The 71251-nt window shown below is 43.0% G+C and overlaps 3 protein-coding genes across 3 annotated transcripts in view; 1 reads left to right on the top strand and 2 right to left on the bottom strand.

Moving 5' to 3' along the window:
• Nucleotides 1-6161, bottom strand: part of LOC114046891 (minor histocompatibility antigen H13) — a 34875-nt gene extending 28714 nt beyond the window's left edge. The window contains exons 1-2 of the mRNA XM_027867496.1: nucleotides 5948-6161; nucleotides 253-351 (exon numbers count right to left, since the gene is read on the bottom strand). Coding sequence (XP_027723297.1) covers nucleotides 253-351; nucleotides 5948-6145 — 297 coding nt within the window. The 5' untranslated portion in view covers nucleotides 6146-6161. The remainder of the gene's footprint in view (nucleotides 1-252; nucleotides 352-5947) is intronic.
• A 34505-nt stretch (nucleotides 6162-40666) lies between these two features.
• Nucleotides 40667-48267, bottom strand: LOC114046826 (GTP-binding protein REM 1-like). The gene is made up of 5 exons (XM_027867359.1): nucleotides 48166-48267; nucleotides 46474-46801; nucleotides 43192-43274; nucleotides 42510-42714; nucleotides 40667-41635 (listed from the first exon to the last, which is right to left on the bottom strand). The coding sequence occupies exons 2-5, from the start codon at nucleotides 46799-46801 to the stop codon at nucleotides 41361-41363; spliced, it is 891 nt and encodes a 296-aa protein (XP_027723160.1). The 5' UTR covers nucleotides 48166-48267; the 3' UTR covers nucleotides 40667-41360.
• A 4845-nt stretch (nucleotides 48268-53112) lies between these two features.
• Nucleotides 53113-58353, top strand: DEFB124 (defensin beta 124). Its single transcript, XM_027867622.1, has 3 exons — nucleotides 53113-53170; nucleotides 56016-56188; nucleotides 58272-58353. Exons 1-2 carry the CDS (start codon nucleotides 53113-53115, stop codon nucleotides 56186-56188), a joined length of 231 nt encoding a protein of 76 aa, XP_027723423.1. The 3' UTR covers nucleotides 58272-58353.
• The last annotated feature ends 12898 nt before the right edge of the window (nucleotides 58354-71251 follow it).

The following is a 71251-nucleotide window of genomic DNA, read 5'->3' on the forward strand; positions in this document are numbered from 1 at the left end:
CTCATTCTAGCCCTTCATTCACACTTATGGCATTGTGTCTGGCCCCTTTCATACCTTCCCAACCATAATGGGCTGAGCCTGTGGCAAAGTCCACATCTGACCCTGTGGAAGGCCCTTGGCTGGTTTTATCTTATCAAGTCCTTGTGATTGGTAGTCCTTCCTCTTCCACATTTCCCAAGGGGAGACCAGACCACAACAGGACCAAGGAAGGGAGAAATAAGTATGTATCCAGATCAGAAACAAAGAACTCACTTTAAAGAAGAGGTAGAGGCCTAAGAGTGTGCAGCTAGCGATGATGGGAAACCGGGCAGCATCTCGACTGGTAATGGTCTCTGGCATATCTGAGGCATTCTGCAATTAGAAGAAGAGCACTGGCTTATCATGAAATCAGATGTTCCTCTATTCCTATTGAAGTTTACACTGTGATTTCCTGACAATCCTGTGAGGTAGAGATTTCAAGGATTATTCTTCCCATTTTACAGAGAAGGAAATGAAAACTTCTAGAAGTTAAAGGCAGCTTGGTGTAGCAGAAAAAGGCTGTATTATGAGTCAGAAGGTCTGGATTCAAACCCCAACTCTGTTACTGACAACCTCTGTGACCCTGCACCAATAACTTAACTTTTTTCTTCTCTGTAACGTGTGTGTGTGTGTGGTGGATTAGATGACTTTTTAAAATCCTTTCCAATTTTAAATTTATGTACCTATGACTTGCTTATAGTCACAGAACTGATTAAATGATAAAGCTAGAATTTTAACCCGGTTCTAGCTCCCTTTCCACTACAAGTTGTTTCCTCTCATCAATACAAAATACAGGATGGTAAGCTCTGGTCATACAGCAATTTATTTGAAAAAAAACCTGGGAGGGGCCTTCCCTAGAGAATTATCAAGTATTACCCAGAAATGTGATGAGGCCACCAAAAAAGCTAATGTCCTCACACTGTATTAAAAGAGGTAAAACATGGGGAATAAGGTGATGACATTCTCTGTCCTGCTTAGGTCATCCCTGCAATACTATGTTCAGCTACGGACACCTTATTTTAAGAGGGAAACTGAAAAGCTAAAGAAGGATCCACGGGAGGTACTAGAGCTAGTTACCCTGAAGAAGTGTTAGGGGAGACACAATCCATGTGTTCAAGTACCTGAAGAGCCATCACAGGGAGGGCTTGTTTCATATGGCTCTGAAAGCCAGGACTGGGCCCACTGGATGGGACCAAGAGAACTGTAGGGAGCTTTCAGTTCAATATAGGAAAGAACCTCCTAACCATCAGAGCTATTCCACGATGGATCATGCTGGAATGAGGTCCCCATCACTGGACGATCACCTGTGGGGATGCTGAAGAGGAGATTCATGTTCCAAGCAGGGTTGGATGGGATAACCTCTAAGGTTCCTTCCAGCTAAGACAGAATTGTGGAAATGTGATACTGAGCTCTAGAGGATCTTAAGATTTAGAACTGGAAGGGGCCTTAGATCCAACCCTCTCAATTCAATAAATATTTATTAAACACATACTATCTGATAGGCCCTGTGGATACAAAGACAAAAATCAAAATCTTTGGTCTCAGGGAGCTTATATATTATGGGGGGAGAAGGTGATGGGGGCAAGGAGAGGAGGGAGGGGGCACAGAATATGTATTTAGATAAGTAAATATAAAAGATAAACAAGATAAATACAAAATAGGTTCAGGGGGATACTGAGAAATCAAGAAACGCCCTTACAGCAAGGCGTGTACTCTAGAACTCAGCGTTGAAGGGAACTAGCGATCCTAAGAGATGCTTGTGAAGAGAAAGCATCCCAGGTATGGGGGCTAGTCCATGGAAAGGGACTAAGATAAGAGAGGAAATGCCATGTACATGGAATAGCACATGTAGGATCAGGTTGGCTGGACTGTTGAACACATGAGGAAAAAGTTGAAGCCTGCTAACAGAGAGGTCACATCCCACAGGTAGTTTAAGGGCTGGGTCAGAATTCAAACCCAGGCCTTCTAACCTGAAGTCCAATGTTCTTCCAATTGTTCCATCCTGCCTTATCCTTGCCCAAGCAGGCCACAACACCTATGCCTCAAGGAAGGTTCTCATCTGCCCCACTGGCTTACTGATGAAGGCAGAAATTCACCAACAGATTCCTTTTTTTTTTTTTTTTTTTGGTGATGGCAGTGTTCCCTCCAAAACACAAATACCTTTGGCACACATTAATAAAGTAATCTAAATTAGGCCATCAGATCCATTCTAGTCAACAGAAGATGTTCTACTCTCAGAATGGGAAGGACACACACATCAGACTAGCTCTGAAGGGGTGAAAGGAAAACGCTCTAGATTCTTGTATTCCAAGGGGAGAGCAGGCCTCAGAAGCTCCCTGGATCCCAGGGTGCTGCAGAAAGGCACCAGATTAATCAATTCTGAACCTGAAGGAAGCTTTGAGATTATCTAGTTCACCGCTATGCCTCCCCCTTCTCCTTGAATTTAGAGATGGAGAAACTATAGTACAGAGAGAAGTGACTTGCTGATGCTTACAGCAAGTAAGCATCATGAGGTTTATACAGCCAGGACTGAAACCCAGGTTTTTTGTCCCTTTGGGCAGGACATTTCCCAGTCTGCCTTTAATTGCTTTTCTGTGGCTAAAAGGATACAGGGTTTAAAGCAAGGGCACTGATACGCCCCCAGAACACATCTTTTCCCCCAGGTACTTTAGTCAGATGACCTGAAGTTGTTTAAAGTTTGAGAATGGGTAAAAACCAGCCCAAGAACTCAGAACTCACTGCTCTGGGTTTGCCATTCCCTTCTGGAAGAAAGACAAACTTGGGCATCAGGGCTTCCTTTTCTCCCTCTTCCATGCAGCAAAGCCTAGCAGACCTGGAGTCTATCCTTAGTATTGTTTTATTATGTAATTTGGGCCAAGGCCTTCATCCTCTCTGTTGCTTTCTCTACTTGCAAAAAGGAGTTATTACAACTGACTTCCTTACACTCATTAAAATTACTATAGGGCTTATAGTGTGGACAGCGTAGTATCTGTCTACAGAAAAGAGTTCAACAAACATTATTTGGTATAGGTAATTTGCAAAAGGCAGAATGACATAATGGCAAGTATGTTGTTCTTGGAAACATAAGACCAAGAATAGAGTCCTGATATAGCCTCCCCTCACTTTTTGGAGCCTCAGTTTCCTCTGTTAACTGAGAAGGCTGGAGACCTAGTGGTCTCAAAGCTCTGATCTACTGTAACTTTTTTAATTGATGTAAATCTCTCCTTCTTAAGTTGGTGCTACATGGAGATAGCCTGTGGATGTTCTGTTCTCTGTGAAAAAGATCATTATAAGTTTCCAGTTTTCCTATGTCAGGTTTTTATAACATCAGACTAAGTATTTTAAAACCTGGCTGGCAATTCAGATGTTGGATCTTATCTGGAAGTTTCTTTAAGCCACAGAAAATTAGTTAGGTTTCTGGACCACTTCGAGTTGGAGATCTTAAATAGGTACACTTATGCATATGCGTTGGCTTCTGAAACACAAACATAATTAGTGAAACCCTGACACAAACAGCAAGAATAAATTTAGCATCCAACTGCAACCTAAAAGCACAGTTATTAGACTCGGACAAAAGCAACAGGAGCTGGCAATTCACTGTAAAGGCCTGATGATCTGGCCTTTGCCAGAATAGTCTGCTGTAGTGAGCAGAGCCCTGGATGGACAGTTAGGAGATCTAGGTTCTAGTCCAAGCTCTTCTACTGACTGGCTCTCTGATCTTGGGAAAGTCACTTCTGGGCCTTTATTTCCCCATCTGTAAAATAAAAACCTGGACTAGATCTCTTAAGGTCCAATCTAGCGTTAACATTCTATGATCTAAGGTCCCTTACAGTTGGGAATAGTCTATATCTCAATGAGGAAGTGACCCACTCCCCTAATATCTATGACACTTATTATCTTTCTCCTATAGTCTTCTTCTGGTATGGTTCTATCCCTTTTCTATACCACTAAACAGGAGACCTTAAGGGCTTACATAGAGATGCCTGAAACCAGCAGTGTGCTATAGTTGAGAATATATTATATCTGGAGTCAAAAGACTCCACTTAATAGTCCACTCAATAGCTGTGACTATGATAAAGTCATATCACCTTGATAAACCTCAGTTTCTTCATATGTAAAATGGGTGACAATGATACTTGGACTCTACCTCATCGGGTTGTTGTGAGGAAAGAGCTTTGTAAACCATAAAATTCTAAAGGAATGTGAGTAGCTATTATTATTATTATGCAAGGTACTGGAGAAGTACAAAAAACTAGGTCACCTCCATGCCTCTTTTAATTTTTCTTCTCAAGCTAGAGTGGCCCTAGTATAAGCACTACTACTGCTCTTCTTTCTCTTACAGGACAGCAACAAGCTCCGTCCTTCTTGGGAGGGAAAAGGGACTCAACTTTCTCATGGCACTGTCAGGAAGCACAGTGGAGTGGGGTCTTAGGAAGCGGCAATAAGAGAGAAGGAGGTGCCAGCTATTTCTGAAACTGGCCACTATTCTGGGAACCCAGGCACCTATCTCTTCAGAATGTGGAAGAGTCGCTGTCAGACTATAAACAGTTCAGTTTTTTCTGTGAAAGGCCAATTTAGGGAAGGAGAAGAGTTCATTTTAAGTTCTATTGTTCCAGAGCGACTAGGAAGATGGGAGGGAAGGTGGCCTCTGGCACATGCCAAAATAAATTTGTTTTTGTTACAGGAAATGAGAAAATGAAGGTCAGGGACACAGATAGGGTGGTAGAGTTGAAGAAAAACGGTAGAAGGGGGAATGGAGAGATCACAGAAGACAGGGCCAGCTTGATAGGAGCCAGGATAAATTTAATTTGGGGGAGGGGAGAGAAAGACTTTGGCATATCAGGACAAGGACATGGATCAGAGAGGCTTGAATGTAAGGCCAAAAAGGTAGAAAGTTGTGCTTAAGGAATACCTGGGGATGGTGTGCAGGGGGAATAGAGTTGCAGCCTTTAAAAAGGATAGGATAGAAAAAGTGATAGAGGGATGGACAGGATGCTGGAAGCAGCTCGGTCTCCGAGACAGGCAAAGGCCAAGCTAGCTAGAGCTTTTTGGGAGAATGATGAAGTGGCAGAGAATGAATTATGGCCTTTGGATACCAGATGGATCAGGCTGGTAGGCAAGGGCTGCCCTGAATCCTTAGCCAGGTAAACATAAGGTGTGTGTTTTGGGGGAGGTGAAGGAAGGCATAGTGTATGATACTGGGGTTCTTCACAATCAGAGGAAAGGGAATTTTGGGTTGAGACTGGATCTGGGCAGATATCGGGCCGATTAGGTCCCATGAAGGATTGATGTTGGTCCAATTCATCTAGGGTCTATCTGGTGGAAGGGGGAAATTTGGGCCTGAGGCCAAAGGGAGAGAAATCAAGGTCAGTGGGGATACTCGCAGAGCCCCTGAGTAACGAGACTGTTCCTATGGGCCCAGAAGGAACGACTGGGGGTTCCATGGTCAAGTAGAAGCTATTTTAGGGTGGTTGTGGTAAGTGTTGTGTGGCAAGATTGGGGCAGGTTGCATTTATCAAGGGCAGGTTGGGAAACCATCTGGTTTTGTGTTGGTGCTTGTGTTTTTGTGCATGCGGCCAGGCTCGAATTATATGTAGTATTTGTGTATGCATGTGGGTGCGGAACTGTGTCTGATGAGGTGTGGCTCGAGGATTGGGGTCTGCCACAGTCTAAGCGGGTCTGGGTGGGTGGCGGAATTCGGGGCGGCGACACAGTGAGGGCCGTGGGATCGCGCTGAGACTGGGTGACTGGGGCGGGGTGGGGATGGGGGTCCTGGGCTCGGATGGGCCGAGGCGGGGGGGTTCTGTGCCCCCTCCCGGGGGGAAGGCGCGCTGGGCATCGGGGCTGGGCTGTCCCAGGAGGCGGCTGGGGCAGGGGTCCTGGCCCGGGGTTGGTGGGGAGCCAGGGCCAGGGGCCGGTTCGCACGTACCTTGCTGCGGGCGCAGCGCACCGAGCGCAAGGCCCCGAAGAAGATGGGCAGCAGCGCCATGAGCAGGAGGCTGCCGTAGGCCAGGGCGATGCCCTCGGGGGTGGAGGGCGGCCGCGCCGTGCCGTTGGCTGCGCTGGGGGCCGCGGGGGACTCGGCGGGGCCGCTGCCATTGTGGGGTTCGCTAAGGGTCGAGTCCATCGCTGCGGCTGTTGCGGCTGCTGCGGCTGCTGCGGCTCCAGCTCCGCCGCCGGCGCTGTAGGGGAGGGGAGGGAAGGGGAGGAGAGGAGGGGAAGGCCACGTTCCCCTAAAGAAACAGGATGTGACGCACTGGGCCTCCCGCTACTCGTTGCGCATGCGTCGGCCCGCCCCCTAGCAACAAGCTTGCGGCCGGGAGATGGCAAAAAGGTGGGAGGAGAGCGTTGCTAAGCAACCGGATCTGGTCCAAGAATCGGACGTAGAAGCCCTGGGGTGGGGGTGTAGCATGGGGAATGGGGGAGAGGGAGAAGTGATACTGCCCGTACGCCACCCCCAACCTGGATCCCAATCTCATATCCTGGTACTTCCAAGATCCGGGCGTTGTGACTCAAACACGCTTTGTCCTCTCTTGTCTCTTCCCCTCCAAATTGTAACATGGCGTATGTAGTAAAAAGAGTCTTCAGCCAAGGGGCTTGGTTTGAGTTAAGTCTCTTCCCCTTACTACCAGTGTGGCATAATGGACTTGGGGTTAGCATCACTGCTTTCAAATCTTATCTCTGGTATTAGCTATTCGACCTTGGGCAAATCCTTCCGAGGCTCAGTTTTTTCATTTGTAAAATGGAGAAGATAACACCTGCAGTGTCTGCCTCATAGGATTATTGTGAGGAACAAAAGAAATAATGAATATGTGAAGTTCTTCTTTGCAAACTCTAAAGTGTTATGTATGTGTCAGTTATTGCAGTATTGTTATTGTCATCATCATCATCATTACCTGTGTGATTGACCCTTTCTCAATTTCCTCATCTGTAAAATAAGGAAGTTACACTAAAGCATTGTTAAAACCTTTCCATCCGTAAGTCCCTTAATCCTTCATCTTCACATCCTACCCACTATTTGATTATCCATAGCATCATCATTTCAGTTGCCTGCCATCTCACCCCAAGCCTCCTGTATTTCAGCTTCTATTATAGATGTTAATTATCTTTTCCTCCTTAGTTCAGCCTCCCTACATATCCTTTCCTCCTATTTTGCATCTTGTCTTTTCATCGATCCCATTTCCCTTCATCAGACCTAGGAACAATGTGAACTCTTATTTTAAGACAGAGCAAGACCCTTACCTGTCTCACAGAAACCATAGGGATAGGCTGGCTAGCTGGATTGTGAACATTTGATCATAATTTTTTCAATGATTAAAATTTTTTTTCTACTATTATACCTTGTGTGAGAAGGTTATAAAATGTATAAGACATCATCCTCCACTAAAATCCTCCTTTGATTCCTCAGTGTGCTACCCTGGGCTTTTGAAGATGATCTCAGCAGAGCACAAGCTCTGGTGGGTGTTACTAAGTTAGACAATCCTTCAGTACAAGCTGAGTGACATACTGTGTCTCCTATCCAAAGACCAGCCTAGCTAAAAGTAAAGTGACTTGTCACTAAAAGGCAACTACACAGGTGACGAATTTTTAAAAATCATGGCAATTCCTCTAGACTGCCCACTAAGGAGTGGAAATGAGCCTGTGAGCTGTCTGTCCAGAGTGTAACTACAAATCATCAAGCATTTATTAAAGCATCTTCCATATGCACTGTGCTAAGTGATGGGGATTTTAAAAAAGGCAGAAACAGACCTTGTCCTCAAGGAGCCCATAATAGGGAGGACATACAGCTATGTATAAAAAAGACAGCCATGTCTAACTCTTTATGACTTCATCTGAGGTTTGCTTGGCAAAGATACTGGAGTGGTTTGCTATGTCCTTTTCCAGCTCATTTTACAGATGAGGAAACTGAGGCAAATGGAGTTAAGTAACTTGTCCAGGGTCACACAGCTAGTAAGTGTTTGAAACCAGATTTAAACTCAGGAAGGTGAGTCTTCATGACTCCAGGCCTGGGGCTGTATTGCCTTTGTCATCTAGCTGCCCTAAATCAGGTACATACAAGATAGTCAAATCAAGTCAACAAGCATTTATTAAGTGCCTGTTATATGCCAGGCACTGTGCTAAGCACTGGATAAGACCCTATATCAGGGCTGGGAGTCTGGAACTGACTTTTATATATTCATAAAGATGAGTATCACAAGTTAGGCCAGCTATTAGATCACTGGACTGGGAGGCAGGAGACCTGGGTTTGAATTCCAGTTCTGCCACTTTCTAGCTTCAAGATGTCAGCAAATCATTTCTCTACTCTGAGTCTTAATTTCTTCTCCTATAAAACTGGTATAATAGAGTTTATATTACCTACCTCACAGAGATGTTGCAAATAAAGGGCTTTGTAAACCTTAAAATGCTGTAGGGGTGTGAGTTGTTTTTATCACCACCATCATCATTATTATTATAGTCTGTCCAAATTACCTCAGTTTCCAAGGAGAGACATCAAGAATTCTGGGTCAAGAATTTCAACAAAACAACCTTAAACTAAGGCTTTCAGCTTTGATTTAATAGTACTTTATATCACTTATTCCTATGTCAACCTTCTGAAGTAGGTAGGAAAACTATTATTATGCCCATTTTACAGAAGAGGGAATTGAATTCATTACTTAAGGAAACTATAGAAGGCTTTTGTTCCTTCTGGGGCTTATAATTTGACAAAGTGGGACTCAAAACATATCCTGTCTCCTTTACAGCATATAGCCCCTATATAGGTAGCACAATAAATGAAGACCTGAGCTTGAATCCTGACTCAGAAAGCTGGATTTTTTTTCTAACTTTAAAGTGTTATACAAATGCTACTAGGAAGGAGATAGTGCAAAGGAAGGGGATGGGTTGCTTGGATTTTCTGTTTGAGTCATCAGGTTAGGTGACTAGAGTGGCGAGAATGTCTGTTTTCTTCTCCCCTCATCACTTCATAGTTTCTTAGGGGCATAGGATTTAGAGCAAGAAGAGACCTTGGAGATCACATAATCTGATTCTCTTACTTACAGGTATCTTAAAGACCATTTCATCCAGCTGCCCTAATTTTATAGTTGGGAAAACAGGTTCAGAGAAGGGAAATTATTTGCTCAATATAACACAAGGACTTCAAGTCCAGCCCTTGATTTCAACAAATGTCTATTACGTTCTGGACCTTGTGTGGCGGTGTAAGATGCAGAGATAGTTACATCAGAGACTCTTCCCTGAAGGAGCTCACAACCCATTGAGGGGAAAGACATTGACACAAAAAACCATGACACAAGGAAGAATTAGATGAATGCCATGGAAAGATCTGGGCAATATGCCATAAGAAATTTGAGAAGAGAGAGCACACTTGCTTGAGAGTCATATGACTACAGTTATTTTAAAATGTATGGGTTGTAGTTTCAAGTTGAGAGGTAACTCTTTTTGGTGGAAACCTGAATGAGAGCCAGAAAACCTACAGTTCAAGGCCCAGCCAAGACTCTTACGAGTTGTTGTGAGCATGGTGAGGGAATTAGGACAGCGAGTGGTTAATTGTGGAAATTGAGTTATTCACACTGACTCCATCTTGTGATTCAATTCTGGAGATAGCTCAGTTCCCTTTCTATCCAGTTATGGGTCTAGCCCAATTTCTGTCTTGTGAGAAAACTTTAATCAATTGTGGGAATTGAGAGAGAATTTTATTGCATTGCTTGAACCCATCCCTATGCAGCTAGGAAGCTGGACCACCTCTACCTGTTGCTTAGAGACCCTTAACTAAGGACCTAGGTTATGCTGACCAGAAACCCAGATTGATGCAAGGAGTTTTCTCATAACTATACATCTGAAAACTGGCCCCATACTGATCAATCAATTATTGTTTCCACGTTCCTTTGATTGTATACAGTCACGTGGAGGGAGAGAAAGACCTGTTTTTCTGATTGCAGGGAATTGTACCTGTTCGTTTTCACCCTCACAACTTGGAAAGTCCTTAATCTTTTCTCCAATTAGAAATCAGATTATCTGATAAAGTATCCTGGTTAATTGTTTTCTTTTAATTAATTGGTCTTATTTGATTGTTTTTAATGCACAAAATTATGTTTCCTCCTATATTCTGGGTCCAGTGCCAAAACTGAGGGGGCCTGGTCCTGACTTGTTAGGCAATTGGCATGCATTGCGTAAGAACTCTGTATGCTCAGAAGCTCGAACCTTTGTTCCCTCAGTCATTTCATCTTTTACCTACCACAATGGTCAGTCAGTTAGTCAGTTGATAAATATTAAGTACCTACTATGTATCAGGCACCATGCAAATCACTTTCCTCATCCAATAAGGATACTTGTACTAGTTCTCTCATGGGAATATTATGAAGGAAGGGCTTTATAAAGGTGAAGTGCTATATAGATGTGTACTACAATGAAAAAAATAATTCTATTGCATTTTATTTCCTGCAATAATAGCCTACATTTGTATTATTACTTTATACTTTACTTTTTTTTTTAAAGTATTCAGTTAATTTCATCCTTACAACAGTCTCCATCTCAGTATTTATTTTTTTCTGGACCTGAGCTCAAAGTCAAGGAGACCTAGGTCTTAGGTATAACTTCAAGTAAGTCACTTCTCCTTTCTAGGTCTTACTTTTCCTGTCCAGAAAATGAGGAGATGATAAGAAATGGTCTCTAAGGTCTCCTCTTGCTCTAACATTATATGTTCTAATAATGCCTTTGCAACATTCTGTATTTATTTTATGACTAAGGGTGCTTCCAGCTCTAATATTCTGCGTTTAGCAGTTTAAGGGTTCTTTTAGTTCTATCATTTTATATTCTAAGAGTTCTTATTCTACCATCCTAAATGCCCTGCCAACTATCACATTCTATGAGAGTTATGAGGTGAACTCTGTTCAAAAAAACCTGCTTGAGCCTTTCCATGGAAAGTTTGCTATTTGCCAGCAGAGAGCAGCATAAGAACACAGAAGACAGATAGGGGCTGTTAGGACTGACTGGGCTGAAAACTGAGAACCACAGGATAATGTCTGCCTCCAATTGAAGAATGCTTCTTTTTGTGTACCTGTCTCCCCTTCTCCTCCCACTCTCCTTTCTCCCTTTTCACTCAACCTCTCCAGCTCATAAAACAATCATTTAGTTATAACACCGGTCACTTGGATGCTGTGTTGGAGTGGAACGTGGAGTAGAATTAAAGAAGCACAGAATTGTCCAGTTGGGAGGCACCTCAGTGACCATCGGATCCAATTCATCTACCCAGCCAAGGAATCTGCACTCTAACATAGGTAATGAGTGGTCAGCCAGCTTCTGCTTGACAACCTCTTAGGAGGGGAAGCCCACCACCTCTCTAGGCAGCCTGTTTCACATTTTGACAGCTTTAATGGTTAGGGAGTTTTTGTTCTGCTTGACATCAAGCCTCTTTGCAGCTTCTACGTATTGCTTCTGATTCTGCCCTTTGGAGTCAAATGAAACAAGTCCAGGCTGTCTTCCACTTGAGTACGTTATGACAACTATCATGTCTCTCCCTCCACCCTCCAGTCTTTGTTTTGTTTTGTTTTGTTTTTAGGTTAAACTTGCCCAGTTCCTTCAACCAATCCTCTTATGACATGGACTCAGGGTCCTTTGCCATCCTTGCTGCCTTCCTCTTTTCGCTCTCTGGCTTATTTATCAATGTGCTTCTTTTTTTAAAAAATTTTTTATTAATTTATTTTGATTTATCAACAATCACTTCCATATGCTTTTGAGTTTAAAATTTTTCTCCCCCTTCCTCCCCACAACCCTTCCCAAGACAGTGCACAATCTGATATAGGCTGTACATATACATTCCTATTAAACATGTTTTCACATTAGTTATGTTGTAAGTAAAAATTAGAACTGATAGAAGGAACCACCAGAAAGAGGAAACAAAACTCAACAGAAGAGAAAAAAAAATAACAATTCAACTTCCATAGTTCTTTCTTTGGATGTGGATAGCATTTTCCATCACGAGACCTCTGAAGATGTCTTAAATCCTTGTATTGCTGGGAAGCATTAAGATTATCAATATAAGTCATCACACAACATGGCTGTTACTGTGTACAATGTTCTCCTGGTTCTGCTCACTTCACTCAGCATCAGTCCATACAAGTCTTTCCAGGTTTTTCTGAAGTCAGCCTGTTCATCATTTCTTATAGCACAATAGTATTCTATTACATTCATATACCACAACTTGCTCAGCCATTCCCCAATCGAAGGGCATCCTCTCAATTTCCAATTCTTTGCCACCACAAAAAGAGCTGCTATATCAATGTGCTTCTTAAACCCTGGCACCCAGAACTGAACATAATACTCTAGATGAGGTCTGATGAGGGAAGAGTACATTGGGAATGTCATCTCCCTCTTGGAAGCTATGCCTCTCATAGTGTAGGCAAGGATCTCATTTTTTTCTTTTGCCTGCCTATGAATGCTGCTGACTCATATTAAACTTATAGCCTACCAAGATTTTTTTCAGAACAAATGACTGTCTATCCATGGTCCTCCGTAGTATACTTTTGGAAGATGATTTTTTTGTACCCAAGTTCAAGATTTTACATTTATTCCAATTAATTGAATCTTATTAGATTTTTGGATTTGTGCTCTAGCCTGTCAAGATCATTTAGGATCCTAACTTTGTTAGTTATCCTTTCCAGCTTTGTGTCATCTGCAAACTTAATGAGCAAACTTAATTTCCACCTTTATCAAAATCACTGACAAAAATGTTAAACATTGTAGGACCAAGCACAGATCTTCAGGGTGCTCCACTGGATACCTCCTACCAGGTTTATGTTGAACCATTAATAACTACTGTTTGAGCCCAACCATCCAACCAGTTCTGATTCCATCTGATTGTACTCTAATTCAGTGATATCAAATTCAAATAGGAATGGGGCCACTAATCCCTATGCTGAGGGCTACATTTTGACTTAATTTTAAAATGTCACATATCTATATTTTATTGTATTTTTATTTATTTTATTAAATATTTCCCAATTACATTTTGATTTGGTCATACTTGGGAGTATTGCGGGACACATGGGGCCGTGTTTGACACCTCTGGTCTAATCTATATCTCTCTATCTTCTCCACAAGAATAGTAAACAATATTTTATCAAATACTTTGATAAAATCTAGGCAAACTATATTCTAATATTTTCCTTATCTACTAGTTTAGCAATCCTGTTTAAAAAAAAGGTAAGATGAATTTGGCATGACCTGTTCTTAAAGAAGCTATGCTAGAGAAGCTGTCAAAGCACCACCGGAGGTACCCTTTGGCCTTCTTAGGCTCATGGGGCCCAGCCTGCCTACATGTCTGCCCCTTGTCCTTGTCCTTAGGCTTTTGAGGCACTGGCAGCTGAGCCCAGTCAGATGGTTCTGGGTCAGCTTTCAGGCCCTTCCTGCCTCTGACAGTGGTCTGTGGGTCCTATGGCTCGGCAGGCATGGTAGCAACCTTGGAGGTGACTTTGATGGTGTCTGCTGCAGCACTGGAAGAAAAACCATCCTGGACCCTGTGTCTCCAGTAACCTGTCATACTCAAGGCTCTATTATGGCATCTTCATCAGACACGCTCAGTCCTTGCAACTTTCATGTCCCAAGATTGCCGACATTCAGAGGAACCCATAGAGGTGTGAACATCAATCTCTTCCTCCCAGAGGGCTGCTTCCTCAGTTTTTTCCTTTACAGGACCAGACTGAACAGTGGAGCTGGAAGAAGCTTCTGGGACTTCAACTGCTGGATGTTCCTCTGCTGTCTGGCAGACAAGTATGCCAAAAGATTTCCCTACCCTCTTCTCCAGTCTAGGGGTGATGGGTTGAGGCAATGGCCCTCATGATTACTATTAGACTTGGAAGAAGCTTCTGGGATTTGATCCACTCACTACTAGACAATTATGCCTCCTTCGGCCACCACGAGTGGTAGTGATAGGCCCTATCAAAGGTTGCTCTGTCCCCTTCCCCAGCCTTCAGCCCCCTTAGTAAAAGCAGACAGTAGAGCCATCATGTTACTACTAGACCTGGAAGAAACTTCAGAGGGAAAATCCTTACTTCTCCCCTACCTCCAAACTAATTATAAAATGAACTCCATCATATTGCAAGGACTGTAGGGATTCCCTGGCACTTTGTACTAGAATGATCACCTCTTTCATGTTAGCAATTCAGTCAGATGTCCTAATAACAAAGCAAGCTGAGATACTTTTCACTCAAACTCCTACTAATAAAATGAAATTAAATTCGCCTTAGAATTTTCTCAGGAATTAAATCCTTCACAGTTCCTTTACCAAGTTCATGGCCAATTGCAGCATCAATGCCTGGATGAATCCTTATTATAGCTACCACTAGGCGGGCTCCAAAAATCATTCCTGAAGGTCACTCTTTGCACCTTGGGTCATGGTGCACTCCCTTGCACTTAAGAAAGTGGGGAGGGAGGGCAATTAAGTCAGACCTGGTGAGGCATGCTGGTGTAAAACTGGACTAAAATTTATCCATTCCATTCTTTTTACCTTTTGGAAAATCTAGACATTTGCTCTTCTCTAATCCTGTGGTACCACACTCCACCCCTCCCCCCAACCTTTCCATAGTGTTTCAAGTATCATCATTAGTGGCTTAGCAGTCACATCTGCCAGATCTTTTGGGACCTGAGGGATGGGGTTCATCTAGGTCAGGTGCTTTGAACTCATTAAGGATAGCTAGGTGCTCTCTATCTCCTTCTTTGTCTTCTGTACCCATTTCCTGATAATCATTTTTGTTCTGTCATTTTCAGTTCATTGCAGAGAAAAAGGAAGCAAAATGGGAAATGAGCAGTTTTGCTTTCTCTTGGATGTCAATCATTATCGTTCTGTCCTCCCCAAGAAAGATCTGTCTCCTTTTTCTTCCAGTATAGCTTAAAACAAATCTATATCTATATCATCTATCTGTATCCCTGTATCAAAAATTGTATCCACCTCTTTCTTTAGTCCTGACTTCCCTTACCAGTCTCTTGTCATTCTAGTGTAAAGGGCGACTGGTGAGTGGTCAAAGTACATCAGTGCACTTGGCTAATACAAATTTCCTGTGAGGAAGAGGCCAGGAGCCTGCTTCTGGGAGAGTTTTGATGGAAGCAGTGGGGTTGCCTTAGACACTACTGGACATGAGCAGATACTCTATAACTGGTTCTAGCCCATGTGGTATACAGCAGCTTCTTTGACTGGCTGCAGCTATGGAACTGGCCCAGATGGGTACTTGCAAAAGGCCTTAGATGATGTTTTACATGATTGCATTTGTATAACCTGTATCTGATTGCTTACTGTCTCAGGGAGGAGGGAGGTGAGGGAGGGATAGAATTTGAAACTCAAAACTTAAAAAAAAGTTAAAAAATTGTTTTAACATGTAATTGGGGGGAAATAAAATACATTAAATTTCAAAAGATCTTATCTGGCATTGGCTATTAATTCTCTTTTCCTTCTCTTTCTTGGTGGGCCTTTTTGGTTTGACTTCTTTGTTGGTCGTATTTAATGAGAGACAATACTATAGGGGGGAGAAGCCTTGGACCCTCTCCCTCTGAGAATATGACCCTTCAAAAACAAGCCTTGATCTTTTGTCTACCTTGGCATTTATTTTTTCATTTAAGATGAAAGAGCTTAATCTATAGGTTCTGACTTTATGAGTTTCAAAAGGTCAAGAGAGCAAGGCTCTAGGAGTCCAGAAATCCAGAAGTATGGGAGAACATATGTCAGGTGCTTTGGACATAGGTGGTGATCTGAGGTGCAAGGAGTCACCTTCAGGAATGGTTTTTGGAGCTAGCCCAGTGGTAGATACAATAAGGACTCATACAGGTATTGATGCTGCAATTGGACCATGCACTTGGTGGGACCACTTGCTATGTAGGAACTGACTCTACTCCCTCTTCCCAGAGAAAGAGGTAGGATAGGGAAGCATGCCCTTTAGGTGTTGGAGGGAAATGTTTGTTCTTTTGTTATTGCTGTATCTTCAAAGTAAATGTCCGTTTATAAAAACTAATTGATGTTAATGGGTTAAATAGAACTGGGGCTCTAGTCACTGGCACCTAACAGTGAAGGGAGAGGGATACAACGACTGGGGCTTAAGCTAATGGCATTAGAAAAGGAATACCCCAAACCCCTCAGGTATACCTCTAGAATGTTGAGGAGATGAAGTAGGTACTTGTTTTTGGGATAGTGACCCCAGAGCGTATTCACTACACTGAACTTTAGCATTCTTCATACTCTTTTTACTGTACTGTGCAAAACTCTTACATTCATCTTCTGCTGTTTGTCTTTGCTTCCATTTTCTCCACATGCCTTAAAAAATTAAAGTTGGTTGGTTATTTCTTGGTTTAAAATTCTGCCTCTGCTGCTTACTACCAATGTGACTGTGGGAAAATCACTACCCTTCTTGAGGGCCTCAGTTTTGTTGTCTGTAAAATAAGGGAGTTGGACAAGATGGCTTTGAAGGTTTTTACCAGCTCTAAATTCTAGGCTCCTATGATAATACCTATAGAAGAGAGTTAAAAACAAACCAATAATATGCTTTTAAACATGACAAGGAGGCATCTGGGAAGAGAGGAAAGTGGGCAGGGAAGGCAATTGTCAGTCCTGGTGAGTCATGCTGGAGTAAAAGAAAAAGTCTGAGGCTGGGAATCAGGACATCTGGGATCTAGTCTCACCTTAGTCACTAAAGAGTGTAACCTTCAGTGAGTCACATTCTGGGCGTCATTTCCTCAGTTGCAGAATAGGAGCAGTAGTAGTTGCAGAATAGGAGCATTCTTTTTCTCATGGGAGTGTCATGAGGAAAATGTTTTGGAAACTGTCAATCACAATCTGGATATAAATACATGGGAAGACAAATGCTGAATATCATATGTGTTATGCAGTCACTATATCTGTTGGTTTTGCTTGACTCTGTGTGTGTGTATGTGAGCCTGTGACTGACAAGGGAGGGTTTTATGGGGGAGAAGAGAGAGGAGGGATGTCAGGAAATGTCTATAAAGTAAAACTAAGTCATCCAGAAAAGGAAAAAAAAAACAAATGTTGAAGTGGATATGGAAAAATTGGGATACTAATGCACTCTTAGTAAATTTGTGAACTGATCCAACTATTTTGGAGAGCGATTTTGAACTATGCCCAAAAGGGCTAAAACTGTGCATATTTTTTTTTTGGTGCATACTTTTTGACCCAAGAGTACCACTACCAGGTCTGTATCCCAAAGAGATTTTATTTCATTATTTTATTTTATTTTATTTTTTTGTTTTTTTTGATGAGGCAACTGGGGTTAAGTGACTTGCTCAGGCTCACACAGCTAGTAACTGTTAAGTGTCTGAGGCCGGTTTTGAACTCAGGTACTTCTGACTCCAGAGCCAGTGCTCTAACCACTGCACCACCTAGCTGCCCCCTCATTTTTTTATTTTAAAAAGTTTATTTAGTATTTTATTTTCCCCCAGTTACATGCAAAAACAATTTTTAACATTTGTTTTCAAAACTTTGAGTTCCAAATTCTCTCCCTTCCTCTCTCCGCACCCCCACCCCACATTGAGAAGGCAAGCAATTCAATATAGGTTTTACATGTATAGTCATGCAAAACATTTTCTTATTAGTCATGTTGTGAAAGAAAACATAGACAAAAAAAAGAACCTCAAGAAAAATAAAATAAAAAAAACTTCAATCTGTATTCAGACACCATCAGTTCTTTCTCTGGGGATGAATGGCATTTTTCATCACAAGTCCTTCAGAATTGTCTTGGATCATTGTATTGCTGAGAATAGCTAAGTCATTCACGGATGATCATCTTACAATATTGTTGTTACTTTGTACACAGTACATTTCACTTTACATCAGCTCATGTAAGTCTTTCCAGGTTTTTCTGAGAGCATACTATTATTTTTTATAGCACAACAGTATTCCATCATAATCACATACCACAACTTGTTCAACCATTCCACAATTAATGGGCATCCCCTCAATTTCCAATTTTTTGCCACAAGTAAAGAACTGCTATAAATATTTTTGTTCATATAGGTCTTTTTCCTTTTTGTTTTTTTTTTAATCTATTTTGGGATACAGATCTAGTAAGTAGTATTGCTAGGTCAAAGAGTATACATGGTTTAATAGCCCTTTGGGCATAGTTCCAAATTGCTTTACAGAATGGTTGAATCAGGTCCCAACTTCACCAACAGTGCATTAATATCTAATTTTTTCACATTCCCTCCAATATTTGTAATTTTCCTTTTGTGTCTTATTAGTCAATCTAATAAGTATGAGGTAGTACCTCAGAATTGTTTTAATTTGCATTTCTCCAATCAATAGTGAGTTAGAGCATTTTTTTTCATGTGGCTATAGATAGCTTTGATTACTTCGTCTAAAAACTGTTCACATCTTTTGACAATTTATCAGTTGGGGAATGGTTCTTATTTTTATAAATTTGATTCAGTTCTCTATATGATTGAGAAATGAGGCCTTTACCAGAGAAACTTGCTCCAAAATTTTTTTCACACTTAGTATTGCTAACTGTATTTCTTCCATCCTATTTCCCCCACCCCTTTTATTCTATTCTCTCTCTCCTTTCACTCTGTCACTTCTCAAAAATATTTTGCTTCTTACTACCCCTCCCCTAATCTGCCCTCCTTTCTATCACCACCCTTCCCCCTTTCTCTTAACACTTTCCCCTCCTACTTTCCTGTAGGGTAAGATAGATTTCTATACCCAACTGAATGTGTATGTTATTCCTTCTTTCAGTCAGTTCTGATGAGAGTAAGGTTCATTCACTCCTCTTTACCTTTCCCCTCCTCCCCTCCACTATAAAAACTTTTTCTTGTCACTTTTATGTGAACTAATTTACCCCATTCTGCCTCTCTCTTTCCCTTTGTCCCAGTACATTCCTCTCTCACCCCTTAATTTTACTTCTTTAAATATTATCCCTTCATATTCAACTCATACCGGTGCCCTCTGTCTATATATACTCCTTCTAACTGCCATAATAATGAGAAAGTTCTATGAGTTACAAGTATCATCTTCCCACGTAGGAATGTAAACAGTTTAACCTTATTAAGTTCCTTATGATTTCCTTTTCCTGTTTACCTTTTTATGCTTCTCTTGAACCTTGTATTTGGAAGTCAAATTTTCTATTCAGCTCTGGTCTTTTCATCAAGAATGCTTAAAATATTTCATTGAATATTCATTTTTTCCCTCTGAAGGATTATACTCAGTTTTGCTGAGTAGGTGATTCTTGGTTGTAATTCTAGCTCCTTTGCCCTTCCAGAATATCATATTCCAAGCCCTCCAATCCTTGAATGTAGAAGCTGCTAAATCTTGTATTATCCTCATTGTGACTCCATGATACTTGAATTATTTCTTTCCGGCTGCTTGCAATGTTTTCTCCTTCACTTAGAAGCTCTGAAATTTGGCTATAATATTCCTGGGAATTTTCATTTTGGGATCTCTTTCAGGAGGTGATTGGTGGATTCTTTCCATTTCTATTTTACCCTCTGGTTCTAGAATATCAGAGCAGTTTCCCTTGATAATTTCTTGAAAGATGATTTCTAGGTTCTCTTTTTGATCATGGCTTTCAGATAATCCAGTAATTTAAAAAATATCTCTCTTGGATCTATTTTTCAGGTCAGTTGTTTTTCCAATGAGATATCTCACATTGTCTTCTATTTTTTCATTCTTTTGGTTTTGTTTTATTATTTCCTGGTTTTTAATAGAGGTATTAACTTCCATTTGCTCAATTCTATTTTTTAAGGAATTATTTTCTTCAGTTAACTTTTGTACCTCCTTTTCCATTTGACCAATTCTACATTTTAGGGAGTTTTTTCTTCAGTGAATTTGTGTGCCTCTTTTTCCATCTGACCAACTTTGCTTTTAAAGGCATTCTTCTCCTTATTGGCTTTTTGTACCTCTTTTACCATTTGGCTTAGTCTGTTTTTTAAGGTGCTATTTTCTTCAGTATTTTTTTGTGTTTCCTTTACCAAACTGTTGACCCATTTTTTCATGATTTTCTTGCATCACTCTCATTCCTCTTCCCAATTTTTCCTCTACCTTTCTTACTTGATTTTCAAAATCCTTTTTGAACTCTTCCATGGACTGAGACAAATATTTTTTCTTAGAGGCTTTGGATGTAGGAACCTTGACTTTGTCATCTTCTGAGTATGTGTTTTGATCTTCCTTGTCACCATAGTAACTTTCTATGATCAGAATATTTTCCTGTTGTTTGCTCATCTTCCCAGCCTATTTCTTGACTTTTAACCCTTTATTAAAGTAGAATTCTGTTTCCAGAGTGGAGGGAGCACTGTCCCAAGCTTCAGGGGTTTTGTGGAGCTGTTTTCAGAGATACTTCTAGGCACCTGTAAGTTTTCAGTTCTTTCAAGGTGGTGTGGTCAGAGGTGAGGTGTTTTTACTACTCTCATGGCCTAGTGCTCTGCTCTGTGACTGACATCAAGCACCCTTTTCTGCCCTGGAACTGTGGGTCCCACTCTACTGTGGCCACAAGGTCTGGTGTGCTAGTACTCCTCCTCACTCTGGGACTACCACCCAGGACTATGACCTGGATCCAAGCATGGGAAAAGCAACAGGGTACTGCCTCAGTGCCAGCAACGAGACACCTGTAATCTCCTTCTGACAAGTTGTTTGACCCCCTTATTATCTGTGGGCTGAGAGCTCTTGAATCAATAGCAGAAGCAGCTACTTCCGCTGCTGTTTCAGTAGCACCCAAGGCTTGCTCCTGGTTTGCTGGGGCTGGGGCTGTGCTGGGGCGGCCTGCACTGGACTGTGCTCCACTCTCACTCAGGTGTGACAGACCTTTCCTGCTGACCTTCTAAGTTGTCTTGGGCTGGAAAATTATTTCACTCAGTCCTTTTGTGGGTTCTGATGCTCCAGGAACTGCTTTATGGTGTTATTTAAAGGTGTTTGGAGGGGTTTGGGGGACAGCTCAGGCAAATCTCTGCCTTTTCTCTGCCATCTTGGTTCTGCCCTTCCCAAAGAGATTTTTAAAAAATAAAAGGAAAAAGAACTGTTGTGTTCTAGAGGTGCTAGGAACCCCAAAATACAAGGGTCCAGGGTGAGAGATTTGTCTCGAAAGAATTAGACCACTCAAGCCTTCTTTCAGTCCAAGCAGTGAGATTATTGTAATACCAATAGAAGCGAGGCAGACTCCTAGTGCTATTTGTGATGCCAATATAAGCAGGCCAGATTTTAAGAATCTACTAATTTCATAAGGACAAGACTGATACTTTTACAGGGAAAAGACTGTGGGAAGATCAGGATGTGATTAAGGAGTGGCAAGTAGCCTGGGATAGTTCTGAGGTAGCAAAGAATGAAGGACTGGGTTGGGTCAGGACCACAATGAAAGGATAGTTGAAAGGATTATTGACTGGGATGGGCGACGCCTCCAGTGAATGCCAGGGATCTGGGTTCCTGAAATTTGTGGGAAAGTTCAAGGACTGAGGGTTTTTTCTTTTTTGGGGGTTCATCAGCTCCATCAGAACTATACGTACAAAACTATTTATAGCCGCTCTTTTTGTGGTGGTAAAGAATTGGAAATTAAAGGGATGCCCATCAGTTGGGGAATGGCTGAACAAATTGAGGTATATGATAGTGATGGAACACTGTTGTGCTATAAGAAATGGCCAGTAGGATGCTTTCAGTAAAACTTAAAAAGGCTTACTGATGCAAAGTGAAGTGAACAGATCCAGGAGATCATTGTATACAGTAATGGCAATATTGTATGATGATCAACTTGTGAATGACTTAGCTATTTTCAGAAATACAATGATCCAAGACAATTCCAAAGAATGTATAATGAAAAATGCTATCCACCTCCAGAGAAAGAACTGATGGGAGCCTGAATGCAGATCAATGCATACTTTTTTTTAACTTTCTTCATTTTTCTTGTATTTTTTTTCTTTTTTCAGTCTGTGGTCTCTTTTGAAACGTGGCTGACTGCACATGTATAAACTATATCAAAGTGCTTGCCTTCTCAAGAAGGGGAGAGGGGAGGAATGGAGGAAATTTAGAACTCAAAAATGAAAAAAGGCAAATGTTAAAAATTTTATATGTAATTGATAAAAATAAAATAAAAATATTCTTTCAAAAATAAATAAAAGTCACCAATAAAATAAAACAAGGGGATTGATGTCCAAGGTCCTTTTCAGCTCTAAATCTATGATCCCAGAAAATTTAGTTCTGGTGCCATATTTATGTTATTGTTGTTATGCTCATATGATAGCCTACCATATAGTTCATCTCTCCTTCACTAATGTCTTCTTCTCATTGGGGATGGAGGTAAACTGGATTCATGAAGGTTATGCCAAGGGAGACTAAGCCCTTACATGCCCTTCCAAGCTCAAAACATTTTGTTTTACATTTCTCTAATGCAAATCTTTCTATCATGAAATATTGTATATTCTAGTTTTTTGTTTGTGTGAGCAGCTAGGTGGCACAGTGGATAGAGCATTGGACCTGGAGTCAGGAAGACTCATCTTCCTGAGTTCAAATCTGGCCTTAGACACTTAGTAGCTATATGATCCTGGGCAAGTCACTTACCCCTGTTTGCCTCAGTTTTCTCAGCTGTAAAATGAGCTGGAGAAGGAAATGGCAAACAACTCCAGTATCTTTGCCAAGAAAATCCCAAAAAGGTGTCACAAAGAGTCCAACATGACTGAACAACAACAATAACAACAATAATAATAACTTATCCTGAGGAGATTATGAGCTGCAGAACTGTGCCATCTCCCTCTTAAAGTCTTTTCAGACCCTCCTCTACCCCTACCAGTTGTTAATGCTATGTTTCTTCTCTTTTTATTTTCTTTTATTTTTCTGTTTTTCGCTAGACAATGGGGTTAAATGACTTGCCCAGAGTCACACAGCTAGTGTCAAGTGTCTGAGGCCAGATTTTGAACTCAGGCCCTCCTGACTCAGGGCTGGTACTCTATTTGCTGTGCCACCTAGCTGCCCCCGAAATGACTTGTATTATTTTCTTATCAGATGAGTGGTAAATATTGGATCCAGCTTTTTTCTTCTGGGGGTGGGAGGGGAGAGGAGGGAAGCAATCAAGGTTAAGTAACTTGCCCAGGGTCATAAAGCTAGTGAGTATCTAAGTCTGCATTTGAACTCAGGTCTTCCTGATTCCAGGCCAGTGCTCTATCCACTGTACCACCTAGCTGCCTGCTCTGTTTCTTCTCAAATGACCTTATATTTGCTTATGTCTGTATGGATGACATCCACCCACCCAGAAGAATGGAATTTTGTTCCTTGAGGGCAGGGACTACTTCATTTTTATTTTTTGGCTTTGTGGCTTTAGGGCTGAACAAATCAAATACTTTTGTAATCAGCAAAGAATAAGCACAGTACAGCCAGTGTTCTTCTGTACCTTCTCAATGTCAGAGAGCAAGAAGAAGAGATCCAGAACTTGGTAGGCGGGAGGGTGGGGGGAGAAGTCTGCTGTGGTAAATTTACAGGAGCATGTGGCAATATTCTCACGGGTTAGGAGGATAGAGGATTCTTTCAAAAGCACATAGGGCAGCCCCCTCATTTCACAGAAGAGAAAACTGAGGTCCTGAGGATAAATGAATGAAAAAGCATTTCTTCAAGTGCTTACTTACTGCCTGCTGACATGAGTGATTTGCCAAAGGTCAGCCAGGAAGGGCAATGATGGGTTGTGAGATCACAGATGCATTTGCATATTTGAGTATTCTGACAGCCCAGCACAGTGCTTTGCTCATAACAGGTGCTTACTCAATGTTGATGAATCTGAAGTTGATACTCCTTATGAGCAGGCATAGCACTGGTAACTCTCACCTAGGATTTAGGAGCATGCACAGGTATCTTATGCCTGTCACCTATCTGCTTCTGTGTGGCAAAGAGGAGACTTTCTGCTGATTCCTGAGCCAGAGCTGTATGTGCCTACAGCTGAGGAAACAAAAGGCTTATGGTTACTGTTTCAGCAGGGATCCCGAGCCCAGGTCTCTCCACTCCCAGTCCAGCTGGTTGTGTTTCAGTCGGATTGCTGAAATCTGGCCTTCTGCAATATGGCCGAGGTTCATTTGGGGCACCAGTCAGTCCTTCACAAACATTCTCCTAGTCTCCTGACTCATGGGGAGCAGATAAATGGGAAAGGGTCCCCTTGGTTCTTTTCAGGCTGGTCCCAACCCCATCAACCCCTTCCCTTCCCATTAGACCAGCTCCCGTCTCCACAGGAAGGAGGGGCCTGGGCCCTGCACAATTCTGTAGTGTGGTGGGGTATAGGAAAGTCATGGTCCACATATCTCTCTTCTCCCATCTCATTTCTCACTCCATACGCTCCGCTGAGGATCCTGAGGAGACCAGCTTCCCTTTCCATTCCTAGGCTGGAGCTTTACCCTTTCACTCCCCCTCCCTTAAAAAAAAAATCCTAAGTTTTTCATTTATTTATTTATTGGAGGCTATAGGTTAAGTGACTTGCCCAGGGTCACACAGCTAGTAAGTGTCTGAGACTGGATTTAAACTCAGGTCCTCCTAACTTCAGGGCCAGTGTTTTATTCATGGTGTCACCTAGCTGCTCCCTTTCATTCCCTTTGAAGGCAGTTGTTTAGTTGGTTCAGTCATGTCCAACTCTTTGTGATTCCCTTTTTGGGGCAATGATGCTGGAGTGGTTTTCCATTTCCTGCTCCAGCTCATTTTACAGATGAGGAAACTGAGACAAACAGGGTTAAGTGACTTGCCCTGGGTCACCCAGCTAGTAAGTGTCTGAGGCCAAATTTGAATTCTGAAGGCAGAGCTATAGTCAAATAATTAGCCCCTCCTCCCAGGAAGTTTTCTCCTTCCTCTCCTCCCCACAATCTCATTATTCTATCACAGATCTGTCACAGAAATCTTATTGCAGCCACCTTAGGGAGTGCAAGTTCAGTTGCTGTTTGTTATTCAGTCATATTTGATTCTTTGTGACCCTGTGGACCACTTTATCCATGAGGTTTTCTTAGCAAAGATACTGGGCTTGGGAGTCTACCTCCCAAGACAAATCCAGGAAGTATAGACCACAATTATGAAACATTTTTCACACAAATAAAGTTAGAGCTAAACAATTGGAAAAATTTCAGTTGCTCATGGGAAGGCCAAGCCAATATAATAAACAAAAGTGTCAAAGATACTAGAGTGGTTTGCTATTTCCTTCTCCAGTGGATTAAGGCAAACAGAGATTAAGTGGCTTGCTCAGGTGACAGAGGCAGGAAGTACATGAAGCTGTATTTGAACTCTGGTCTTCCTGACTTCAGGCAAAGCATTCTATCTGCTGTGCCACTCAACTGCCTCCTACAAGTTCAGTCAGTGCCCTCTAAATGTCCCATCCTGGGACAAATCTCCAGTTGCCCCATCCTGGTTGGGGTCAGCTGGTTCTGACCTTCTGCATTTCCCTTCAGAGTCACAATGTGCATTATTTTTTTTTTCTTTTTTGTCCTCTTGTTGAGGTTTGTTTCAATTTCCCTGTTTCAGATATTGCTATTTCTTCTTAGGTGGGTTTATAGAGGGGCCTTGTGCTGACTCAGCAACCCTACCTTCCTCAAGGAGATGTTTCATCACACCCAAAGATGTAGTTTTATTTCTCCTTAGGAGACAGATTTACTTCATAGAATTAGAGTGTCAGTCCTGGGAGAAGCCTTAGAACATTGAACACAGAATGTCAGGCTAAGAGTAACCTTAGAACATAGAATACCAGATGGGAAGAGTCTTAAGAGCACAGAATGTTGGTTTTAGAAGGGAACCTAGACCATATAGTCGCATAATTACAAGAATTTCATTGTGGAAAGGGACCATCTACTGCACATGTATAATCTGTATCAAATTGTTTGACATCTCAATGAGGGTGAACAGAGAAAGAGAGTTGGGAACTCAAAATTAAAAAAAAAAAGAATGTTAAAAATTGTTTTTACATGTAATTGGGAAAAAAAAATAAAATATTTTTAAAATCCAAGAGTTTAAAAAAAAAAGGGGGGAGGAGATCACCTAAACTAATTTGAACTTGAAAAGGAAGTTCTCTCCCCAACTTCATAGCATTCTCTATAAGTAGTCATCTAGACACTGGTTGAATACCTTGATTGATGGGAAACCTACCTTCAGGGGCAGCCCATGTCACTTTAGGATATCCCCACTTTTTAGGAAAACTGAAGTCTACCTTTCTGCAACCTCTTCCCATTGCTCTTTGTTATTTTCTCTGGGGTCCAGCAGAACAGGTGGCAGCTCTTCAATTACTTGAAGACAGTGATCATATCCTATCTCTGTGTTCTCTGTTTCAGGCTAAACATCTCTGGATCCAGCAACTGATTCTGATAAAGCGTGGTCTCTATTGTCCTTGACATCCGGACCAGGTATGTCAAACATATGGTCTGAGGGCTGCATGTACCTATAGCACCCGCCAGTAAGGATGAACCAGATTAAAATATCGTTCTTTAATGTGTGGACATATTAATAAAAAAAAAACTGATAAACATGTGGTTTTCTAAATCAATATGTGGCCTGCAAGAATCCTCACGTATGACTCAGCAGCCCCTGTTTCTTTTCTTTTTTATTTAATAGTATTTTGTTTTTTTTAATTATATGTAAAGATACTTTTTAACAATTGTTTTTAAAATTTTTTTAGTTCCAAATTTTTCTCCCCTCCCTTCACTCCTTCCCACTCTTTAAAACAGTAAGCAATTTGATATAGGTTATATATGTGCAATCATGTAAAACAGATTTCCATATCAGTCATGTTGTGAAAGAAGAAACAGATCCAAAGGAAAAAATGAAAAGTGACAATAGTATGCTTTGATCTGTATTCAGATTTCATCAGTTCTTTCTCTGGATGTGGATAGCATTTTTTATCATGAGTCCTTTGGAATTGTCTTGGATCATCGTATTGCTAAGAAGAGCTGTCATTCATAGCTGATCATCATGTAATATTGCTGTTTCTGTGTAAAATGTCCACCTGGTTCTGCTCACTTCACATCAGTAAGTCTTTCCAGGTTTCTCTGAAGTCAGCTTGCTCATCATTTCTTATAGCACAATAGTATTCCATTACATTCATATACCACAACTTGTTCAGCCATTCCCCAATGGATGGGCATCCCCTCAATTTCCAACTCTTTGCCACCACAAAAAGAGCTGCTATAAATGTTTTTGCACATGTAGGTCTTTTTCCCTTTTCTATGATCTCTTCAGGATATAGACCTGTGGCCCCATTTCCGTTTGAGTTTGGTGTCACTGTCCAGATCATTCTCTTTTGTAAAAAGTCAACAAAAAGTGAACATGTCAGGTTTTGTGCTAAGTTCTAGGAATCCAGAGACAGCACAAATACCTGCCCTTGAGGAGTTTACATTGTAATGAGGGATAGACAAGACATTTAAAGGAAGGTGGATAGTGTGAGGAGGGTGGGGGGGAAGATATGTATGTGGAGGCATTATAAAGAGAGTCCAAAGAGTCAGGAGGGGAGCCCTGAGAGGAATGAAGACATGGTTGGCCTGGGATCTTTCTTGAAAATGGAGGTTCTTAGAGGAAGCAATTCCTTGAGGAGGGGGCTGTAGGGGTGGAATATACTTACAGGTGGTAGGGAAATTTGAGAAAATCAGGAGAGGAACTCAGAGAGGAATTCTGCACTTGGTCTTGTCAATGTTTTTCCTAAAATGTAATATCCAGAGTTGAACGCAGTACTCCACATGTGAAAGGATCAGGGTAGATGACAGAGGAGCTCATCACTTCCTTCTGCTCCGGAATCAGTGCCTTTCTCAATGAAGCAGCCCAAGATCAAATTGGCATTTTGGGTTTCAACATCCCACTTTTTCATGTTTTGCCTCATACCTGTGATATTATGACTATATGAAAAGATGATATGAAAAGATAATAGTTATAAGGCATTGAACTTAGCTCACACTGAAAAAAGTTACAAAAAAATGAAATGAACCACATCTTAGGAGGTTGGAAGCGACTAGCTATGGCTGTGAGAGTCATTTCAAAATCAGCTGTTTGTGCACAGTCACATCATTAACTTGCTAAGGCAAAGGTCAAAATTAATATTAAGATTTCAAAAGAAAAGAAAAGAAAAAGAATCCCACTGAAACATTTTTTTAAAAAGCCACAGAAAAGAATAGAGGAAATTCAGAAAAGGACACAGACTGAGAAGCAGGATGGTGTTCGTACTACCTTTGAAAATTCAATAGGGATCTACCAAGAATCAAACTGTATATAAAAAAGATCCATAGTTCCCTATATAATCTTTTTTCTCCTGATCTTTGAATATGGAAATGTTCATGGTTGTTGATGTTTGTCAAGTTCACAATAAAAAAAAATTTAAATCAAATTAGTGAAATCAAGAAGCATTAATTAAACACTAGGTGCCAGGCATTGTGCTAAGTGCTGGGAATACAAATACATGAAGAAAGACTGTTCTTCTAGCTTATGCTGATAGGGAAGACAACACATAAAAGAGGGTGGGGAGGGGAGAGAAAGTACCCATATGGGAGCATGGTGGAGAAAGAAGTCTGAAGATTTGGGAGTAGAGCAGAGAAATGAATAAAGGAATGAACTCGCTTGCGTTTGGCTTGAATGCTTCCATAAAATGGAGGTTTCAGGAGGAATGGATCAGTCAGAGGAAGGGGCTGCAGGGGCTGCAGGGATCTTTCAGGGTGAAGATCCAGAGTGAAATTAGAACAAAGGATAAAGATAGAAGAAGATGCTGAATGCATTATGACAACTACTTGTAAGAGTTCTTTGATTTCTTTATTCTGCCAGCTCCCAATCTTATCATTTACCATTTCCTTCTCCAGTTCATTTTACAGATGAGAAACTGAGGCAAACAGGGTTCAGTGACTTGCCCGGGGTCACACAGCTAATAAGTGTCTGAGGCTGGATTTGAACTCATGAAGAAGTTTCCTGACTCTAGGTCTGGTGCCACCTAGCTGCCTTTAAGGAGATGGGAAGGAGAAGTTAAATATTCCCTTGGTGTTGCCACATTTGGTAAAGAGAGGGGTGTGTGTGTGTGTGTGTGTGTGTGTGTGTGTGTGTGTGTGTGGAGAGGGGGGAGTGACAATTCTTGTTACGTTGCTGTTTGCTGATGTGGTGCTACTCGGCCTTAAGGTCAGGATCAGCAGAGGACCTCCCAAATGACAAACCTAGCCACTCAGGAAAGTTTGGATAAAACCCATACTGGAAAACGAATTGGAAGAAGAATGATTATTGTTCAGATTATGATTTACAGTTAAATGGGCCACCCACTGAGTTAGTTCATAAGTGCATACATCTTGGATAGACCCTGAAGAGATACAACCAGCTAGGCCCAGAATTGGAGAAAGAAAGTGGGCTGGATTGTATTTTATAAATGGTAGAGTGCTATCCGTGTTCCCAAACTAATTCCTGATGTCAAAACCCATCTTTTTTTTTTTAACATTGTTATTCTTTTTGTAAATTTTATTGACATTTTGTTTTTACATGATTTTCATTTGCAAATAAATTCCTCCTCTCTTTCCTACCCAGAGAGCCATCCCAAGGGCAAAGAATTAAAAAGAAATAGAGGAAAAAAGCAATTCAGTAAAACACATCGACACATGAACAAACTGACAGGATATGCAGTGGGGGATTGAGAGGTGGGGGCAGGGAAATAATATCCCACCTCTGGCAAAGAAGGGAAAGAGGTGAGAGTTTTCTTTTCTTTTCTTTTCTTTCTTTCTTTTTTTTTTTTTAAAGGTTAAGCTTGGTCATTATAATTGCATAGCACTTGTTTTTTTGTTGATATTGTTGTTCCATTTTAACTGTTGTAATCATTGCACAAGGTGGTCTTTCCCCCTCCTCCCTTCACTTTGCATCTGTTTGTATGTGTTCGTTGCTTTTCTGGGTAGGGTGGGAGGCTGGTGTGGTGGAAAGTGGGTTAACTGCGGAATCACATAATCTGGGTTCACATCCTGTCTCTGATGCCGACTATACGTGTGACCTATGGCATGTTACTTCCTGGATCTTAGTGTCTTGGTTTGTAAAATGAAGGCATTAGACCAGCTGGTCTCTGAGGTCTCCTCCAGCTCTGCATCTGTAATCCTATTCATCTGTAATGATGGACTGCCCAAGAAGAGCCCAGTCCTTAGGAGCACATGGCTGCTTGTCCTGGCTGATGCAATCCCCTACCTGGGCTTGGAAACATGCAAAGGTTTTCTAAGAATATTTCCTGTCCAATTACAGTGTGGTACAGGGAGCTTTTTGGTTGTTTACTGAATGGGAACTGAGTATGTATACAAAGGCATTAGCCAACAAAATCATTCTCTCTCCTTCCATTTGTCTCCCTTGTACGGAATGAGGGGGATGGACTTCTGTAGGTTAGGGAGGGGCTGTGGGCTCCCTCTGACCTGCTTGGGCTGCGTGAGGACAAAGCTCTGCTATTACTTCTGTCTCTCTCTTGTCTGTTCTTCCCTACTTTTAGGTAAAAGCACTGGAGACAGAACGAGCTTATGAGTTTCTATAGATTGGAGGACCAGAGATCCAATGAGATTAGCCCATTCCAGAGTTTGCAGAAGCTAAGCCCAAGGCACCACTGAAGACTCAAGGAGCAATCTGAAGGGTCTGTCCTCTGAAAGGTCCAGAGCTTGAAGTAAGGTAGCAAACACCATGTTCGGAAGTCAACTTGAAAATGCTCTGTAGCAACCCCTGAGCCCTCCCTTGGTGAGAGAGGGTATATAGGAAGTATTGTTATCCAGGTATAGGAGAGGGGATGCTTCTGGTTTGGGGGTGGGGAATGTGTTTTTCCTTCTGTTTTTGCTACATCCTCTCAGCAAATATTGTGAAGTACACATCTGGTCACTCTATCAGTTATGACTCCATTGAACTACTCTTTACCTAGTCCACAGTTCTCCATTTTGTCCAGGAGAGTAACATTGAGAACCTTTATCAAAAGCCTGGCTGAAATCCAAGTTTTGGATTGTCTGTGGCATTTCTCTGATTTACAAGTGTAATAACCCCGTCAAAGAGGATTAGTATGGCATGATCTGTTCATAATGAACCCATGCTGTTCATTGTGTGCCAGTACCACTTGCTTTTCTGTATCTTCATTAACAACTATCCCTTTAATAATGCATTCTAGAATTTTGCCAGGAGCTGAAGTCAAGGTCAATGGCTTGAAGGCATCAACCTTTTTTTGAAAATTGGGACATTGTTCATCTCCAATCCTGTGGCACTCTCCTGTGCTCCACAAGTTTCCAAAGATCAGTGACACAACAGATCCATAATCACACCTGCCAGATCTCTCAGTGCTCTGTCATGAGGCCTGTCCAGACAAGGTGACTTGAACTCAAGGAAGGCAGTGAAGTAGCCTAATATAGTCAGGAGGATACAGACCTAATTGAATGATCAGATCTGTGTTTCACAAATATTTATGTAGAGAAACCCATGCCAAATGCTGTCAAAACGTTGTATAAAAAGTCAGGAAGTTAAAAAAAAAAAGCCTTTGCCATTTTGCTCCTGGCTAAGTGGGGCAAAGTTGCACAGCCCTTTGCAGTTGTCTCCACCCAGCCCAACCCTATGGTTTACAAAGAACAAGAAGGCATGATGTGCTCAGGGATTGAAAACAACCTTCCCAACACAGCTTCACCCAGCTCCTTTGCAGTTTGCTAATGTGGAGCCGTGGAAACATTTGCTAGGAGCAGGTGGTATGATTTCTGATGATAACTCAGGTTTGAGTTAGACTGAAGTAGTCAGAATAGGCAAGGTTGGGTCTGAAGGGAAGACTTAACCTTAGTCTGGCAGGGAGGAGGTCCTGCCAGCTGTTGCTGTTGTTGTTATTGATTAGCCACAAATGGAAGCAAAGGGAAGCTGAATCTGGCCCCAAAGAGGAGCTGAAGTCTAGCAGATGGTAACAGAGGACAGAATGATGACTATAAAACCAATGGAGATGTCCGGTAGAGGAAATGCAATGGAGAATAGTGTCACGATGTTACCAAAGGTCTGTAGCTTTGGAGGTGTGAGTTGTCCCAGTCAAGTCAAGAATATGCCATGGCCAAACATGTTCCTACATGTGTATCTGTGTGCCTTCCATGAATGTGTCATGTCACATGTGTTCTCTGTGTGAATACCCTCTCCTACTGGTGGTGTGATAACTTGCGGAAGAGTAGACCCTATGAGTACGTGGGGGATCCTTTCTCATCGTTTTACTCACTGTGTTTCAGTTGTGTCTGACTCTTTGCTGCCCCATTGGAGGTTTTCTTGACAAAGATACTGGAATGGTCTGCCATTGCCTCCTCCAGTCAGTTTTACAGATGAGGAACTGAGGCAAACAGGGTTGAATGACTTGTCCAATGTCACACAGTTAGTAAGGGTCTGAGGTCAGATTTAAATTCAGGAAGATGAATCTTCCTGGTTCCAGGTCCAGTGCTCTATCCACTATGCCACCTGGCTACACCTTACTCACTAGGCTGCTCAATTAAATAGATTTGCCTACTGCTTTGAGTTAATGTGGTGCAGTGGATAGAGCCCTGGACCTCTGGTCAGGAAGACATGAGTTCAAATATTTCTTCAGACATTTACTAGCTTTGTGACTCTGTGTTTGCCTCAGTTTCCTTATCTGTAAAATGAAAGTAATAATAACATCTACCTCCCAGGGTTGTTGTGATGATCAAATGAAATAGTTGTAAAGTGCTTTGCAAATCTTAAATAGTACTGTATAAATGCTAATTTACCATTCTTCTTCTTCTTAAGGAATAATAGTAATAACGAATTATCTGGTTGACTGGTTGACCAGACCAATAAAACAGACCAATGAGAGCTGGTCATCTATGATGTACAGAGTGTATTTGACCTGGAGCAACCTTGTAGAGGGCAGCTAGGTGGTGCAGGGATAGGGTGCTGGCCCTGGAGTCAGGAAGATTCATCTTCCTGAGTTCAAATTCAGCCTCAGACACTTACTAGCTGTGTGACACTGGGCAAGTCACTTAATCCTGTTGGCCTCAGTTTCCTCATCTGTAAAATAAGCTGGAAAAGGAAATATCTTTGTCAAGAAAACCCAAAGCAGGGTCACGAAGAGTCGGACATGATCGAAAAACAACGGAACAACAACAACAACCTTGTGGAGACTGCCTATCTAAGATTGGCCTGGATGCTAAAATTGAATTGAATCCAAGGAGTAATGATTTATGGAATATGTCAACCTAAAAAAAGGACTCTCTGATGGAGTTCCCATCTTATTAGTTATTTTTGTTCAATCCTTCCCAATTCAAAGATGGTTCTCTTTGGTAGAGGAAGGAGAGGCAAAAATAAAATTTGAGTTGTTTTGCCTTCTCTCCAGGATCTGTTATTATCCCATCCACCCCTAGAAGCGGTCCTGTTCTTTCTTTGATCTTTCTCTTGCCTCCAACACACAAAAAGAAAGATAGAAAAAAAGAAAGAAAAAGATCCCCCCCCCCCCCCCCACTCTTTTTGTTGTTCATAGCTCTCATTGTCATACTCCTCATTATTTGGCTAAGGATATTGAGGTCTGGAGAGGAAAGTGACTTGTCCAAGCTCACACAGCTATTCAATGTTGTGAAGATTGGAAAGTCTGAGAGACTCAATTTCTGGGTAATTAATGATCAGCTTATTAATTATGAGTAGCAAATAATTAATAGATTGAGGTCACTGGTTTTCTGTCATAAACTGAAGACCAACCTTGGGTGCCCCATGAAAGTTTAAATACTTTTGGAGAGTGGGTGTTCCTGACAGGAGGAAATCAACTCTGATTGGTTAACAATTAATGAGAAAATGGATGTTATAATAATGAGAGGTAGGCTTATTCTAATGAGGGGCTGGGGTTGATGTGACTCTGACAGGGTCAATCTTAGACAAAGAGACTCATCTCCTTACCCAGATCGTTCCATCCCCAGCAAGCTATACGGAAGGATCTATCCTTCACCGAGACTACTTTTGTAGTTAAACAATGGGCTGGAATTCACCTAGATAAAGATAGCCTTTATCTTTTAATCAGAACTAAGCTTTCCCAATTGGGTGGGGTCCCACTCAAGATTGAGGAGAATGTTAAACCAATCTTGTCATCTGCCTGTCCTTCACCAGGACTAGGCTTTGAATGAGGAGACAGAGAAAAAATCCTAGATCCCCATCATTGCCACTAATCGATTATTAATAATCATTTCTCTCAATGTCATTTCATAGGGAGTGTGGGAAAATGTAGGCAAAATCAAGGACATTGTGAATAAGGCATATCCAACGACTCTCAAGGGACCCAAGAGTCATCCTCTTTATATGTGAAGTTGGAACTGAGCATTAGCTGTCTTTCTGGAGTGAGTAATAAGAGTTGACGTTTATATTTCAGTTTTAAAGTCTTATGGCCTTTCATACTATATTACATTGACAACACACTTCATATAAAATTGGGTCCTCATTTGCCATGTGAGGGAGGCAGGGATTATTACCCCATTATACAGATGCAGGCATTGAAGCTAACATAGGTGGCACTCCTTGCCCAAAGTGATACCGAGGTCCCTGGTAGTACTCCTGCTAGTTAATGACAAAGACTTTCCTCAAACCTGGGTCTCCTGATTAAGTCTGTTGTTCTTTTCTACACACTCCACCTTTCTCCTACATCTAGTCGATGCTAGGAGATTCTCAGACATTGCATGTCTTCCCACCTCAAATCCTGCCCACACTTAATTTCAGAGGCTGCCAACTACCCTGATCCAGGAGCTGACGATGCCCAGATGAGTGGAAAGAGCTCAGGAGAGCTAGGGAGAGGGGGAAGGGGGAGGAGCAGAGGGCTAGGCAAGGAAGTAGTGTCTCCCTACAGAAAGGCCAACTCGCTGGACCCTGTGTTTCCTTCCACAAACTCCCTGGAGGTCCAGGGCTGAACTGGTGCAAACTACCTTTTATCTACTGCTCTTCTCCACCCACTCTACTCTCTACCCCATTCCCCTTCTCAGTCAATGAATTCTCCAGCCTTGGCCCCCTCCCTCAAGGTAGCAAACTTTCCATTCTGGGCAGCTGGCTCCCTGTCAGCTCTTCCCAGGATGATGAGATGGAAGATAGATTTTTCTTGTTTGCTGTTCCTTTTTTGGGTTCCATTCTGACCCCTAACCCTCTGCCTAGGCTTGTGGATCCAAGGTTCCTTTGACCACAGATGGCCCCAAGACTTACACTGATCTAGGGTCAATGGGGTTGGGGGACAGGCCAGGGCTAAGCCAGTAATAAAAATGTCCTGGTGAAGTGAAAAGAATGAGATGCCCTAGAAGAGGGTTTGGGATTATTTGTCGTTTTGAAGGATCTCTGGTGGCCCATCCTCCCTATTCTGGGAAATTTAGGGTGGAGCTGGGTGACTGGTTTGATCCAAATCTCCAAATCCAAACTTCACTAAGACCAGGATAAAAACTCTGCTGAGGACGTGCAAACTCTTCCCAGTAGCAAGGAGTGAGACAGGCCCTGGGGCGTGTGAGGGGCCCTGGGGAGACATTCGTTGGTCCAGAGATTTATCACTTTTTCCATAACAGTTCTCATCCCTTCAGGATGGAAAGTCCTGCCCTTAGATTTGCTGAAGTCCTCAGGGGCAAACCTTGGGACCCCACAGAGGAAAAGCCTCCTCCTTCATACTTCTCCTTTGTTGAGGGTGTCCCTCTTTTCTGCCCTTGGTTTCCTCATCCCGGCAATGCCCTGGCCCCCAACATGCTCCAGGTTCTGACAGTGTGATGGAGTAAAAACTACAGCTACTACCACCAGTGCACTGCTGTTGTGCCAGATTATATTTGTGTGGCACTTTAAAGTTTGAAGAATGTTTTTCTTAAAACAGCCTTGTGTGTTAGGTAGTACAAGTATTAGCATTTTCATTTTACATGACTGGAAACTGAGGCTCAGAGAGGTGGGAGTGACTTATGGAAACATAAATTGCTGGAGTGGAAAGGGATCCAGTGTAGACGAACTAGTTCAAGGCTTCATTTTACAGCTGAGGAGACAGAGACAAAGGAGATGAAGTGACTTACCCAAAGTCACACAGCTAGTCATTGGCAAAGTTGGGATTCAAACTCAGGCCTCCTCAGTCTTAATGCGGCCACATGTGGCCTTGAGGCTGCAGGTTCCCCACCCCCTGTTACACTGTGCGACTTAAAGAGTTAGGAGAATTGGATTAGAATGGAGATCTGGTTCTAACACTCACAAAAAGCTCAGTTTCCCCATCTGTAAAATGAAGTGGATATAACACTTGTCTTTTCTCTCTTAGATTTGTTGTGAAGAAACTTTGTAAACAGTAAAGTACTGTTTACAAATGGGAGTCATTATCATCAATGTTGCTGATAAAATGTGGTAGCCAGAACTGGAACCAAAATTTCAGACAGGGTCTAATGACCCCCACCCCTACTCCTGCTCTCATTCCCATAGAACATGTTTGCACAGGGGCCTTCAGAGCCCTAACCCAGAGGGAGAGACTAATGGGTGGAATTGCAAACACTCGGACAGGCTCATGAGGTAAGAGATTTTACAGCTGTGTGGCCTTTTTAGCACCTTGAATCTCAGGGTGTAAGTGGCCAGGTTCTGTCCCTTGCAAGGAAGGAACCCTAGAGAAATAGGAACTGCTATCACTGGGGATGGGTGATAGGGAGGGAAGGATGGGCGAATGCCGGCATAGCTCTTTGGCTGAACCCTGAAGGGAAGAATCACGTCTGGAGAAAGAGAGCTCAATTTTCAGCAAGGTCAGATGGGAAATCTCTTCTGGGTAAAGGCACTTAGGGAGAAAACCAGGGGATCTTAGCATTGGTTGGAATTATATAATAATAATAATGATAATAATAGTTATTATTATTAAAACAATAGTTCACATTTTTCTAGTCCTTTAAGGTTTACAAAGTCCTTTACACCACTACTCCTTGAGGTTGATATTGTAAGGATCATGCTATCCATTTTATGGTTGAGGAAACTTAGCCTCAGTCCATTTTATGGATGAGGAAACTTAGCCACAGCCTTGTCAAATGACTAGTCACAAAGTTAGTAAGCATTAGAACCAGGACTCTTCTACTACTACTAACACATACTTACAGAGCATGTATAGTAGGGACATCACTGCTTATATATCTTGGTGAGGACAAGGACCATCTTTTGCCTCCTTTTATAACCCCAGCTCTTAGCACAGTGCCTGGCACATAGTAGGCACTTAATAAATGTTTCACTGACTGACTTTACTGCAGGAATTGTCATGTCCCCTTGGTGGGGGATGGGAAGGTTGGTGGGTATGCCCTAGTTCCCTGTTCACTCTGCCCTCTCTGGGGGGTTGAAGCCTCAATGTCCCCCCTCCCCTCCAGTACTTTTCAAAGCATAGAAGTCACCTCCCTGTGCTGAAGCTAAGATCACAGAGTGTTAGAACTGGAAGGGACCTTAGATTGTAGATTGTCAGGGCATTGAACACGAAGTACAAGGCGCTTTTGAGGTTATATAGTTGTTCAGTAGTGTCCAACTCTTTGTGACCCCATTGGGGGTTTTCTTGGAAAAGATACTGCAGTTTGCCATTTCCTTCTCCAGCTCATTTTACAGATGAGGAAATTGAGGCAAACAGGGTTAAGTGACTTGTCCAGTGTCACACAGATCATTAAGTGTCTTAGGCTAGATTTGAACTCAGGTTTTCCTGATTCCAGGCCTGGTGCTCAATCCCATAATTTTGAAGATGAGGAAACTGGGTTATGGAGAGGGGAAGATCCTTGCCTAAAGACACAGTGAGTCTCTAGTAGAGCTGGGATTAGAGAGGGTTAAACAAAAGATCTCTAAGCCATTGTATACCTTGTACACTCTTAATTCCCTTTCCTTCATAATTCTCTAGTGAAGTTTAGTTTCAGAAGAAAGTGTCTCAGATGGATTTTAAGGGAAGGATTCTTGGCCTCACATATGACAAATGAGCTGAGGGGTTCTGGAGTTTCCAGAAACTAGGCAGGGGCTGGTGGCAGTGACGACAGAAGGGCAATTCCCCTGGCTTATCTGGGATTTGGGCATTTAAAAGAACCCAGAAATTCTCTCTCTGAGGGGTCAGGGCTCAGAAGGAAGTGCTGGCCCCCAGCTTCCTGGAGCAAGGTTCAGCTGGTACTTCTCACTTTCACATCTCACCCTAGGACCAGGTGGGCTGCGGCAGGCAGTGGTCCCTTCAAAAGCTGCCTGCCCAGCCTTCCCTTTATGGAGATATGAGAAATACATTGCTCAGCTTCAAAAACTCCTTTGCTTTCAACTCTTTTCAGTCGTCAGTGGGTTGGCCCATCATTCCTTCCTTCATCTCAGGCAGGGTCTGCTGGGCTTATTATCTGGGTTACATTTTTCTGGGTTTGATATCATTCTTTCCATTCTCCCCGCTGCTGCTGGCTGTCTCCTGCCAACTTTCCACAATTACAGCTGGGATCCACCCATCTGGCTGAAGGCTCAGTCAGGCTCCTGGCCCTATTAACTCAGGCTGCTTGGATGGGCCAGCCAGGGGCCGGGGAGGAGGAGGGGCAGGGAAGGTGGACAATCATTCTCTGTTCTAAAGGTCCTTCCAGCTCTTCTGTCCTGTGGGCAATGTCCTAAAGTCCCTTCTGGCTCTTACATTCTATAATATTTTGTGCTCTAATGCTCTTCCACATCTGACACTGTGTAATGAGGTCCCTTCTGTGTTCTAAGAACCCTTCTTTCACTAACATTCTATGCTCTAAGAACCCTTCTTTCACTGACATTCTATGCTCTAAGGCCCCTTCTTTCACTGACGTTCTATGTTCTAAGGACCCTTCTTTCACTGACATTCTATGCTCTAAGGCCCCTTCTTTCACTGACATTCTATGTTCTAAGGTCCCTTTTATGAGTCACATTCTATATCCTAAGTTCCCTTCCAAGTAATAATAATAATAATAATAATAATAATGATAGCCAGCATTTTTATGAGGCGTTAAGGTTTTCAAAGCATTTTTACATATGTTTGTTCATTTAATCCTCACAACTCTAGGAAGTAAGTGCTATTATTCACATTTTACAGAACAGAGTCACACAGCTAGTATCTGAGATAGTGTTTGAACTCAGGTCTTCCTGTATTTCACACTCTATTCACTGTGCAAGCTAGGTGATAGTGTGAGTGTGTGTGTGTGTGTGTGTGTGTGTGTGTGTGTGTGTGTGTAGGGCGGAACCTGTGATCTCGAGGCCACATGTGGCTCTCTAAGTCCTCAAGTGTGGCCCTTTGACTGAATCCAAACTTCACAGAAAAATCTTGGATTCAGTCAAAAGGCCTAGAGGGTCACATGTGGCCTTGAGACTATAGGTTCCTACCCCCACCTCCCTGCCTATCACTAGTTTTCTAAGGTTCCTTCCAGCTGATATCTTAAGTTCTAAAAATTCTTCTCTCATTAACAGTCTATGTTCTAAGAATCCTTGTATCACTAATATTCTAAGGTCCCCTTTAACTGGTATCTTGTGTTCTAAGAACTCTTATTAACAATCTATGTTCTAAACTTCCTTCTATCATTAATGTTGTGTGTTCTGAGCTATATTCTAGCACACATACTATGTTCTAAGGACCCTTTTGTTATTGACATTCTATAGTCTGTTTTCTTCAAGGTGACATCTTCTGTTCTAAGGACCCTTCTGTCATAAACATTCTATGTTCTAAGATACTTATCAAGTTTTCTGCTGTATATGTGTGAGGAGGGGATGAGTGAGAAGGATGGATAACCATCCAAGGAGTCTGAATGCCTGATGCAGCTGCCAGGATCCTTGTGCCATTTCAGGAAAGGTACTTAGGTTGAAGATGTCTAGGATGGGTTTAGATGGGATGTGTGTATGCGTGTGTGTGTGTGTGTGTGTGTGTTGTGTGTGTGTGTGTATGTATGTGTAAATATGGAGGATTGAGGAATCTTGCCCTATGGATAGGATTACAGCCAGTACACAAACAATATCACAAACCCTACTCCTACCCCAACGAGAGACAGATAATTCATTGGGGCCTCTCAACTTCCTTCTAACTGGAAACTCCTGACCTGACCTGAGCAAGCCAGCTGGATCTTGGCCCAGAGCCCAGTCCTTTCTTCCCCTCCCCAACCCCCACCAGCCAGATGTTGGGTTGTCTCCAATATTCCCCACATCTGGGGCTGTCAGGGAGGGGAACCCTAGAAACTTCCTTTAGGGTTGGAGATAGGCAGCATAATATAACGGAAAAAGCAGGGTTCTAGGAGTTGGGTGTTCTAGACTGCTACAAACCTGCTGTGTGACCCTGGGCACATCTTTCCCTTTCCTAAGTTTCAGTTTTCTTCTCTGTGAAATGAGGGGGTAGGGTAATTTCAACTCAAATATCCTACTTTCTAAGGCCCTTTCTTGTTCTAACAATCTATACTCTGAGGTCTCTTCCAGCTGCAACATGCTCTTGAATTTTTCTGACCTGAAAAATGGGTTACTGAAATGAAACTGTACCCAGCATCAGTCAGGACTCGTTGAGGACAGGAGCTGGCATATGACATTTTCTTCATCTCCTCTAGCCTGAGCCGGATGCACAGATATAATTCTACATATTCTTTTTGCCCAAATAGATGAATTTGAGTATCCTGGGCCAACCAGAGGTATAGTTTGGGAAGCACTGCTGATGGAACCAGGCTTAGGAAGGAGAGAAGTGAGGCCTTAACTTGTCTCTCTCTCTCTCTCTCTCTCTCTCTCTCTCAAATCCTGGCCTGACTTAGAGAAGGAAAAATGGGACTCTGAGTAGACACAGCAACTGATGGATGGGACACCTCTCAGGTCTGGTTTATTGCAGGAGCTTCTGGGGCCATAGTTGGCTGGATAGCTTGGTGGTGAGACAGGTAGTACAAAAAGGTATAGATGGTGGCATTATCTCCTCCAAGTCTGCCCATCCTATCTCCAGCTAGGGAGTTTCTCCCCCTCAAAAAAGATGGTTTCATTGGCCCTATTTATCACCACCTGAGCTGTCTACCCAGCAGCCTTCTCCCTCAGCTTGCTGCCCACTGCTATCCATGGGGGGCTTAGGGCTGGCACTTGGATCTCTTGCCCAACATTGGCACTCTCCCTCCAGATACACATCACAGCAGGGGTGCCAGGATTCTGTTCTCTGGGATTACCCAGACTACATAGGTCTCCCCGTTTGTGGGTGTGAAGGAGGAGGTGCCTGGTAGGATTGAACAGTACTTCTAGGTCCATCCCCCTGGACATGGGCTGCCCCCCTCCAATCTGCCTCTTCCTCTGCAGGCCTGGGAATCCCTCTCCTCCCAATTTGGAGTCATTATGGCTGGAAACATCAACGATACCTGGAGGATAAACTATTTGGTTCAGTGCAGCAGGGAGGTGACTATATGGGGGGTGGGGGTGGCAGCTGCGGGAGCCTCTGGGGCTGGTCCCAGGCTAGATGGTCCTTCCCCTCTCCTTTTTATGTTCTTGGAGCCCAGTGAGGTAGAGCCTCGTGTCAAAGCACAGACAAGTCATGGCAGGATTTGGATCGGGCCTTCAGTGCTAGCTTCCTGTTGTTTCGTGTGGCCAGCCGGGCCAGGAACCGTCGGGCCCTCTGGCTGAGGCTCTTAGGGCGAGGCTCTGGAAGACGGGGGCCATTTGCCTTCTGGCCCAGCTGCCGCAGGCGGATCTGGCGCACAATGCCCTCGAAGAGCTCTGCTACGTTGTGCTGCAGGGCTGCTGAAGTCTCAATGAACTTGCAGTCGAATACCATAGCACAAGCCCGACCCTCTAGAGGGGAAGGAAGGGGACCGAAGAGAGGAGGTGGGGAAGAGAGGAGGCAAGGAGAGGGAGAAGAAAGGACAGAATGGGAAAAGGCAGAAAAGGAGAAGGGAAGAGGAAAAGGGATGGGAAAGGGTGGCAAAGGAGAGAAGAGAAACAAGGGGAGAAGTGGAAAGAGGAGAAGAAACAGAATAACATAAAGGAAAAAGGAGAAAAGACGGATGAGTATGGGGAAGAGCAAAAAGAGAAAGTAGGCAGGGTCCAGAAAAGAAGGGGAAAGGAGGAAGCAGAGAGAAAAGCGGGAGAAGAAGAAAGAAGTAGTTACAGAGAGGAACAGAGAAAGTAGGGATGGAGAGAGAATCCCATGAAGGTAAAGAAAGAAGGAAAGAAGGGCAGGGAGGGAGGGGAAAATAGTAGGTAGATCCATAATCAGCAATTTTGGTGCCAGGGCAAATTTCACAAAAAATGCCCAGAGGGCAAGCAGAAGAAAAAGTGCCCCCAGATATGCTTTTAAAGACAAATTCAGTTAGGGGTGTGAGGTGGAGAGAAACTTGGACACCAGGGCCCGTGGAGGAGAACACTATAAGGCTGATGCTTGGGGAGCTACCTGAGGGAAGAAAGGCAGGTGGACTTTACTTGGGGTACAGTCACCTGGGAGGAGGGTGCCTGACATCCCACAGATTTTTTTTTGTCATAGACAAATCCCCAACTGCCCCACCTTAGCTATGGCTCTGACAGTGGCATAGTTTCACTTTAGCTTAGCTCCAGCCAGGGCCAGGGGCCCAGGGTCATTGTACTTCCAGGGTGGTAGCAGGAGAAAGGATGGAAGGGGAAATAATAGCAGAGCAGGACAGACCAGGTAGATTGAGGCCCTTGCCCTCACCTTCCACAGAGACCTCTCGACAGCGCACCAGGTCTGCCTTATTCCCCACCAGGATGATAGGAATATTGTCTGCTTGGCGGGCCCTTCGGAGCTCAATGCGCAACTCAGAAGCACTCTCAAAGCTGCTTCGGTCTGTGATGGAGTACACAATCGCATAGGCACTGCCCACTTGTAGGCAGTAATCACGGTGCCAGCTCTTCTCATCCTGCAGGGGAAGAGAGTGAAGCCATCTTCTCAGAGGCCTTCCAAGCCTCCCAGGTGAAGGAGGAGGATGCTCATTCTCTTGGGCAAGAAGGAGGGGTTGGACATTCTTAAGGGGTTTATGGTGCATTGGGAAAAACCTCAGCTCAGGACTAAAGAGATCTGGGTTCTGATTCTGGGTCTGCCATAGACTCACTGTATGACCTTGGGCAAGTCACTTCCATTCTCTTGGCCTCGGTTTTTGCCCTTGTTAAAGGAGGGGATTAAGCCAAATGGTCTTTAAGGTTCGTTCAAGCTCAGACATTCTATGTTCTAAGGTCCAGGAAATGTTAAATGATTCTATGGCAGCTCCATTTTGGGTATCCAGACACCTGGGGACCTCTCTGTCTGCTCTGCTGAAACTCGGGGCTCCCAGGCTTCTAGGATTCCCAGGAGGCTTCCCATCAGGCTGCCCAGGCCTTCCATGTCCCCTGCTCCATACCCGCTTCTCTGACTCCCAGTTGTCCATAACCAGCAGCGTCATGTCCTCTCCATCCACAGACAGGGTCCTCTCATACATGTCCTCTGGAATAGAGGGGACAGGCTGGGCTTAGTGGGGTCTGGCGGTACAGTGATGCTGACCTCAGAGGAAGAGATGGAAGCTCTTGGCTTCCATGGCAGAGACTGAATAATTAAAAGAAGACTTTTTTTTTTATTACTTTTTACAAAGTGATATTTAATTCAAAGATATAATTAGAACAATATACAAGTATTTCCCCAAATACCTCAAGGCATACTCTCTCCTATACTACCTTAGTCTCTTCAGGAGTAGTCTCATAATTTAACTCAATTTCTACATAGCATTGATTCCTCCAAGTTCATGTTCAGATGCCCTGTAATAGCCGGATGAGTCCTCATTTCAGCTTCTCTTGGCCTATGTCCATGAGGTCACCCCCAGAGTAAAAGAAGACATTTTCTATGCACTTTCCCATTGGTCACCTCTTTTAGAATTTTTAAAGCTGGAAGATACCTTGGAAAACATCTAGTTCAACCCTTTCAATTTATAGATGGGGAAACTGAGGTACAGAGAAGGAAAAAGACTTGTTCAAGGTCATACTTTAAGTCTATAGCAGAGTTAAGATTCAAAACTGGGTCTTCTACCTCCCAATTCAAGGTTCTTTCCCTTTGAGAGAGGGTAAGGGCTAGAAAATTCAGTCCTACCTGAGCTTCTCTCGTTATTGACTCCCAATGGACTCCCAGTTCCTAGATTTATGCTCCTGATCACTTGTAGGGTACAAGTGTGCTAGTCATGAAGCTGCCTGGGGCACTAGCGTCCCCAGTCTGGACTACAGGTTCCTTAGCCCTCTCTGCTGATTTTACAACTTGCTAGCCTTCCTTCAGAGAAAAGCACCTGAATGCCTGGGTTTAGATGCTGGCTTAGCTGCTAATGGGCTGTGGGATGTGGAGGTCCCTAAACATTATTTCAATGTCCACATGTATGGAATGGATCAGGGACCATGCTCTTACAACTCCACTTCTCACAAGTGAACTTATTGTAAGTACCAGAATCAGAGCATTAGACTAGTGGTCATCTAGTTCAAACCCCCCATTTTACAGTTAGGAAAACTGAGGCAGAGAGAAGAGAAATGACTTGCTCAAGATCACATATCTAGTATGTCACGGCCAGGTATTGAAACATCTTTTTTTGGGAGGGGAGACTGGGTCTCCCTACCTTGCCCCCTTGCCCAGGCTGGATGTGCATTGGCCACTCAAGGGTCCGATCCCCCTCCTGATTGGCATGGGAGCTCTGATCTGCTCTGTTTCCAACCTGGACTGATTTGCCCCTCCTTAGGCAGCCTGGTGGCTCCTTCCCAGGCAGCTCACCACACTGGGGTTGCTTAGTTTAGATGCTTAATTGGCTCAGCCCACTTATAGCCTGAGCTCAGGGGTTCCACCAGCCTCAGCTTCCCTAGCAGCAGGGATTAAAAGTGTGTGCCAACTTGCCTGGCACCAAGTTCCGTCCTTCTCCCATTACATTATGCTGTCCCACTTAATAAAATGTTGGTTCAATTGGACTGAAGGGGGAATGTGAAGGGGCACCTACTTTGTTTGCTCCTTGCTGGGCTAAGACAAAGCTGCTCGCTAGCCTAGAGACAGTAGAATTGTGGAGGACACCTGGGTGGCTCCCTTTTATTAATATTAATTAATTATATCACTTATTATCATATGTAAGCTTATTAATCCCCCACCTATTCCATGGACACCTGGGTGGCACAGCGGATAGAGTGCCAGGCCTGGAGTCAGGAAAACTCATCTTTCTGAGTTCAAATCTGGCCTCACACACTTAATTGCTGTATGACTCTGGGCAAGTTACTTAACCCTGTTTGACTCAGTTTCCTCATCTGTAAAAATAAGCTGGAGAAGGAAATGGCAAACCACTCTAATATCTCTGCCAAGAAAATGAGGTCATGAAGAGTCAGACACAACCGGAAATGACTGAACAACAATAAAATTACATGTGAATGTATCAATCCAATTATTACATAAGGGCATTTGATAATGTCTCTCCTGTGCTATTCCTCTGGATAAGTCAATGTGATATGATCTAGATAATAGTATAGTTAAGTGGGTTCAGAACTGTATCCAAAGACTAGACCATGTCTACCTAGAGGAAGTTCTCCAGTGTAATACCCCAGGAATCTGTCCTTGGCCTTATGCTGAACAGCTTACTAATGACTTGAAGGAAAGCACAGACAACATGCCTTTCAAATTTGCAGATAGCATATAGCTAGGAAGTATAGCTAACAAGTGGGACAATAGTCAGGCTCCCAAAGGATCTCAACAGGCTGGAATGGTGGGCTAACTCTAATAAGATTAAATTGAATAGGGGGAAATGGAGCCTACAAGTAGGTTCAGAAAATCAACTGCCCAAATCTAGTTTGGGAGAGGTATGATTAGATAATAGTTTGTGTGAAAAAGATCCAGAGGTTTTAGAGAACTGTATGCTTGTTAAGAATTAATAGCATGGCATGGCCTAGCAGCCCAAACCAGCTGAGTGACTTTAGACTACGTTAAGAGAGATTAGGCTACATTAAGAGAGAATGAAAGGTGAAGTTTCTTCTGTTCTGTATTCTAGTCAGACCAGTCCTGGGCTATTATGTTCAAGTCTGAATGCCACATTTTAGGAAGAACATTGATAAGCCAGTGTGTCCAGAGGAGGATGGCTAAGATGGTGAGGGAATTGGAGGCCACACAGTTGAAGGAACTGGAGATATTTTACCCGGAGAAGAGGAGGCTTGTGGAGAAATGATCACTGTCTTCCATATTTGAAATATGGAAGAGAGATTGGTCTTGTTCTGTAGAACAGTAAGAGCAGAACTAGAAACTGGCAGATTTTAGCTTAGGGGAAGGAAAGACTTCCCAACATTCAGAGCTGTCTCAAAGTAAAATGACTGGTCCCTGGGGGTGGGAGCAGTGAGCTCCCAAGCACTGGAGCTCCTCAAGTCTGAGACTGGATGACAAATTGATCAGGGACAGTCAGGGAAGTTACGGAGGGAATTACTATTCTGATCTGAGCTGGACTAGAGACTCTGCAATTCACCAATTCCAACTGGTGATTTTGGGATGAGCACGTATCGCATACCTACTTTTTTGTATACAAATGCAAGGTGTTTGTTCCAGAAGTCTTTGTGCAAGTTTTAAACTATTAAAACTTAAAACTTTCACTAATAGTGTACCCTCTCCCCCCACGAGAGGTTTCATTCTATTCTCTTGAGGGTCTTACCTCCCTGATGTTCCTGTAGGTCTCGATCCTGTATACCAGCAAAAAGGTTTGCCAGGCTGGTCTTTCCCACCCTGGGGTCTCCAAGTAGCACTACACGGTAGAGAGAGTCACTAGAATCACTGGAGTCAGAGGACCAGTTGTCCAGGGCAGGCGAGGGAGGCCGAGGGGGGGGATTGAGAGAGGATGACTGGCAGAGCTGGGGGTGATTCGATCTCCTGGGGGGCTTTGGCGCCAAAAGGCCTGAGCTAGGCTTTGGCGATAGGGACAGTGGGGTGCTGGATCGTCTTCTCAGGACCGTCTGGGGATCCTGCTGGGTGTTCAGCGTCATCTTGAAGAGAATAGGCGACATGTTTCCTGTGAATGAAAGGCTGGGCAAAGAGGTCACTGGTTCTCCTTTTTGGTCCATTTTGTTCTAATGGGGGCAGGGGTGACCTGGCATTGGGTTAAGGGTTTCTTCTAGTCACAGGCCCAGAGAACACATACATCCATCACTGACATTTCTTAACTGCACAGTAACAGCACATAGAGGCCAAGAACTACATCCAGTGCCTCATGTGCACACATTCACACAAAGAGTTAATCCTACGCTAAAGCTGATGTGCAAAGTACACCCAAGTAGTCACAGAGGACATACACATATGTAATTCTGCATACATGGAGATATACACATTTACAATTATTTTCATATACCCAGAACCACAACCTGTGGGTACCTCACACAAGGTTTGTGGAAGCAAGAGCACAGATCCAAGTCATCACACAAACAGCCCTCTCACATGTTCTCCCTTCTGTTTTGTTCAAATATAAACAAAAGAAGGAGAAAGACCCTTGACCCTTGGTCCAGCTTTGGAGTGTGAGGTTGGTAGTGGTTCTAAGATCTTTGCTGCCCTGGGGTGGGGGTGATGGGTGGTTTGGAGTTGTGAGGGGCAATTTTTCAGAAGCCAAACTGTGGGGCAGAGGTCCTAATTCATTGAGCCTCTTGGAGGTTAAGGAAGGGGCCTCAGATCTGGCTGGAGCCTGGGCCCAAGTTCTCAATCTCTGTGGAAGAAAAGGAAAGCGGGTAGGGAAGCAAGGGTGGCAGGGAGGAGGGGTCGGCTAGCGGGCAGGTAACAGGAGATGGGAAGTGTCATGGGAACAGCGTCCCCAACCCGCCGCCTGTGTAAAATATTCAGGAGCAGCTGGCTAAGCTTCAGGGTGACCCATGGGGCAGCCTCCAGCTGTTGTAGAGGGGAGGGAGTTGGTCTTCAGTCAACTCCAATGCGGGGAGTCAGGGAGATGTTCCCCAGGGGGCTTGTCTGTGCCAGCCTAAGATGGGACAGGGCCAGGTGTCCCTAGCACTACCAGCTCCACTCTCTGAGAAACTCAGGGCACCCAGCGACCTTTTCTATCTGAGGGCTTGAGGATCCATCCCACTTCCAAACCCCAACTCTAAGGACTCCCCCACCCCCAAGCTTTAGAGGCTCTGTGAACCTCTCCTGACTCTGAAGGAATTGGGATTCCCCCATCCCCAGGAGCTCCAAGATCCCACCTCCGCTCCATCTCTCTGAGCCCTGCTCTGCCCCAGGCCGGGAGCCTCCAACTATGTGTATGTTGGGCAGGGGTGGGGGTGCCCAGGCCAACTCTGACTAAACTTTCCCCAACTTCTCCCCAGCGCCCACCCTATCCCCGCCCTGCGCCAGCTGGCGCCCGTACCCCGGCGCTGGGGGGCTGGGGCTCCGCTCCGCCTCTGGGGCACCCCCCGAGCTGCTGCCACCGCGGGTATCGTCGAATCCCTGGTCGGCCGTTCTTTCCTGCCTGCGGTGAGCCGCCCAGAAGCCCCACGGTCCCAGCCCGAGGTGGGGAGGAGCCGCCACCGCTGGAGCCCTCCCCTGGCCCCGCCCAGAGCTCTGGCCCCAGCCAGAAGACCTCAGCCTTGCTTCCGTCCCAGTCAAGCCCTGGCCAAGGGTCCTACTCTGCCACCCAGCCCACTTAGCACTTCTTAACTCTAAAGTCAACATCAAAATTGTAGAGAGAACAGATCTGTATCTGTTCCTCCTGTCGGCTTTTTCCTAGGACGTCCAGCCTTGGCCCTGGTGCTTTCATCCTCTTTTCCTCCTTACCAGGAAAGGCAGAAATCTGTCTTTGATGACTCAGTGGGTCTTGTAAAACTCTGGGTCCAGCTCCCCCCCCCCCAACTCCTAGACCCGGAATTTGCGTGTTTGGAGGGAGCTGAAGAAAATTGGCACACTCTGTCTTGAGAGAACACCAAGGGACATGGAACTCCAGTGCCCCCTCGGTGTTGGCCCATCTCAGCAGAAGCAGCTGATGAGGCTAAGGGGTCTCTAGGCATGAAGACATCACCCAGCTGCTCAATACCCATTCCAGAGGCCAGATATACCTTGCATAAGACGTCAAGGTCTAACATATCCCCTACTCACCCAACTGACCCTTCTCTTTGCCTTTATGGGTCCACGAGTAGATGAAACTGTCTGTCTCCCTTTTCGATGATAGTGGGTGAGGCCTGGACCTGGGAAGGTACATAAAGGGTGGGGATCCTCTGCTGAAGCACAAGGATGTTGGGAGCAGATACTTATGTCCTCCTCTCCCATTACACCAATGGTCCCCACCTCTCCTCCTCAGGAGGGAGAAGGAATTTTTTATGGGTCCTATCTGCCCCCCTTTCTCCAAGTGTGCAGAGACGGAGTGACAGAAGGAAAGGACATCTACAATAGTTCAACATTAAACACCACCCTGCTCCTCCATTTTGAAGAATTGATTTGAGGGTATAATTTATATACCTCTACTGAGGGTGATTTGTACTGCCCCAAGCACAAATATTGTTAGCTCTGGCTCAGCTTAGATGTCATTCAGTCCAGCTCTATCAATTTACAGATGGAAAAATTGAGGTTCAGAATGCTTAAGTGATTTGCTCAAGGTTACACAGGTGGCATGTGGCAGAGCTAGGATTTCAAATGGGATCCTCTAACTCCCAATAGAATGTCAGCCCCTTGAGAGTTAGTAATGCTTTTATTTTTGTCTTTGTTTCCTTCCTGCCTCTGACTTCCAATATTGTGCTCTTACTGATATTCCACATTGCTTCCAACCATTTTACAGAAAAAGAAACTGAGGCCTACACAAATATGATTACCCCCATTGTGTAGTTGAGGAAATTAGAACTCTGAGAGGAATGGCCTTGCCTAAGCACAATCAGCTGGTCACTAAGTAGAGTAGGAACTGAGTCAGAGAATGCCAGAAATAGAAGGAGAAATTGGGCTTTAAGCATTGACATTAACTTGCTGTATAACCATGGGCAATTTCATCTTGTTCAAAGAATAGGGGAACTGGAAGGGTTCTTGGAGATCATCTTATTGAAATAAAATGATCTTAGAGATCATCTTATTTATTCATTCAACAAGCATTTATTAAGCATCTAGTATGTGCTAGGCACTGTGCTGGGTGCTGGGGAAACAAAGACTGAAAAAAAAAATTGTTCTAACCCTCAAAGAGCTTGTATTTACTAGGAGGAAGCAATATGTACACAGATAGATACCTATAAAATATATGCAAAACAGATTTCAAGAGGGGGTGCTTAGGGATGGGGGGAAAAGCACTAACAACTGAAGTATCAGGAAAGGGTCTTGGGGGAGGTTACTCCTGAACCTCTGCTCGTTGAAAAGAGCTCAGAATTCCAACAGGCAGAAGTGAGGGGGAAGAGCATTTTAAGTATGGGGGAAGAGCTCATTTGTGCAAAGGCAATGAGGTGAGGGTAGACAGTTAAGTACAGAGAACAATGTCAACCAATTTAATTGGAATATGGAGTTACGAAGGGGAGTAATATGAGGTCAGTCTGGAAAGACAGGTTGTACATTCTGGAAAGCATAGATCCTTTTCCAAAAAGTCACTAAACTGTGCCAAGCACTGAACCCTAAATAATACTACTTGGCCTATAAAGAGGTCAAAAATAGATGGAAAGGACCCATACGTACAAAAATATTTTCAGCAGTTCTTTTTGTGGTGGCAAAGAACTGGTGCCCATCAACTGGTGTCCTGGGGAAGGGCTGAACAAACTATGGCGTATGAATGTAATGGAATATTATTGTGCCATAAGAAATGGTGAATATGAGTTAGATTTTACATGGGGAAACCTGTGTGAGCCAATGCAGGGTGAAGTGTGTAGAAACAGGAGAAAAACTGACATGATGACCAAGGAATAGAGAGGGAAACAATTTTGGAAGGCTTCAGAACTCTGATCTATGGAGGGGCCAGTCATGACTTCAAAAGACTGGTGATGAAGGCTGCTTCTAGACTCTTGGCAAAAGGGTGATGCACTGAAACCACATAACCAACAGAGTGATTTGTTTTGCTTGATTATACTTATTGGTTACAAGAGAGGGTTTCAATTTTTTTGAGTGGTGGTCGAGTTTGTAGGTAGTGATAGTGAAGCAAAAAAAAAAAAAGAAAAGAGAAAACATCAATGAAACATTTAAAAATACACAGAAGAGAGCAAAAGCAATTCAAAAGGGGACACAGACAATGAGGGGTTTTTTTTTTGCTATTGTATTAAATTAGGAAAAACTACATTAATGGAAGTTCACAGTTTCATATATAATTTCTGTTCTATGCACATTAAAATGTTTATGTTTATTGAATTTATAGTAAAAAAAATTTTATTTTAAAGACACGTTAGAACCAGATTGTAGAAGGCTTTATATGCCAATCAGAGGAGTTTGTGTTTTTTATTAGGACAGTAGTTTCTTGTGTAGGGGAGTGGTTAGACTTGAGTTTTAGGAATTAAGCATCTGTGTAAAGAATAAACTGGAGGGGCAGTTAGGTGGTACAGTGGATAGAGCTCTGGCCTTGGAGTCAGGAGGACCTGAGTTCAAATCCAGCTTCAGACACTTGACACTTACTAGCTGTGTGACCCTGGGCAAGTCACTTAACCCTGATTGCTTCACCAAAAAGGAAAAAAAAAAAGGATGAACTGGAGAAGGCAGAGATTGAAGGCAGGTACACCAATAAAGACACTATTGCAATAATCCCAGCATGAACTGACAGAGTCCTGAATTAGAGTGGTAACTGTGCGTGTAGAGAATTGGCTTAGCATTAGGGCCCTGACAAGGTCCTATGAAATGTGTTGTGGTGTTGGGTCAGTGCAGATTGTATCATGGTAGGCCAAGAGGTGAATGAGACTGAGGGAAGCAGGATAACATGGGCTGAAGTCAGAAGGAGCTCAGACTGCCATGAATCCTTTCTTGGTTCAGTTTGAAGGGAGTTAGAGAGGATTCTCAAAGCAACCTCTCGAAGTAAGAATCTTAGAATGAAAAAAAAAAAAGCTTAGATGACCAGAGCTGGAAGGGAACTTAGAACATAGGATTTTGAACTGGAAAGTACCCTGAGATGGAAGTGTAACTGCTTCAGAGTGAAACTGATTCTCACCTCTAACCTGGCCTGGAAGGTGAGACCTGTGAGACTGTTCTAAGCAAAATTTTGCAGTGGGGACTTTGACCTCTGTCCTCCTCGTGGTGTTATTCTTCTACCTCTCTCTGCAATTGAACAGAGGGCAGCTAGGTGATTCAGTGGATAGAGTGCTGGCCCTGGAGCCAGAGAGATCTGAGTTCAAATGTGACCTCAGACATTTAATAGCTGTTTGACCCTGGGCAAGTCATTTAACGTCTCTTTGATTCAGTTTCCTAAACTGTAAAATGGGGACAATAATAGTGCCTACCTTGCAGGGTTGTTGTGAGGATCTAATGAGGTAATAATTGTAAAGTGCTTAGCATAGTACCTGGCATAAAGGAAGCACTATATACATGTTAGGTATTATTATAATTATTACTACTACTACTACTATTATTTTCCATAGATGAACCATAGACTCAGAGCACTCAGATTTGAAAAGGACATAGAACACAGAATATTAGAGCCTGAAGGAACCTTAGGGATCATCTAGTACAGCGCTTTCATTTTAGAAGGAAGTAAAATTCTGGGAGGTTATAAGAGCTTTGCCTTCAGTCACATAGCTAACAAATGCCAGAAGTGGGGTTAGGGAGCAGCTAGGTGGTGCAGTGGATAGAGCACCAGCCCTCGAGTCAGGAGGACCTTAGTGCAAATCCTGCCTTAGATACTTGACACTAACTGTGTGACCCTGAGCAAATCACTTAACCCACGTTATCTAGCTACCCCCACCCCCCCAAAAAGCGGGATTAGAACTACAGAAGGTGAGGGAGCTTAGGGGCATCAAATACTAGCCAGGCCTGATCCTGTGTTCAGTAGTAATATAGAATGTGTCTTCTTGTGTGGCCTTGGAAAAAGCACTTCACCTTTCTGGGCCTGTTTCCTCACCTGTAAAATGAAGGAGTTGGATTAGATAAAATCTAAACTTATGATTCCATGATCATCCAGGACAGGTCTTGGTCTGCTTATTTGTGTTCTGTTCCCTCTACCCCTAGTCATCACCACAGGTAGCTCCCTATATGGTTGACTACCCGTCTGCCTATCTGACATCATTGCTCTGAATCGGGGCTGCGAGCAGCTTCTCTGCTTCATTGCCTCTGGCCCAGCCCCACGTGCAAAGGCAATAAAGGAAGGAACTGTGGCCCACAGAGGATTTTCTGGTCCTCATCAGTCCTGCTGCTCCTCTCTCTGGGGGGACCTTCAGCCATGAAGCTCCTTCTTCTGGGCTCGGCCATTGTCCTGCTGCTGGCCTTTGGCCCCCCAGGTAACTTGGAACTCTCTAGAATGGGGAGGAAGAGGGAGACAATATTTTGTTGATGAGATAACAAGATATCAGATGGAACTGAACTTCCACGGGAGCAGGGGCCCAGTTGCACTAATGGAATCACAGGAAATTTTGATGGGTAGAAAGATTAGCCTGGAAATCAGTAAACTTGAATTCTAGTCCTGACTGTGTTGAGAAGGGCGTAAGCATTTATATAGGGCCTACTATATCCCAGGCCCTGTGCTAAGTGTTATTTACAAATCTCATCTCTTTTGATCCTCACAACAACCCCATGAAATATTATCTCCATATTACAGATGAGGAAACTGAGGCAGACGGGGGTAGGTGACTTGCCCAGGGTCACACAGCTAGGAAGTAGATCTGAGACTGGATTTGAACTCAGGAAGATGAGTCTTCCTGACTCCGGGCCCAGTGCTCCATCCACTGAACCACCAACTTGCCAGCTAGCTCTCTCACCAGGGCAAACCATTTTTCTTTTCTCCTTAATTTCCTCCTCTGTAAAATTTGGGATTGGATTAGATGATCTCTGAGTTCCTTCCTAACTCTGCTACTCTATATTCTATTTTAAGGTTCCTTTTAGCACTGATGTTCTACATTTTACATCCTAAAGACCCTTTCTGCTATGATATTATACTTTCTCCCTCTTCTGTGTTTTGTATTCTGTGGTCCTACTCTAAGGCTCTTCTAGCTCTGACATTTTAAATTTTGTGTTAAGAGGTCCCTATTTCCTAACTTTTCTATATTTAATATTCTGTTTGATATTCTAACATCCTGTGTTCTATGTTTTAATGTCCCTTCCAACTCTGATATTTTATGTTTTATCTTCTAACATATTGTCATACTTCTAACTCTTATCATTCTGTGTTCCATGTTCAAAGGTCCTGCTGGCTCTAGTACTCCATGTCTGAAGGTCCCTTCCAACACTAATATTCTATAATTTAACATGGTATTTGTCATTGTTGTTTGAGTGGTTCCAGTCCTGTATGATTCTCTGTGACCCCATCTGGGGTTTTCTTGGCAAAGATACTGGAGTGGTTTGCCACTTCCTTCTTCAGTTCGTTTTTACAGATGAGGAATGGAGACAAACAAGGTTAAGTGACTTGCCCAGGGTCACACAGCTAGTAAGTATCTGAGGCCAGATTTGATTTCAGGAAGATGAATCTTCCTGATTCCCAGCCCAGTGCTTTATTCACTGTGCCACCCAGCTGTCCAAAAATGAAACAATATTTGTAAAATCCTTATGTTGTACAGTTGTGTCTGATTCTTCATGACCCTGTGAACCATAGCACGCCAACAGTGTACATGGGGTTTTCTTGGCAGAAATACTGGAGTGGTTTGTCATTTCCTTCTCCAGTGGATTAAAATGAACAGAGGTTAAGTGACTTACCCAGGGTCATACAGCTAGTAAGTGTCTAAGGCTGGATTTGAATTCTGGTCTTCCTGACTCTAGGCCCAGTGCTCTATCCACTGAGCCACTTGCCTCCAACAACATATTTATACAAACATCTGTTAATTGCCTGCTGCATGTAACCTATATACTAGACACTAGAGATACAAAATCAACATTTATCAAGCACCTGCAATGTGTCAGGCACTGTTGTAGGTGCTAGGGATACAAAGACAAAAAAAAAAATGCAACAGACCCTTCCTTCAAGGAGCTTACAATCTGTCAGAGGAGACAATATTCCCTATATAAGTATATATGGAATAAATATTTTTAGGAGAAAAGTCACTAGCAGTAGGGGAAATAAGAAAAGGCTTTGTGTAGAAGGTGGTGCCTCCGCTAAATCTTGAAAGAAGTGAGGAATTCTATGAGGAGGAAGTGAGGAGGGAGTGCAATCCTGGCATAGGGGATGGCCGATGCAAAGACATGTAAGCAGGAGATGGAGTGAGGAAAAGAGAGATAAAACATCTCTGATGTCAGAATTCTAAATTCTAGCATTCTTTATTCTATATTCTAATATTCTGTGTTTTGTCTTCCAAGGTTCCTTTTAGCTGTGACATGCTGTGACTCTGTGGGAAGGGAGAACATTAGCCAGGCTGAATGAAGCCCAGAGTTAGTCATAAACCTTTATCTTAACTAGTGCTGCCAGATTCCTATTGAAATCACAAAGTCAATATAGGGGCAGTGCAAAGGAAAAACCCTTAAACATTTATAGTGGGGAATGGAATACTTTCCAAGCACCTTCTCACCTGGAATATTGAGTACCAGATCATCCCAGTAATAAGCCCACTAAGAGGACAAGTGATTTTCTGAAATTCACATAGCAAGTCACTGATAAAGAAAGATATAGAACTTTCCCAATTCTTTTTTTTATGATTTCAGTGACTGATATCAATTCAATTCAACATTTATTGAATGTCTACTTTGTTCAAAATCTTTTGCTACCTTCTTAGAGAATATCCAGTCTAACCTTTCTCTTAGTGTAGACAAGCGGGGCATGTCAGGCAGAGGACATACATGCACATATGTTGGAAGGAGGTAGGGTCAGGTCTACACATTTGATAGAGAGTAGCCAACTTCCCCTTGAATACTCCCAGTGATGGTAGCTTACTTCTCTCCCTCTTCCTCATTTCTTTCTCTCTTCCTTCTTCTATCCCCTTTCCCCTCCCTATTGACTCTTTGACCTTAGGCGAATTCTGAGGGGTACAGGGTGGGAGATTTAGGGAGTTCTCCCATCTTCAGTTACTTACCTGGTTTTGTACTTACAATCATTTGGGGAGTAGATGGTTACTTGGTGTACAACTCTCTGCTTTCCTCAGCCAGCTAGGCTCTGAGGGGATTGAGGACCAAGTTAGGGCAGCCATTCTTCTTCCTTGACAGTGAGCTGTGAGTTACGACAGTGCTGGAAAGGTGCTGGGACCTGTAGAACCTTCTGCACTCGAAAGGAAGTTTTCCTCTACTTCTGCAAAGACAACTCCATGTGCTGTGCCTATTCCTTCATGATGAGGAAGCCTGAGCCTGAGCCTAAGCCTGAGAATAGCCAGGCAACCTAGGTACCTTGGTCTCACCCATCCTAGCCCAGACCCAGTCCCAGCCCCACATCCAGCCCCAGCCCCAGCCCCCAATCCTAGCTTTCTTATGCTATTCCATTAAAGCACCAACCCTGGCTTCTGTGCCTGCTCCTCTGTTCTGGGGAAGGGAGTGAAAAAACATTTATATAGTGTCCACTATGGGCCAGGTACTATGCTAAGCACTTTTTGACAAACATTTGATCTTCACAACAATCCTGTGAGGTAGATGTTACTCTTATTCCCATTTTACAGTTGAGAAAACTGAGGCAAACAGAGGGTTAGGTGACTTGCCCAGGACCACATAGCTAGTAAGTGTCTGAGGCTGTATTTGAACTCAGGACTCCAAGCCCAGAATTCTATCCACTGGGGTCTCTAACATACCTCATGATGACAGATGGAGGGAGTTGGGTTCAGAGGCTGTATTGTTTGGGGTTCTTGTGGATGTTCATAGGCCCCTTCTCCATGGGCCCTGTTCTATCACATCTGGAGTATTCTACCACTCCACTCTAATTCCACTGGCCATTCTTTCTTCCTTCCCATCCTGACAAATCTCCCTTCTCATTTCCTTCTGCCTTCTCCCTTCCTATCTCCATCCCTTTCCCTGTTCCATCCCTTTCTTTCTGTTTTTCAAACCCATCCTTTCTCTCTTTCTTACCACTTCTTCCTCCCCCTCTTTTTCTTTCCATGATCTCTTCCATCTCTCTGGCACATTATAGGTTCCCGGGGCATGGAGGAATCCATAGATTGTGTATGTGCCTGTGGCCAAAGTGGGGCATGTCAGGCAGAGGACATACATGCACATATGTTGGAAGGAGGTAGGGTCAGGTCAGGTCATTAGAGTGGTCCGGTCTTCATTCCTCTGATCTTTCAATTGGGAGTTAGGTCCAGATTTGCCTCAGGTTTCAGTGTAGAAGTCACTGGCACGGAACTTTATTGACGCTCTGAATGTCTTCTCCCAGCTTTGTTCTTTCCTCCTTGAGTGGGAGTTGTAAGGAGGAAGATAGCATGAAGAACTTTCTAAAACTCAGAGCCATCCCACCATAGAATAAACTTCTTCAGGAGCTGGGAAGTCCTCAAATACTGGTTAAAAGACCATTTGCCAACAATGTTGCAGAGAGAATTTGTGGTTAGGTTGCATTGAACGGGGTGTCTTTAGAGACTACTTCAAGAGAAGGAGATAGTAAATTTCTCTGTGGTGCTCTCAGCCTCAATCAATCAATCAACACATATATGTCAGGCACTGTTAGATGCCGGGATACAAATGTAATGAATGAATCAATTCTGACTTTCAAGGAGCTTACATTCTAATGTGTGTGGGGGAATAACAAGAACATAAATAAGTATATATAGAATAAATATAAAGAGAACACATGCAAATAAATGTGAAGTGGTTAAATACAAGGTAGCTTGGGAGGAAGGAGTCTAGGAGTTGGTAGCCTCCTCTTTCTGTGCCTTCTCCAGTTCAATTCAGTTCAGTTCAGTTCAATTCGTTTCAATTCAACATACATTTATTAAATACCTATAACGTACTTGGAGAATTCAAAACCTCCTCAACTCTTGCCCAACCCCTGCCTTTTCTCTATCCTTGTATTTTTTCTTTTTTTTCCTCTTTCTAGGTCAATGTCTGTTTCCATCTCTTTTTTTCTATGTGTTCACCTCTGTTCGTTTCCCCCCTTGGAAATGTCCCTTTGTCTGTCTCTGTTTCTATTTCTGTTTCTGACCTTCTCTCCAGCTCTATCTCTGTCTCCACCTCCACTTCCACCTTTGTCTCAGAGTCATAACTAAGGTGAGGCAATCTGGGATTTCCTCCAGAGCACTGAATTTGGAGCGTGCTGATAGCCTATGCAGTACTTGAACAGAACAGAAATAGCAGTCTGGCAAGCAGTAGCAAGAATAAATTAGTAAAAATAGGAAGCAACCATACAGAAGGTTGGGTTGAGGTCCAGCCCAGACTCTTTCCACTACACTAGACTGTCTCTAATCTTTCCCAAATCCCCTTGTCTTCTGTGTCTGCCTCCCATCCCCATTCACTGCTGATGATGGATACTCCTTCCCCTCTTTGCAGTGAGAGGCAAAAGCACGTGCTGGGACCAGAAAGGATTTTGCAGAGGGCAGTGTCAAAAAAAGGAGAGATTCTACATATTCTGTCTAAATGGAAAAAGATGCTGTGTGAAACCTTCTTACATACCTAAAGATATCTTGGAAGGAACACTTGATATGAAGAGCAAGACTTAGAAAGAAATCTTGCCTATTCCCTGCCCCTCATCTCCAGGAAGCTCATTCTATTGCTGATCCATTAAAATTCTCTTGCCTGACTCTTGTTTCTGGTTATTACTTAGAGGAAAAAGGGTGGGGGTGGTAGACTAGACCCAAGATCATGCCGAAAATATCTGTTGAACTGAATTGAATGAAATCCCTTGTCCCACACCTTTTCTCCCTCTGCACACTTTGCCAGCTTCAATCCTTATCTTCATTCACTTACATTAACATATATCTTCCCTTCTACTATACCAAGCTACAGTCCTAAAACTCTAATACTAACTGGATAGCTCCCTTTCAACATAACATTTCCAAAATGGAGGTCATTGTTTCCATATCAGGAAGAAATTCCTAAGAATCAGAGCTACCCAAAACTAAATCAGATCGCCTCTAGAAGCAGTGAGTTCACTGTCCCTTGAGACGTTCAAGAAAAGGCTCCAAGTAAGGGATTAGAGTTTCTAGGTCACTTCATGCTCTGAGATTCTATGATTTTATGACATCCCCCAAATCAGGTTCTTTTCTCTGTGTCTCTAATTCTGTCAAAGATTCTGTTACTCACCTGGAGTCTAGACATCAGAATTTTTTGGTCTGTTCTCTCTCTTTTTCCCTCATCTTCTTCACCTCACTCAAGTCCTAACAATACTAGTGGGTAAATTGGTTTGTTCATCTCCCTATTTATTGAGCAGGAGGGTCTAGTGGAAGGGACCTTGATGCTTACTCTCTGATGCTGGACAAATCTCTTCCTCTCTCTGACCCTCTTTAAAAGGGAGATAATAACATTTTCTTTTCTTTCCTCCCTCCCTTCTTTCTTTCCACAGCCATTATGAGGAGAGATCTTTCTAAAGTGTAAAAAGTGCAAATTTACAAAAAAATTCTACATCCTGTTCTATCTTTCCATCCTCTTCTCCCCCCCCCCAAAAAAACTTGAGAGAATGGTAGCTCTGCTTATGTCTGCACAGCCAAAGAGTCTCAGAGAATGAGCCAAGGAGAGTACGTGTCTTGTCTAGGCCCTTCCTTGCTAGACTTGTGAGCCCTTCAGAGGACAGATAACATTTTCATACTAAAGAGAGGATGGGCCAGAATGTGAAGGGGAGAGCAGTGGCTCCCTCTGGTGGCCATAGACAAAGAAAAGATGTAAAACGGAACAGGAGAGGTGGGGGGGGAAATGCCTGTTGGAGAGAGGTTGAAGGAGAGAATGAGAAAAGTTAGATGAGAAGAGTAGGAGTCAGAGAGAGAGAAGAAAATGGAAGAAAATCAGAGAGGCCAACAAACTGTACATGCCCACTGTATCTCAAAGACATTAAAAAAAGGAAAAGGACCGATACATACAACAATATTTATAGCAGCTCTTTTTGTGGTGGCAAAGAATTGGAAATTGAGAGGATATCCATCATTTGGGGAATGGCTGAACAAGCTGTAGTGTAGGAATGTAATGGAATACTATTGTGCAATAGGAAATGAGGAGCAGGATGCTCAGAAAAACCTGGAAAGACTTATATGAACTGATACAAAGTGAAATGAGCAGAACCAGGAGAACATTGTATGCAGTAACAGCAATATTGTGTGATGATCAACTATGAATGATTGAGCACTTCTCAGCAATACAATGATCCAAGACAATCACAAAGCTCTCATGATGGAAAATGCTATCCACATCCAGAGAAAGAACTGATGGGCTCTGAATGCAGTTTGAAGTATACAATTTTAACTTTATTTTTTTTGTATTTTCTTTTGGTCTGTTTCTTCTTTCATAATTATGACTAATATGGAAATAAGTTTTGCATGATTGCACATATATAACCTATATCAAATTGCTTACTGTTTTAGGAAAAGGGGAGGAGACGGAGGGAGGCAGAAAAATTTGGAATTCAAAATTTTGTAAAAAATGAATACTAAAAATTGTCTTTACATATAATTGGAAAAATACAATACTATTTTAAAAAAGGAAAGAAAACCAGAGAGGCCAAGAAACAGAAACTTAAAACTGGAGAAGATAAAAGATGATTGGGAGAACATGGAAAAGGCAGGGGAAAAAAACCAACCAAATTTACTAGGAACATTAGTGAGAAAGTCTCCCAAAAGCTAAGACTGCCAGTGACCCTAGAAGACAATATGTAACTGATTCTTACTGTAGTAGACTACATTGTACCTACCATAAGTATTTGTTGCAGGCTAATGTTGATATAGTCCAATTAGATCAGACTCTTTCACCTGAAGGAGGGAAGATACACATAGAGACAACTAGAGTAACTTCATGATGAATATTGTTGAGTGAAGTTCCTGACTCCAAAGGAATTCTGCCAACCCTTGGGCTTGACCTTATCTGCTTACCTGGAGATTGATGTGGCCATAAAACTCTGGTGCTTCTGGTCTACCTTAGCATAAAACCCTCAGACCCATAGTGTTGGTTGGCCATCTATAACCAGGCAGCTATCTGGCTTCCTTAAAATTCCAACTGAAAAATCTCATCTCCTACAGGAAGCCTTCCTCAACCCCTCTTAATTCCAGTGCCTTCTCTCTGTTAATTATTTCCTATTTCTCCTATATAAAGCTTGCTTGTAGATATTTGTTTGCATGTTATCTCCCTTGTTAGATTGTAAGCTCCTTGAGGGCAGGGACTGTCTTTTGGCTCTTTTTATATCCCCAGAGTTTAGCACAGTGCCTGGCACATAGTAGGCACTTAAATGTTTATGGATTGATTGATTGATTGGGATTCAGCTACCTATCCTGGGAGAACTTTGCTTCCCTTCACCAGGAGATGGCATGCACATATTTTGTCCTTTCCAGCTCTGATTCTATGATCTTATACAGAGTCCTCTTGTTTTGTGCATAAGCAAATGTCCACTAGGGGCTTGCATGCTAATATCCAATATATTTTGTAATCTGTTTAAGGTGAATGTCTGTGTTTCTGACTAGCTCACTCAGTGACATATCTTTATTAGACTCATTGAGCTTTGAAGGTAGAAGGTACCTTAGAAATCACCTAGTCCAATGCCCTTATTCTACAAAGAAGGAAATTGAGACCCAGAGAAAGAAAGAGATTTGTCCTAATGTAAAGGTCTGAACACATCATTCTCCTTCCAAAAGACTCTTTAGTGGCTGCCTGTTTTCTCTGAGATAAACTACAAGCTTCTCTCTCTGCTTGGCTTTTGAAGAGAGTCAAGAAATCTCAGGCCCTTAGTTGCTAGACCTCTAAAATCTAACTCCAAACTTCCTTACAGCCTTATTTCATGATACACCTATTTATGATCTAGACACACTGTCTCTTTTGCTGTTTCCTAATTTTGGCCTAGACCTCTCCACCTCACTTTGCATTTGCCTAGGCCTCCCACCATGTCTGGTATAGACTTCTTCCATCAATCAATAAGCATTTGTTAAGCACCTACTGTGTGCCAGGCACTGTGGTAAGTGTTAGGGATAAAGAAGAGGCAAAAGACAATCTTTATCTTCAAGGGGGTCACCATCTAACAAGGAAGACTACGTACAAACAAACTACATACAGGAGAAAAGGAAATAATGAACAGAGAGAAGACACTGGAATTAAGAAGGGTTGGGGAAGGCTTCCTATAGGAGGTGGGATTTTAATTGGGACTTAAAGGAAGCCAGGAAAGGCCATAGGTGGAGATGAGGAAGGAGAGCATTCTAGGCATGGGGAAGAGTCGGAGGAAATGCCCGGAGCTGAAAGAGAATTTCCTATTTGATTCTGGAAGTGATAGGGAGCGCTGGAGTTTATGGAATTGGGCATGTGCCTGTGACATGGGAAATAGATGAACAAATTATGCTATGTGAATGTAATGGAATATTATTATTGAGTCATAAGGAATTATACAAAGGATTTTCAAGAAACCTGGGAAGACTTGTCTGCACTGATACAAAGTTAAGTGAACAGAACCAGGAAAACTACATATACAATAAAAATGCAATTGTAGAGAAATCAACTTTAGAAGATTTAAGAAATTTGACAAATAAGATGACTAGCCAACACTCCAAGGGACTGATGAAAAAGTGTACTATCTACCTTTTGAGAGAAGTTCTGATCTCAAGGTTCAAAATGAGACATACATTTTTGAACATGGCCAAATTATGTGGCCAGTATTATTGGCACCCAGTAGGTGTTGTTGCTGTTGTTTAGTTGTTTCAGTTGTGTTTGACTCTTCTTGACCCCATTTGGAGTTTTTTCAGCAACGATACTGGAGTTGTTTGCCATTTCCTTCTCCAGCTCATTTTACAGATGAGGAAACTGAGGCACAGGGTTACATGACTTTCCAAGGGTAATACAGGTAGTAAGTGTCTAAGGCCAGATTTGAATTCATGAAGATGAGTCTTCCTGACTTCCGGCCTGGCACTCTATTCACTGCTTCACCTAGCTGCCCAACCAGCACCCAGTAGGTACCTCAATTCAATTCATCTCAATAAACATTTATTGTCCTTATTGAGCTGTTTCAGTCATGTTACCCCATTTTGGGGGGTTTTCTTGATAAAGATATTAGAGTGGTTTACCTTTTCCTTCTCCAGCTCATTATTCTGTTGAGGAACTGAAGCAAACAGGGTTAAGTGACTTGCCCAGGGTCACACTACTAGTGTCTGCACTCTATTCACTGAACCACCTAGCTGCCAGACTCTATGCTAGAATCTGGGGGTATAAAGACAACAATGAAACAGCACCTGCTGGCAAGCTTCTGGGTGGAGACAATGTGCACAAACATATATTGACATATAGAAAATAGATACATGGGTAACTGGGGGGGGTACTAGAAGCTGAGGGGGCTCAAGTAAGGCTTCATGTTTTGTTTGACTATAATATATTTGTCACAAGAGTTTTGCTTTTTATTTCTTCTTTTTTTTTCAATGTTTAGGGAGAGGTACGAGGGAGAGAAGATAGATTTTTTACTGAAACAATAATAAATTTCTAAAAAGGATAATAGCCTTGCACTTTGTGTTCTGTAAACATATTTTAGTAGCCATCTCAATACGTTTTTACACAGACTGTTGCTTCTAACCTCTGCCTCTCAGCTTCTTCAGGACTCAGCTCAAGAACTACTTTCTATGAGAGGTTTTCCCCTTGATTCTCTTCTTACCTGTCAAGTTATTTCCTTTGCTTGATCATCTTCCAAATCATCCTAACTGTGCGTGTACCCCAAGGCTATACCCTGCTGAGGAATAACCATTAGGATTAAGAGGGGTTGGGAAGGGCTTCTTGTAGAAGATGAAATTTTAGTTAGGACTTGAAGGAAGCCCAGGAAAGCCAGTAGGAAGAGATGAGGAGGCATGGGGAATGGCCAGAGAAAATGCCTGTTGTCACTGGATCAAAGAATATGTGTCAGAGATTAAAGTGTAAGAAGACTGGAAGACAAGAGAGAGCTAGGTTATGAAGGGCTCTGAATGCCAAACAGATCTTTTTGTATTTGATCCTGGAGGCAATTGGTAGCCACTAGAGTTTTTTGAGTAGAGTGGTGGGTGGTGAGGGGTGATGTAGTGCTACTTATCCATTAGGAAGGGCCCAGACCAACCATCCTTCATTTTCTAGACTCACATACCATGCTCCCTAAGTACTCCACTTGCCCATCTCTTTCAGCTTCCTTTTATACATTGTCTTCTTCCACTAGAATGTAAGCTCCTTGAAGTCAAATACTTTTTTTTTTTAAGGCAATTAGGGTTAAGTGACTTGCCCAGGGTCTCACAGCTAGTAAGTGTCAAGTGTTTGGTCTGAGGCCAGATTTGAACTCAGGTCCTCCTGACTTCAGGGCTGGTGCTCTATCCACTGCGCCACCTAGCAGCCCCATTCAAAGACTATTTTTGTTTGTATTCTATTCCCAGAATTTAGCCTGACACACAGAAAGAGCTTAATAAGTGCTTGTTGATGACTTGACTTCTGCTTTATTTGTTCTGTATCAGTTCATAAACATTTTCCAATGTTTCTCTGAGTTTGTCAAATTCATGGATTCCTAAGGCGTTGTTGTTGCTGTTGTTCAGTTGTTTTTCGTTGTGTCCAACTCTCGGTGACCCCATTTGGGGTTTTCTTGGCAAAGATACTGGAGTGGTTTTCCATTTCCTTCTCCAGTTCATTTTACATATGAAGAAACTGAGGCAAACAGAGTTAAGTGACTTGCCTAGAGTCACACAGCTAGTTAAGTGTCTGAGGCTAGATTTGAACTCAGGAAGGGGAGTCTTCCTACAGGTCCAGTGCTCTATCCACTATCTCACATAACTATTCCCTCCTAAGCCATAATAATCATCTATTTTCATATACCACAGTTTGTTCAACCATTCTCCACTCAATTGGCACTTCCCAATTTTTTTTCTACCACAAAAAGGGCTCCTATGAATATTTTGGTACACATGAGACCTTTTCCTATCTTTCATTTCCTTGAGACATAACCCCAATAGTGGAATTGCTTACAAAGTACATCCTCTACAAGAAACCTATGAGGTAAGTAGTTCAAATATTATCATGCGTGTTTTATAGATGAGGAAATAAAGAGTCATAGAGGTTAAATGAGTCTTTCAGGGCACATAGCTATTAAGCGTCATCTGTGACTCAATTCCAAGGGTTTGCTTCCAAATTTATCGCTCTTTCCACCAATGTATTGTGCTTCCTTTTGATATAGAATACTAATTAGCCTTTTTCTATAGCTTAGGCCTTCATTTACCAACTCTTCCCTGGATTGTTACCATTACCTCCTGACTCTCATCTTCTCACAGTTGTGATCAAAGCACTTTAGAAGACTTCAAGTACTTTAGGAATGTGAGCTCCTTTTATTTCTGGGCCTCCGACAGGGTAGGGTGTAGAGCTTGATAATCTAGTAGGTGATAGGTAACTATTTATTGGCTAACTGATTTGAATTCCAGGAGGGGCTAGGATCTTGCCCCATCATCCTTTGCTACTGACCACTATGGATATTTAGAAACTACTGACCCTATAATGGAGTCCAGCATTTAATTTAATCCAATTGTTGGCAATTACAAGGAGTTGCTGTTCTGCCCAGATCAGTACTGAGAGATGAAGTCAAAGGCAAAACAAGAACTTTCTGTTTAAAGGCCTCAGATGCATAGCAGTTCAGAAAGAAAGATCCCTGCCTCTGCCCCCATTCTTGTTCTTTCCTTTTTCGTACTTAAAATCTCTTTGTGTTCAGTTCAGGACAGAGTGTTTCTCTGGCCTTAGATGAAAGTTTCCAGATCGTTTTGTCCCAGAACAGAGAGCTCTCCCTAAAAAGATGGTGGTGGTGGTGGTGGTGGGAGCCTGTGGGGAAGGTGGGAAGGGTGGTGCTGCTGGCAGTAATACAGACAAATCCTCCCGGGGAGGTCAGGGGTGGGGATGGAGCTCATGCCCTCCAGGGCTTGGCTGACTTCAGCATGGCAATTAACCAGGAGGAAGATAGGAGGATAGGCACAGAGTGAGATAGGCATTTTTCCTGCTTTAAAGATTTCTGCATGTTGGTAGCATTCTGCTCAGTCTTGGGTCTACCACCTGTGGCCTTCTGGGAGGCCAGGGCACTAAAGGCAGGAGGTCCAGGCCACAGGGCATACACTCAACCTCTTTCCCTTCAGTCATGAAGGTGATTTTCCTGATCTTGGCTGTTTTCCTGGTCCTGGGACAGGCACCCCTAGGTAAATCTAACCATGTTACCTATTTCCAGAAGGAACAGGGATGGTGCCAAAGGGATAAAAAATGATTCTGGATCTCTTGGGGGTTGGACTGGAGGGGAAAGGGATCAGACAGAGCAGGGCTAGCAAGACTGAAGAAAGTCTTTAAGAAGATCCAGGCCGCAGCAGTTCTGATGGCCATCTCCAAGTTGGTTTCCTCAAAGAGTGGATGGTATAAATACTCTATCCCTCATGGTTTCTTGTTGCCTATTTAATTTTAGTGTAGCTTCTAGATCTGTTGTGGAGGGGCTGGTAAGTTGAAGTTGATGCTAAAAAGGATTAGTATAAGAGGTGCTGGAAGATTGGATATAGTCCTCAGGGAAATGGGTTGCAGCTGGATTATGAGGGTCTGGGAGTGGATTGGAATGGAGATTGGGAGGCTGGGTGGTGGATTGAGAGGGGCCTGGAATGTGGATGGAGCATGTGATTTGGGTTGGGGGGACTGGAGGGCTAGGAGGATTTGTGGTAGAGGGTTGGGCTATAGGATGGGCTTGAAGTTGGGCAATAGGATTGGGTTTGAAATAGGCAGGGGTTTGAAAAATATCTTGGTATTTTACCTCCATGAATTCCACTGTTCTGTCCTCCCTTCCTCCCTTCCCTCCCCTGGGAACACTTTTGGTCAATGTGTGATCCACAAGTGGGAAGAGATTTCAGGGGGCCTAGACATAGGGAGCCCTTGCAAACCTAGAGCCTTACTTGGCATTCTTCTTTGGAACAGATGTCAGGCAGCCTTTTCCCTGACCCTTCCTCTCCTCCCCTGTACTCTGCACATTCAAAGTCAGGAGCTGTGAAACATGTCTAGGGCCAGGCTCCATTCCTGCCCTCCCCACCTACACTGTGTGTCCCAGTTTCTAGAAGACTTACAGGGGCTCAATGATTATCTCTTGGAGGAGAGACGTGGTGGTTTACAGAGAAGTGCTGGAATGAGGAAGGACGTTGTAGAATTATCTGCACATCCGACGAGGTCTACTTGAGCCGCTGCCAAAATCGCAAAAAGTGTTGCCTGCCTCCAAATGTCCAAACCTTTTCATCCATTACAATCGATGGTGAGCTCCTGTACCCTCCATCTCCTTCACCGTTTTCAGATGAAGACAAAACAACAGCAGCACCAACAAACAGCTGAGCATCGCAGACCAGCAGTCCTACTTTGGGACCTGAAACTCCAACATATTCTTGGGCTTTATTAAAAAGCATTTACTTGTCTGTTGTTTCATTTTGCCATGTGGCATGGGTGCAGGTGGGGAATGTGGCCAGGCTTAGAATGTGGCTATTGGGCATAGGGGCCTTGGATGGGGGAGGGATGGTGATAACCACAGCTTAGAGGGATCTTCCCCATTCTCACTTCCCCTTGGCAGACAGCTCTAGACTTATTAGCCCAAGGACAATCAAAATGATTATGAGCTATGAGAACTGAATAGGAGTTCTCCAAAGATTATTGACTGGAGGGCTTGTGGGCTACATTTTCTGGAATTCTGGGAAGAAGCAGGGAAGTAAATGGAAATTTTAGGGAGTTCAGATCTTCTACCTCCCTAGGTAGCCAGTAGTGGAAAGCTGCAGAGTCACCAAAACAATCTCATAGGATAATAATAATAATTCATGTTTCTATAGGGCTTTAAGGTCTAGTAGCTCATATTTATATTGTGATTCAATTTTTGAAACATGCTTTTCATGCATTCCCTAATTGGGCCTTTGTAACAACCCTATGAGGTAGGTACTAGTATTATCCCTATTTTACAGATGAGGAAACTGAGGAAGAAAGCAGTTAAGTAACTTGCCCACAAGTAGTAAATATCTGAGTCCTGATTTGAACTCAGGTCTCCCTGACCCTACATCTGATAGTCTATCCACTGAGACACATTCGTTCAATTTTTGTTGTTGTTTGGTCGTTTTAGTCATGTCTGACTCTTGGTGACCCCATTTGAGGTTTTCTTGGCAAAGATACTAAAGTGGTTTGCCATTTCCATCTCCATTTCATTTTATAGATGAGAAAACTGAGGCAAACAGGGTTAAGTGACTTGTCCAGGGTCACATAGCTAGTAAGTGTCTGAGGCCGGATTTGAATTCTGGAAGATGAATCTTCCTGACTCCAGTCCTGGAGCTCAGTCCACTGCTTTGCTGTGGACTAATGTAGCTGCCCTACATTAGTTCGAAGCAAGAGGTAAATATATTAAGCAGCGTAGTGAATCAAGTGATGAGGTACAGATGACTGATTCACAAGAGTTTCTAGTAGGACTCCTCCCAGATCTTCTACATTGGAACAAAGTCCTAAATAAAATGATTCAGGCTCTGAAGGTAGGCCTTCAGGGACCAGCTTGCCTGTGGGGCTGGATTTGGAGGAGTACTGGGGACAAGGTGGAACTTTTTCTATGTCCCGATAGCTTGCCAAGTAGACTTCCACCTACTGTCCTTAGATATAAGACTAGTCTTCATCTGCACCCTCAAGGAGCTTGTGTTCTAAGAAGAAAATCAGGTGTATATTTTGTCCTAAGCCAGGAGGACAAGAATGGAGATAGAAAGAAGAGTAATCAAAGCTAGAGATAGTTCCCCTGGTCAAAATTGAGTTCAATCAGGAAGTGTCATGTTGATAGAGGTCATTCCCTTAAAATGAGCCCTTTCTGGAAGGAAAGTGAGTAGGTATAGTAAGGGTATCTGGAGAGACTTCCCCCAGCTGATAGATCTGTGGAACAGCAATGATGAATTTAGTTAGGGATATAGCTGATTAGGATATAGCTATTGTGGGTTGATTTTTCAAGGTGAAGATAGTTGAGTGGGTGGAAGAAGAAATGATGATCAGGTATGACTTAGTTTGTTCAGCAACTTCATGCCCATTTTCTTCCAAAGGACAGATAGGCAGTTCATAAAAGTCTCCTCATATTTCTCTGAATTCCTTATATTTACCATTTGGCATAATAACATTTCATCACATTCATACACTGCAATTTGTTCAATCATTTCACAATTGATTGTTGTTGTCTTACTCTTCATGACCCCATTTGGGGTGGCTTGTCATTTCCTTCTCCAGCTCTTTTTACAGATGAGGAAACTGAGGCAAATAGGGGTGAGTGACTTGCCCAGGGTCACACAGCTAATAAGTGTCTGAGGCCAGATTTGAACTCACAAAGATCAGTCTTCCTGGTTCCCAGTCCAGGACTTTATCCACGGTGTTACCTAGCTGTCCCACGATTAATAGACACTCATTTTATTTCCAGTTCTCTACTACCATAAAAAGTGCTGCTATAAGTATTTTGATATACATGGTACCTTTCCTTTAGGTCTTGACCTCCTTGGGGTATATGCCCAGCAATGGGACTGCTGGGCCAAAGAATACGAACAGTTTGGTGACTTTTCTGGAGTAGTTGTACCGTTTGACGGCTCTACCAGCCCACAGTCACTCCAACACTGAGAATGATCAACAAATGCTCAGCATATGTGAGCATTTCCACCTTTTATTATCTTTGAGGGTGTGTCACTGGAAACCTCAGAGTGACTTTAATTTTCTTTTCTCTTATTATTAGTGACTTGAAGCAATGTTTCAGATGGTTGTTGATGGTTTGCAATTTTTTTTTTGAAAAATAAATATATAAAAGAAAGGGTCATAGCCCTGGAGGAAGAAATATAGAAAATGGAAGAATTTTCTGACATTTCATAATCTCCTGAATGAATGGATAAATGAATAAAACATTTATTAAGCGGTTTTTTGTGTGCAAGCACCATGCGTAGTGCTGAGAATAACAATAGAAGAGTAAGATGGTCCCTCTTCTCAACAAACTCACCCATGAGCTCCTTGGAGTTCATGGGACGTCTCCCCATTCTAATGGGGGAGATAGTACATACGAATCAATCTTTATGTTTGCCAAAAGAACAATTTCTCTTTCTTCCCCATGAAAGTGTCAGCAAATTTCAGAAATAATATATAAACAGGAAAAAATAGAAAAAGAAGCCACACACATAAAGAACACTGCTGTCTTCTCTAACACTTCAAGGGAGCTGTGATCCTCTTACTTCGTCCCTCTGGGAAGCTCACAACCCCTTCATGCCTTTCTATTCTGTATGCTTATTATCTGTGTTCTCCTGTGGATACTCTCTAAAGCATGGGGGAAGGTCTTCGGGTTTTTTTGTACCAGGTAGGTACTACTGAGACATTTGAACCATCCATCTCCTACCTCTTGCTCTTATTAGAAGACTCTCCTACCTCCTTTTCTGATCCTAGTTCTCCTTGATAAAATATCCCCATACTTCTCTTTATGCAATAGGTCATCATTGGAAATATACTACAAACTCCACAAAGGCCTACTTTAATGCTTCATTGTGTCATGGAGGCTACCCTGAGTTCTTTGAGGTCTATAGCACATGGTGCCTAAACTCAGGAAGGTTTTATCTGCCGTGCTGGCTTTGAGTCCTGGTAATAGACTAAGTCTGCTCTCTGAGGAACATGCAGGGGCTTATCAAGCCCAGACTGGTCATTAGTCTTTCAGTTCTTTAATGCTGGCACTCCATGAAACAAACAAACAAAAATTTAAATGACCTTTCACCCTCTGTGGCCCTTCCATTTCTGCAGTGACAGTAGTAACCATTAAGAATCAGTTTTCAGACTTTAAAACATTAACTTAACTATAGGTACTCTTTCTCCAATGAACAATAAATTGGCAGTATTGAATAAAGTGAATTCCATAGCTAGATGCAAAGAGCTTAGTGGGAAAAAAGCAAAGATTCTTTCCTGAGATTTGGGGGAATCTTCAATTATAAAGCTGATTTTTTTAAGTTTATTGCTGAAGTAAGGCTACACGTACTTTTTTTTTAACATGCATGGAACAATCACAAAAACTGATTATATTCTCGGTCATGGATAAGTCAAGGGTAGACAAAAATGTTTTATTGATGTCTTTTTTAAAAATACCATAATCATTTCCCAGCCTTCCTCCTAACTTTCACCACCCCCACCTCTGCACTGAAACCACTCTTACAACAAGTCAGTCAGTCAACAAGAATTTATGTCCCTACTATGTGCTACATTGCTGACCTGGACTTCATCGTCGGCTTCAGACACTCATCTTCCTGCAAGATTAAATCAACTCTGAAATTCTCACCTCCTCATGCCTCTCTACCCATTGGGCCCCTCCTTCTCTCTGTTGGTGGGGGCTG

The sequence above is a fragment of the Vombatus ursinus genome, unplaced genomic scaffold, assembly GCF_900497805.2.
Source record: "Vombatus ursinus unplaced genomic scaffold, bare-nosed wombat genome assembly UNPS02014786.1, whole genome shotgun sequence".
Lineage (NCBI taxonomy): Eukaryota > Metazoa > Chordata > Mammalia > Diprotodontia > Vombatidae > Vombatus > Vombatus ursinus.

Excerpts from the sequence above, each read along its gene's own strand:
- LOC114046826 (XM_027867359.1), bottom strand. The coding sequence starts at position 46,801 with ATGACGCTGAACACCCAGCAGGATCCCCAGACGGTCCTGAGAAGACGA. Across the intron at positions 43,275-46,473 it reads CCTACAGGAACATCAGGGAG|AGGACATGTATGAGAGGACC; the intron begins GTAAGACCCTCA and ends CCTCTATTCCAG. Across the intron at positions 42,715-43,191 it reads ACTGGGAGTCAGAGAAGCGG|GATGAGAAGAGCTGGCACCG; the intron begins GTATGGAGCAGG and ends CTTCCCCTGCAG.
- DEFB124 (XM_027867622.1), top strand. The coding sequence starts at position 53,113 with ATGAAGCTCCTTCTTCTGGGCTCGGCCATTGTCCTGCTGCTGGCCTTT. Across the intron at positions 53,171-56,015 it reads GCTGGCCTTTGGCCCCCCAG|TGAGCTGTGAGTTACGACAG; the intron begins GTAACTTGGAAC and ends CTTCCTTGACAG.